Source organism: Aegilops tauschii, chromosome 5 (genome assembly GCF_002575655.3).
Source record: "Aegilops tauschii subsp. strangulata cultivar AL8/78 chromosome 5, Aet v6.0, whole genome shotgun sequence".
Taxonomy (NCBI): Eukaryota; Viridiplantae; Streptophyta; class Magnoliopsida; order Poales; family Poaceae; genus Aegilops; species Aegilops tauschii.
This window is the reverse complement of record NC_053039.3, coordinates 549,363,238-549,435,326: the sequence shown is the minus strand read 5'-3', so window position 1 is coordinate 549,435,326 and position 72,089 is coordinate 549,363,238. Positions and strand designations below refer to the sequence as shown.

General features: G+C 47.4%; 2 protein-coding genes, 1 long non-coding RNA gene, 1 other non-coding gene and 1 pseudogene across 4 annotated transcripts; 3 read left to right on the top strand and 2 right to left on the bottom strand.

Annotated features, from left to right (window-relative positions):
• Positions 1-29,673: 29,673 nt before the first annotated feature.
• LOC120965604 (U6 spliceosomal RNA) lies at positions 29,674-29,763 on the bottom strand (annotated as a pseudogene).
• Positions 29,764-37,645: 7,882 nt separating this feature from the next.
• LOC109751750 (uncharacterized) lies at positions 37,646-38,544 on the top strand. Its single transcript, XM_020310635.3, has one exon. The coding sequence runs from the start codon at positions 37,860-37,862 to the stop codon at positions 38,244-38,246; it is 387 nt and encodes a 128-aa protein (XP_020166224.1). The 5' UTR covers positions 37,646-37,859; the 3' UTR covers positions 38,247-38,544.
• Positions 38,545-41,770: 3,226 nt separating this feature from the next.
• On the bottom strand, positions 41,771-41,872 carry LOC120965597 (U6 spliceosomal RNA). The gene has a single exon (XR_005758642.1). It is a non-coding gene; the product is annotated as a U6 spliceosomal RNA (small nuclear RNA).
• Positions 41,873-54,482: 12,610 nt separating this feature from the next.
• Positions 54,483-55,713, top strand: LOC109751749 (uncharacterized). Its single transcript, XM_020310634.4, has one exon. The coding sequence runs from the start codon at positions 55,037-55,039 to the stop codon at positions 55,433-55,435; it is 399 nt and encodes a 132-aa protein (XP_020166223.1). The 5' UTR covers positions 54,483-55,036; the 3' UTR covers positions 55,436-55,713.
• Positions 55,714-60,080: 4,367 nt separating this feature from the next.
• LOC123494120 (uncharacterized) lies at positions 60,081-61,395 on the top strand. Its single transcript, XR_012183790.1, has 2 exons — positions 60,081-60,801; positions 60,891-61,395. It is a non-coding gene; the product is annotated as an uncharacterized lncRNA (long non-coding RNA).
• The last annotated feature ends 10,694 nt before the right edge of the window (positions 61,396-72,089 follow it).

Sequence of the window (72,089 nt, the reverse complement as noted above, 5' to 3'; positions counted from 1 at the left end):
AAAAACCGAACCGGGAGCACGGTTTTTTTCCTTTCCTCACGAAATCACAACTGTGCCTCTCGCGGAAACAAAACCATGACTCTCGCGAAAGGAAAAAAAAGAGAAAACGCGTTATTTTTTCTGTTTCCGAGGAGGCACGGCCGTGACTCTCGCAAAAGCACACCTGTGCTTCTCGCGGAAGCAAAACCGTGACTCTCGCGAAAGAAAAAAAACAGAAAACGCATTTTTTTCGGTTTCTGAAAGGCACGGCCGTGACTCTCGCGAAAGCAAAATCGTGCCTCTCGCGGAAGCAAAACCGTGACTCTCGCGAAAGGAAAAAAAAATAAAAAACGCGTTTTTTTTTCGTTTCTGAGAGGCACGTCCGTGACTCTTGTGAAAGCAAAACCGTGCCTCTCGCGAAAGCAAAACCGTGACTCTCGCGAAAGGAAAAAAAACAGAAAACGCGTTTTTTTCCGTTTTCGAGAGGCACGGCGGTGACTCTCGCGAAAGCAAAACCGTGCCTCTCGCGGAAACAAAACCATGACTCTCGCGAAAGAAAAAAAAATGTTTTTTTCGTTTCTGAGAGGCACGGCCGTGACTCTCGCGAAAGCAAAACCGTGCCTCTCGCGGTAGCAAAACCGTGACTCTCGCAAAGGAAAAAAAAGAAAACGCGTTCTTTCGTGCAATTTTTTTTATCTAAAAGCTAGGGAAGACCGGTGGAAAACCAAAATGTCAAAAAAAACGAAAAAAACCGTTTAAATAGCCGAAAACGCGTGCGGAAAAATAAAAAAAAACAGAATTCAGAGGGAGCGTCCAGAGCACGACACGTGACGAATGGCTGAGAGCGTGCCAAGTAGCGCTGATCGTTGCGAGGCTCCCGAAAAAGCGCTCGTTAACTAGTGGCTCCCGGAAAGGAATCACTGGATTCTAGGTTTCCTTTTCCTTCGGATCGTTCGATCGCTTCTTCCCGTGCCCGCTGTTCGTCTAATCGCCGTCTTCAACTCCGCATCTCTGCGGCCTCTCACGAAACCGCCGACTGCAGCAGACAGTAGGTACGTCTCTCCTTGCGCCCTATGCGGCTCTGTCATCTGCCCTCGCCTGTTCTAGTGTTATTCTTCCTATTTTTTTTTTCTAATGCTGAATTTTTGATTCCCAAAATTTCCTAGGGCATAATATAGTACCTTATCTTTGTAATCTAATCTGGCTATGTGTGTAAATCCTCAATGATTTGATCGCCCAGCCAACAATTCCCTATTGACCAGTTGATTCGGGAATCAGCTTTGTCATGATAATAGTAGATGAAGATCTTCTATAATCAATTAATGTTTTATTTATCTTTTGCTAATTGTAAAAGCTAATTGTTCCTTTCAATTTCAGCAAGGTAATTATCCCTTTCAGTTTCAGAAAGTTGAAATTATTGAAGAACTACCTGAGATCTACAATGTCGCAAGAGATGTTAAATGGCTTGGCAACTTGATGCATCGAGAAAAAATTGCTTGATGAAATTGATATTGATACAATCATTAGCGATTTTGCATCTTAGAATGTTGGCAGAAATTCTTGTAATACATTATGTGATATGCACACTGATTTTGAATTTACTTAACTGTTTCCTTTGATACAATTCTATCTACGTACGATGATTACTAGTTAGACCATTATACTAAGGGCTCCGAAGGGCCCCGGGCCCCTGAAATCTCAGGACCGGCCCTGACAGTACTCCACTTGGATTATACTCGAACGGAGGGGGCAGTGCGCCACAGTACTGTTAGACTTCGTATTGTAGTTCTACTGTGTAAACCATACCGTATTGGTATTGGACTTGTATATCATCATTGTATATATGTGATAGGCCACCCCTTTGAGGGTTGAGCCAGTTCCCCCAAAACCTACGTTTTACATGGTATCGAGTCTAAACTAGGTCCTCCACCCCACCCGCCGCCGCGCATCAAAACCCTAAACCCTAGGGCCGCCGCCGCCGCCATGACCGCTTCCGCGTCGGGCGCCGCCAGCTCCGGGTCTATCCCCGCGTCGCTTGCCGCCCTCCTCAACCTCCCACCATGCCCCTGGCTCCGTCGGTGCCGCAGTTCTTCGACACCACCACTGTGGGCTCCATGTTCTCAGCTCCAATTCCGCCGCCATCGCCTGCGACCTCTGTCACCACGACGGCGATCTTGCCCGCGGCGCCACCCGCGGCCTCTTCCTCGTCACCTGCCGTCCTCCCGGCAGCCTCGGGGGAGGTTCCGCCTGCGGTGCCACCCGCGGCCTCGCTCACGATCCTACCTGCGGCCGCGATCCCGCCCTTGTTCGCGGCGCCACCCGCGGCATCGGTCGCGGCCGTCGCTCCTGCGCCACCCGCAGCATCGGTCGCGACTGTGGCTCCTGTCGCGGCTCCGCTGCCTACCGTCCCTGCTACTGGCGCCATCATGCCCACCGGGCCGTTCCACTTCGACAACTTGATCGCCATCAGACTCACGCCGGTCAACTACTTGTTCTGGCGTGCCAAGGTCCTACCGCTGCTACGCAGCCGATCTCTCATAGGGTTTGTTGATGGTTCGCTACCGTGTCCTCCGCATGTCATCCCTATCGTCCACGGCCCGACCATCAACCCGGAACACCGTATGTGGGTGCAGCAGGACCAAGCGATCCTCTCTGCCATCCAGGGATCCCTAGGCGATGGGGTCGCTGGCCTCTGTCTCTTCGCCGCTACCTCCATGGACGCCTGGACGAACCTGGAGCATGCCTTTGCCCAGGTCTCTACCTCCTGCTCGATGGCCCTTCGCAGCGAGCTCGTCGACATCAAGAAGCTGGATTCCTCCGCCACGACCTACTTCAACAAGATGAAGGTGCCGGCAGACACGCTCTCGCCTCTATTGGCCGGCCGCTTAGCGACGAGGAGTTCGTCGGCTTCATCATCAAAGGCCTCGACGCCGAGTACGACAATCTCGCCGAGGCCGTACACAACGCCAAGCCAGCGATGCCTCCTCACGAGCTCTACTCACGCCTCCTCTTCACGGAGCAACGCGTCGAGGCTCGTCGCTCCTCCACCAACATCACCGCCCAACCGGCGGCCTTCCGGGCTTCTCGCGACCAGCGCCCTCCTGCCCCGTCGCCTGGCAAGACCGCCCCGCCCCTGCATCGACCATGGGTGGGGGCTCTAACACTAGGGTGGTGTGCCAGCTATGTGGTCGTGAACGCCATGTCGCCTCCAAGTGTCACCGTCGCTTTCAGAGGAGCTTCCTTGGCATCGGCAATGACGGCAAGGGCAACGAGCGCCAGTTTGCCATGGCAGACTTTGCCCCCCCCCCCCCCGTCGCCGCCCTGGCTGCCCACATCGCTGCCGCCTCGGCTGCCCACATCGCCACCAACACTACTAGGGAAAATCTTATACACAGAATCTTAGCAGCATCGTTGTTTAAAAACAAACGCTGCTGCTAATTATCAGTAGCGAGCTTCAGGAAACCGCGTTACTAATAGCCCAGTAGCAGTAGCGCTCTAGGTGAAACAAGTGCTACTACTATAGTTTCCACGACGTTGCCTCCAGGCTAGATATAGTAGTACCACCCTTCTTCTGGACGCGCTACTGCTAAAGTAATTAGTAGTAGCGTTTTTCTTCAAAACTCGTTGCTGCTAAGTATCACCCCCTTGCTGTTGGGGATCGTAGCAGAATTTTAAAATTTCCTACGCATCACCAAGATCCATCTATGGAGTATACTAGCAATGAGGGGAAAGGAGTGCATCTACATACCCTTGTAGATCGCGAGCGGAAGCGTTCCAATGAACGGGGTTGATGGAGTCGTACTCGCCGTGATCCAAATCACCGATGACCGAGTGCCGAACGGACGGCACCTCCGCGTTCAACACACGTACGGAGCAGCAACGTCTCCTCCTCCTTGATCCAGCAAGGGGGAAGGAGAGGTTGATGGAGATCCAGCAGCACGACGGCGTGGTGGTGGATGTAGCGGGGTCTCGGCAGGGCTTCGCCAAGCTTCTGCGAGAGGGAGAGGTGTTGCAGGGGAGGAGGGAGGCGCCAAAGGCTGTAGTGTTGCTGCCCTCCCTCCCCCCACTATATATAGGCACCCTGGGAGGGGGGGCGCCGGCCTAGAACCCATCTACATGGGGGGGCGGCGGCCAAGGGGGAAGGGGGTGGCTTCCCCCCCCCAAGCCAAGTGGGGCGCCCCCCACCCCTAGGGTTTCCAACCCTAGGCGCAGGGGGAGGCCCAAGGGGGGGCGCCCCAGCCCACTAAGGGCTGGTTCCCTTCCCACTTCAGCCCATGGGGCCCTCCGGGATAGGTGGCCCCACCCGGTGGACTCCCGGGACCCTTCCGGTGGTCCCGGTACAATACCGATAACCCCCGAAACTTTCCCGGTGGCCGAAACTGGACTTCCCGTATATAATTCTTCACCTCCGGACCATTCCGGAACTCCTCGTGACAGCCGGGATCTCATCCGAGACTCCAAACAACTTTCGGGTTTCCGCATACTCATATCTCTACAACCCTAGCGTCACCGATCCTTAAGTGTGTAGACCCTACGGGTTCGGGAGACATGCAGTCATGACCGAGACGCCTCTCCGGTCAATAACCAACAGCGGGATCTGGATACCCATGTTGGCTCCCACATGTTCCACGATGATCTCATCGGATGAACCACGATGTCGAGGATTCAATCAATCCCGTATACAATTCCCTTTGTCAATCGGTATGTTATTTGCCCGAGATTCGATCGTCGGTATCCCAATACCTTGTTCAATCTCGTTACCGGCAAGTCTCTTTACTCGTACCGTAATGCATGATCCCGTGACTAACTCCTTAGTCACATTGAGCTCATTATGATGATGCACTACCGAGTGGGCCCAGAGATACCTCTCCGTCACACGGAGTGACAAATCCCAGTCTCGATCCGTGCCAACCCAACAGATACTTTCGAAGATACCCGTAGTGCACCTTTATAGTCACCTAGTTACGTTGTGACGTTTGGTGCACCCAAAGCACCCCTATGGTATCCGGGAGTTGCACGATCTCATGGTCTAAGGAAAAGATACTTGACATTGGAAAAGCTCTAGCAAACGAACTACACGATCTTTTATGCTATGCTTAGGATTGGGTCTTGTCCATCACATCATTCTCCTAATGATGTGATCCCGTTATCAATGACATCCAATGTCCATAGTCAGGAAACCATGACTATCTGTTGATCAACGAGCTAGTCAACTAGAGGCTTACTAGGGACACGTTGTGGTCTATGTATTCACACATGTATTACGATTTCCGGATAACACGATTATAGCATGAACAATAGACAATTATCATGAACAAAGAAATATAATAATAACCATTTATTATTGCCTCTAGGGCATATTTTCAACAGTTGCACTAGAGTCAATAATCTAGTTACATTGTGATGAATCGAACACCCATAGCGTCCTGGTGTTGATCATGTTTTGCTCTAGGGAGAGGTTTAGTCAACGGATCTGCTACATTCAGGTCCGTATGTACTTTACAAATATCTATGTCTCCATTTTGAACACTTTCACGAATGGAGTTGAAGCGACGCTTGATATGCCTGGTTTTCCTGTGAAACCTGGGCTCCTTGGCAAGGGCAATAGCTCCAGTGTTGTCACAGAAGAGAGTCATCGGGCCCGACGCATTGGGAATCACCCCTAGGTCGGTAATGAACTCCTTTATCCAGACTGCTTCCTGTGCTGCCTCTGAGGCCGCCATGTACTCCGCTTCACATGTAGATCCCGCCACGACGCTTTGCTTGCAACTGCACCAGCTTACTGCTCCTCCATTCAAAATATACACGTATCCGGTTTGTGACTTCGAGTCATCCAGATCTGTGTCGAAGCTTGCGTCGACGTAACCCTTTACGACGAGCTCTTCGTCACCTCCATAAACGAGAAACATATCCTTAGTCCTTTTCAGGTACTTCAGGATATTCTTGACCGCTGTCCAGTGTTCCATGCCGGGATTACTTTGGTACCTTCCTACCAAACTTACGGCAAGGTTTACATCAGGTCTGGTACACAGCATGGCATACATAATAGACCCTATGGCCGAGGTATAGGGGATGACACTCATCTTTTCTCTATCTTCTGCCGTGGTTGGGCATTGAGCCGTGCTCAATTGCACACCTTGCAATACAGGCAAGAACACCTTCTTGGACTGATCCATATTGAACTTCTTCAATATCTTGTCAAGGTATGTACTCTGTGAAAGACCAATGAGGCGTCTTGATCTATCTCTATAGATCTTGATGCCTAATATATAAGCAGCTTCTCCAAGGTCCTTCATTGAAAAACACTTATTCAAATAGGCCTTTATACTTTCCAAGAATTCTATATCATTTCCCATCAATAGTATGTCATCCACATATAATATGAGAAATGCTACAGAGCTCCCACTCACTTTCTTGTAAACACAGGCTTCTCCATAAGTCTTAGTAAACCCAAACGCTTTGATCATCTCATCAAAGCGAATGTTCCAACTCCGAGATGCTTGCACCAGCCCAAAGATTGAGCGCTGGAGCTTGCATACTTTGTTAGCATTTTTAGGATCGACAAAACCTTCCGGCTGCATCATATACAGTTCTTCCTTAAGGAAGCCGTTAAGGAATGCCGTTTTGACGTCCATCTGCCATATCTCATAATCATAGTATGCGGCAATTGCTAACATGATTCGGACGGACTTCAGCTTCGCTACGGGTGAGAAAGTCTCATCGTAGTCAACCCCTTGAACTTGTCGATAACCCTTAGCGACAAGTCGAGCCTTATAGATGGTCACATTACCATCCGCGTCTGTCTTCTTCTTAAAGATCCATTTGTTTTCTATGGCTCGTCGATCATCGGGCAAGTCAGTCAAAGTCCATACTTCGTTTTCATACATGGATCCTGTCTCGGATTTCATGGCTTCTAGCCATTTGTCGGAATCCGGGCCCGCCATCGCTTCTTCATAGTTCGAAGGTTCACCGTTGTCTAACAACATGATTTCCAGGACAGGGTTGCCGTACCACTCTGGTGCGGAACGTGTCCTTGTGGACCTTCGAAGTTCAGTAGTAACTTGATCCGAAGTTTCATGATCATCATCATTAACTTCCTCCCCAGTCGGTGTAGGCACCACAGGAACATCTTCCCACGCTGCGCTATTTTCCGGTTTGGAAGGAGTGACTATCACCTCATCAAGTTCCACTTTCCTCCCACTTAATTCTTTCGAGAGAAACTCTTTCTCTAGAAAGGACCCATTCTTGGCAACAAAGATCTTGCCTTCGGATCTGAGGTAGAAGGTATACCCAATAGTTTCCTTAGGGTATCCTATGAAGACGCATTTCTCTGACTTGGGTTCGAGCTTTTCAGGTTGAAGTTTCTTGACATAAGCATCGCATCCCCAAACTTTTAGAAACGACAGCTTAGGTTTCTTCCCAAACCATAATTCATACGGTGTCGTTTCAACGGATTTCGACGGAGCCCTATTTAAAGTGAATGCGGCAGTCTCTAAAGCATAGCCCCAAAATGAGAGCGGTAGATCGGTAAGAGACATCATAGATCGCACCATATCCAATAGAGTGCGATTACGACGTTCGGACACACCGTTTCGCTGAGGTGTTCCAGGCGGCGTGAGTTGTGAAACGATTCCACATTTCCTTAAGTGCGTACCAAATTCGTGACTTAAATATTCTCCACCACGATCTGATCGTAAGAACTTTATTTTCCTGTCACGTTGATTCTCAACCTCATTCTGAAATTCCTTGAACTTTTCAAAGGTTTCAGACTTGTGTCTCAATAGGTAGACATACCCATATCTACTTAAGTCATCAGTGAGAGTGAGAACATAACGATATCCTCCGCGAGCCTCAACACTCATTGGACCGCACACATCGGTATGTATGATTTCCAATAAGTTGGTTGCTCGCTCCATTGTTCCGGAGAACGGAGTCTTGGTCATCTTACCCATGAGGCATGGTTCGCACGTGTCAAATGATTCGTAATCAAGAGACTCCAAAAGTCCATCTGCATGGAGCTTCTTCATGCGCTTGACACCAATGTGACCAAGGCGGCAGTGCCACAAGTATGTGGGACTATCGTTATCAACTTTACATCTTTTGGTATTCACACTATGAATATGTGTAACATCACGTTCGAGATTCATCAAGAATAAACCATTGACCAGCGGGGCATGACCATAAAACATATCTCTCATATAAATAGAACAACCATTATTCTCGGATTTAAATGAGTAGCCATCTCGAATTAAACGAGATCCAGATACAATGTTCATGCTCAAAGCTGGTACTAAATAACAATTATTGAGGTTTAAAACTAATCCCGTAGGTAAATGCAGAGGTAGCGTGCCGACGGCGATCACATCGACCTTGGAACCATTCCCGACGCGCATCGTCACCTCGTCCTTCGCCAGTCTCCGCTTATTCCGCAGCTCCTGTTTTGAGTTACAAATATGAGCAACCGCACCGGTATCAAATACCCAGGAGCTACTACGAGTACTGGTAAGGTACACATCAATTACATGTATATCACATATACCTTTGGTGTTGCCGGCCTTCTTGTCCGCTAAGTATTTGGGGCAGTTCCGCTTCCAGTGACCACTTCCCTTGCAATAAAAGCACTCAGTCTCAGGCTTGGGTCCATTCTTCGACTTCTTCCCGGCAACTGGCTTACCGGGCGCGGCAACTCCCTTGCCGTCCTTCTTGAAGTTCTTCTTACCCTTGCCCTTCTTGAACTTACTGGTTTTATTCACCATCAACACTTGATGTTCTTTTCTGATCTCCACCTTCGCTGATTTCAGCATTAAATATACCTCAGGAATGGTCTTTTCCATCCCCTGCATATTGAAGTTCATCACAAAGCTCTTGTAGCTCGGTGGAAGCGACTGAAGGATTCTGTCAATGACCGCGTCATCCGGGAGATTAACTCCCAGCTGAGACAAGCGGTTATGTAACCCAGACATTCTGAGTATGTGCTCACTAACAGAACTATTTTCCTCCATTTTACAGCTGAAGAACTTGTCGGAGACTTCATATCTCTCGACCCGGGCATGAGCTTGGAAAACCATTTTCAGCTCTTCGAACATCTCATATGCTCCATGCTTCTCAAAACGCTTTTGGAGCCCCGGTTCTAAGCTGTAAAGCATGCCGCACTGAACGAGGGAGTAATCATCAGCATGTGATTGCCAAGCGTTCATAACGTCTTGGTTCTCTGGGATTGGTGCTTCACCTAGCGGTGCTTCTAGGACATAATCTTTCTTGGCAGCTATGAGGATGATCCTCAGGTTCCGAACCCAGTCCGTATAGTTGCTGCCATCATCTTTCAGCTTGGTTTTCTCTAGGAACGCGTTGAAGTTGAGGACAACGTGGGCCATTTGATCTACAAGACATATTGTAAAGATTCTAGACTAAGTTCATGATAATTAAGTTCATCTAATCAAATTATTCAATGAACTCCCACTCAGATAGACATCCCTCTAGTCATCTAAGTGAAACATGATCCGAGTTAATTAGGCCGTGTCCGATCATCACGTGAGACGGACTAGTCAAGATCGGTGAACATCTCCATGTTGATCGTATCTTCTATACGACTCATGCTCGACCTTTCGGTCCTCCGTGTTCCGAGGCCATGTCTGTACATGCTAGGCTCGTCAAGTCAACCTAAGTGTATTGCGTGTGTTCCGAGGCCATGTCTGTACATGCTAGGCTCGTCAACACCCGTTGTATGCGAACGTTAGAATCTATCACACCCGATCATCACGTGGTGCTTCGAAACAACGAACCTTCGCAACGGTGCACAGTTAGGGGGAACACTTTCTTGAAATTATCATAAGGGATCATCTTACTTACTACCGTCGTTCTAAGCAAATAAGATGCAAAACATGATAAACATCACATGCAATCAAATAGTGACATGATATGGCCAATATCATTTTGCTCCTTTGATCTCCATCTTCGGGGCACCATGATCATCTTCGTCACCGGCATGACACCATGATCTCCATCATCATGATCTCCATCATTGTGTCTTCATGAAGTTGTCACGCCAACGATTACTTCTACTTCTATGGCTAACGCGATTAGCAATAAAGTAAAGTAATTTACATGGCGTTATTCAATGACACGCAGGTCATACAAAAAAATAAAGACAACTCCTATGGCTCCTGCCGGTTGTCATACTCATCGACATGCAAGTCGTGATTCCTATTACAAGAATATGATCAATCTCATACATCACATATATCATTCATCACATCTTCTGGCCATATCACATCACATAGCACATGCTGCAAAAACAAGTTAGACGTCCTCTAATTGTTGTTGCAAGTTTTTACGTGGCTTGTATAGGTTTCTAGCAAGAACGTTTCTTACCTACGTAAAACCACAACGTGATATGCCAATTTCTATTTACCCTTCATAAGGACCCTTTTCATCGAATCCTTTCCGACTAAAGTAGGAGAGACAGACACCTGCTAGCCACCTTATGCAACTAGTGCATGTCAGTCGGTGGAACCTGTCTCACGTAAGCGTACGTGTAAGGTCGGTCCGGGCCGCTTCATCCCACAATGCCACCGAAACAAGATAAGACTAGTAGCGGCAAGAAGAATTGGCAACATCTACGCCCACAACTGCTTTGTGTTCTACTCGTGCATAGTAACTACGCATAGGCCTGGCTCATGATGCCACTGTTGGGGATCGTAGCAGAATTTTAAAATTTCCTACGCATCACCAAGATCCATCTATGGAGTATACTAGCAACGAGGGGAAAGGAGTGCGTCTACATACCCTTGTAGATCGCGAGCGGAAGCGTTCCAATGAACGGGGTTGATGGAGTCGTACTCGCCGTGATCCAAATCACCGATGACCGAGTGCCGAACGGACGGCACCTCCGCGACGACGGCAAGGGGGAAGGAGAGGTTGATGGAGATTCAGCAGCACGACGGCGTGGTGGTGGATGTAGCGGGGTCTCGGCAGGGCTTCGCCAAGCATCTGCGAGAGGGAGAGGTGTTGCAGGGGAGGAGGAAGGCGCCAAAGGTTGTGGTGTTGCTGCCCTCCCTCCCCCCCCACTATATATAGGCACCCCGGGAGGGGGGGCGCCGGCCTAGAACCCATCTACATGGGGGGGAGCGGCGGCCAAGGGGGAAGAGGGGGTGGCTTCCCCCCAAGCCAAGTGGGGCGCCCCCCACCCCTAGGGTTTCCAACCCTAGGCGCAGGGGGAGGCCCAAGGGGGGCGCCCCAGCCCACTAAGTGCTGGTTCCCTTCCCACTTCAGCTCATGGGGCCCTCCGGGATAGGTGGCCCCACCCGGTGGACTCCCGGGACCCTTCCGGTGGTCCCGGTACAATACCGATAACCCCCGAAACTTTCCCGGTGGCCGAAACTGGACTTCCCATATATAATTCTTCACCTCCGGACCATTCCGGAACTCCTCGTGACGTCCGGGACTCCGAACAACTTTCGGGTTTCCGCATACTCATATCTCTACAACCCTAGCGTCACCGAACCTTAAGTGTGTAGACCCTACGGGTTCGGGAGACATGCAGACATGACCGAGACGCCTCTCCGGTCAATAACCAACAGCGGGATCTGGATACCCATGTTGGCTCCCACATGTTCCACGATGATCTCATCGGATGAACCACGATGTCGAGGATTCAATCAATCCCGTATACAATTCCCTTTGTCAATCGGTATGTTACTTGCCCGAGATTCGATCGTCGGTATCCCAATACCTTGTTCAATCTCGTTACCGGCAAGTCTCTTTACTCGTACCGTAATGCATGATCCCGTGACTAACTCCTTAGTCACATTGAGCTCATTATGATGATGCACTACCGAGTGGGCCCAGAGATACCTCTCCGTCACACGGAGTGACAAATCCCAGTCTTGATCCGTGCCAACCCAACAGATACTTTCGGAGATACCCGTAGTGCACCTTTATAGTCGCCCAGTTACGTTGTGACGTTTGGTGCACCCAAAGCACCCCTACGGTATCCGGGAGTTGCACGATCTCATGGTCTAAGGAAAAGATACTTGACATTGGAAAAGCTCTAGCAAACGAACTACACGATCTTTTATGCTATGCTTAGGATTGGGTCTTGTCCATCACATCATTCTCCTAATGATGTGATCCCGTTATCAATGACATCCAATGTCCATAGTCAGGAAACCATGACTATCTGTTGATCAACGAGCTAGTCAACTAGAGGCTTACTAGGGACACGTTGTGGTCTATGTATTCACACATGTATTACGATTTCCGGATAACACAATTATAGCATGAACAATAGACAATTATCATGAACAAAGAAATATAATAATAACCATTTATTATTGCCTCTAGGGCATATTTCCAACACTTGCAACTAATTAAGTTTAGTCCCATACTGCTAAGCGAACAAGGTGTTTACTGATAACCCACAAGTATAGGGGATCGCAACAGTTTTCGAGGGTAGAGTATTCAACCCAAATTTATTGATTCGACACAAGGGGAGCCAAAGAATATTCTCAAGTATTAGCAGTTGAGTTGTCAATTCAACCACACCTGTATAACTTAATATCTGCAGCAAGGTATTTAGTAGCAAAGTAGTATGGAAGTAACGGTAACGATAGCAAAAGTAATATTTTTGGGTTTTGTAGTGATTGTAACAGTAGCAACGGAAGAGTAAATAAGCGAAGAACAATATGTGAAAAGCTCGTAGGCATTGGATCGGTGATGGAAAATTATGTCGGATGCGGTTCATCATGTAACAGTCATAACATAGGGTGACACAGAACTAGCTCCAATTCATCAATGTAATGTAGGCATGTATTCCGAATATAGTCATACGTGCTTATGGAAAAGAACTTGCATGACATCTTTTGTCCTACCCTCCCGTGGCAGCGGGGTCCTAATGGAAACTAAGGGATATTAAGGCCTCCTTTTAATAGAGTACCGGACCAAAGCATTAACACATAGTGAATACATGAACTCCTCAAACTACGGTCATCACCGGGAGTGGTCCCGATTATTGTCACTTCGGGGTTGCCGGATCATAACACATAGTAGGTGACTATAGACTTGCAAGATAGGATCAAGAACTCACATACATTCATGAAAACATAATAGGTTCAGATCTGAAATCATGGCACTCGGGCCCCTAGTGACAAGCATTAAGCATAGCAAAGTCATAGCAACATCAATCTCAGAACATAGTGAATACTAGGGATCAAACCTAACAAAACTAACTCGATTACATGATAAATCTCATCCAACCCATCACCGTTCAGCAAGCCTACGATGGAATTACTCACGCACGGCGGTGAGCATCATGAAATTGGTGATGGAGGATGGTTGATGATGACGACGGCGACAGATTCCCCTCTCCGGAGCCCCGAACGGACTCCAGATCAGCCCTCCCGAGAGGTTTTAGGGCTTGGCGGTGGCTCCGTATCGTAAAACGCGATGAATCCTTCTCTCTGATTTTTTTCTCCCCGAACACGAATATATGGAGTTGGAGTTGAGGTCGGTGGAGCGTCAGGGGGCCCACGAGGCAGGGGGGCGCGCCCCCACCCTCGTGGACAGGTGGAGGCCCCCCTGACGTGGATTCTTCTTCCAGTATTTTTATTATTTTCCAAAAATAAGTTCCGTGGAGTTTCAGGTCATTCTGAGAACTTTTGTTTCTGCACATAAATAACACCATGGCAATTCTGCTGAAAACAACGTCAGTCCGGGTTAGTTCCATTCAAATCATGCAAGTTAGAGTCCAAAACAAGGGCAAAAGTGTTCGGAAAAGTAGATACGACGGAGACGTATCATTTACCACCTTAAATATGTTACTTCTCAAACTATCTCGAGCACTTGGTCTTCATTGAACTGTATGTGTAGGATTTGTAGCTGCAATATGAATCCTCGCCTGTACCTATACAGGTACGGTGAGGATTCATGTTGACTATTTAGATTCTACACAAAAAGATCAATGATGACCAATGATATTTTTGATGTTTTTACATTGCTTAGACTTAGCAGCAACGTTTTTTAGGACAAAGCGCTACTGATATTGGGCTTAGCAGTAGCGTGCTCCCTGTACCCGCGCTACTGCACAGGCAAAACAAAACACGCGGCCCGGCCGGCCCCCCGCACGGTCATCTCTCAATCGTCACCCTCCGCCCGACGCCGGCAGCTGCGGTTAGGGTTTCTCCTCCGCCACCGCCGCCGCAGGTAATGCTCCTCCCCCCTCTCGCCACCCCTCCGCTGCTCCTCCACCCTCTCTCCGCCCACTCTGTCGCTGGTCGCGAGCTCTGGCCGGGCGCCTTTGGCCGACCGCCCTCGATCCCCTCGCCGGCCGCTGTCGTCGCCCCCTCTCGTAGGAAAGTCACCGGCCTTCCCCTCGTCAGCACCCCCGACCGAGGTCACCATGCCATCCCCCTCCGCTCGACAGCACCCACCGAGGGCTGCCCTACCTAGATGCAGCGAGGGCTTACGAATATCTTCCTGCTACATTTTGATTTAGTAGGCTAGTTCATATGCAATATTTTGATTTAGTTGATATGATTTAGTTTATTTAGTAGGCTAGTTGATGTAGAACATTTTGATTTAGTTGATTTAGTAGGCTAGTTGATTTAGTAGGCTTGTTGATTTAGTTGATTTAGTATGCACCATTTTATTATTATTTTTTCTGTACATGGATAGCTAGATGCTTTTGTTTTTCTGTAATAACTTATTTTTTGGCAAAATGTAGGTGCCAATTTAGTTAAATTTGTCACTTGTTTTTTAATCAATTATCTTAGGCAATAGGGGCCAAATTAGATGAAATGTCTTGGTAGGTGGTACCCTGATTTGGTAGATATTTGTGAAAAGTTTTTTCGGCAATAGGTGCCATCGAAATGCTTCGGTAGGTGGTACCTTGTCATCTAATATGTTACTAGATCTTAGGATTATAATTTTCCATCAAATTGCTTCTCGCGGAAGAACCAAAAATATCACATGCTACTGTTTTTCTTTCCTGTGAAGTGGATCGTTAATCCTTTGCTCATATTGCTTTAGGAAAATGGCGCCACCACCACCACCATGTCGACTGTGCAAGTCAAGGTGCGCCAGCAGCCTTGCAACTGGCAAGCTGTTCGGCATCTACTTCCAGCCGAGTTTTCGTCATGCGGCGGTAAGAAATTAGATGAAATGTAACAACTATTTTAATTTTAGTGTTGGTATTACTGCATTGTGTCATTTTGCTTTTTCTACACAGATCGTCCCATGCAATGTGAGGTTGAAATTCAACAAGCTGACAGGAGACACTGTGACATTTGAGGCTCCTGGGGGGCCGTACACTATTAGGTCGAGAAAGGTCGCAATATGTCGTAGATTGGAGGAGATGGATGGGCCCGTTTCCTCGCCCGCATGCGTCTTACTGGTGGTGAGTTGATCAGCTTCTCCTTCAGAGCAGAAAGACCCAAGCTAGCTGTCATTTATATCAACCTGGTGGAAGATGATGAAGATGACGAAGATGATGAAGATGACGAAGATGATGAAGATAATGAGGACCCACTCGATGAAGATGATGAAAACCCACTTCATGAAGCCATCGTAGCTCAAAGAATGTGGCTGAGCGAGGAGGAGGTGTGCAACCTATGGGACATAATTCCGCCACGTGATGACTTTGTCGGGGTGCCATTCGTGACCCGCCTGACAAATACCATGGTCGATCGGCATGAAATGGTATGTTATACTGACTGTAGTAATTTGATGATATATATATGCTTTATTGTTATACTTACAAATGCAAATTATTTGATGATATGCTTAGTGAATATGATGATATGCTTAGTGTAGAGTCCAATGATATGCTGTATGGAATCTAGTCAATGATATGCTTTAGTGTAGAGTCTGATCACATGCTTATTAGTGTAGAATCCAAGGGACTATTAATAGTGTAGATAATCCATATATACTTATTAGTAGAATTAATGCTTAATTAGTACAAATGTGTAGTACTGTGTCTTTTGATAGTGTAGAAATCTATACTTAATAGAAATATATTTGCAAGAGTATGTGCGAGGCTATTTATTAATTGATATGTTTTTCTTATTGAGAAATTGCCAAAGAACCTATCTGTGAGTTGTGGTATCGAGCCTGATGAAGAAGGCTCAGCTGGACTACGCCTTACCGCAAGGGGCTCCATCACCACCTGTACTTACCGCATGGACACAGACGGTCGCACACACTTAAACTCGGTTGGGTGGAAGAGATTCCTCGTTGGCAAGAATCTTCGTGTTGGACATGCCATCCTAATTACTATCAGGAACACCCACCGCCCAGGCTTGAGGATGATGATCGTCGTCGATATCATCTAGAACTACATATGTGTGTGTGGCTATATCATCTAGAACTACATATGATGATCGTCGTCGATATCATGTAGAACTTCATATGATGATCGTCGTCGATATCACCTAGAACTACATATGATGATCGTCGTTGATATCACCTTGTACTGCTTGAGGATGCATGTTGACTATATATAAAATTGTTATCTAGTAATTTGGAACGGAGGTAGTACTACCTAATACCTATAATGCTTTATGTAGTACCTAGTATCTGCAAATTGCAGTTTATTGAAACTGAAATTGGGTAGGGAGCTGGGGGGAAATGATGAAACACATAGCAGTAGCGCGGGGCTAGGAAAGCGCTACAGCTAACTAATAGTATCGTGTTCTGGAAAAGCGCTGCTGATATAGTCAATAGTAGTAGCGCGGGTACAGACCGCGCTACTACTAATAGTTAGTTGTAGCACGTTATTAGTAGCGCGGCTACCCGCGCTGCTGATAGCCTCAAAACCCGCGTTACTACTAGGGTTTTCCCTAGTAGTGCAAGGGCAAGGACCCGCGCGTCGAGCAGGGATACACACCGTCCTACCCTGTTGATCCAGCCTGGTACATGGACACCGGCGCCACGGATCACATGACAAACGAGCTCAACAAACCCTCCACCTACCAGCCCTACTACAAGCACGATCAGGTTCACACCGCCAATGGCGTAGGTATGCCCATCTCTCACATTGGCCAAGCATCTCTTTTAACTAGTCATCCATCTAGGCAGCTCCCTCTTTGTAATGTTTTACGGGTACCATCGGTGACTCGTAATCTTTTATCTGTCCCTAAGCTCACCCTTGATAATCATGTCCTATGTGAATTTCACCCTTTTAATCTTTTTGTTAAGGATCGAGCAACCCGGGACGTTCTGCTTAGTGGCCGGTTGAGCCAAGGCTTGTACCGTTTGGAGGATCCATCCGCCCCATGTGTCTTCAGCGGTGTTCGTGTGTCGCCTTCCCAGTGGCACTCTCGCTTTGGTCACCCTGCCACACCCATCGTTCGCCACATAATCCACCGTCATGAGCTGCCATTAGTGTCTAGCAATAAAGAGATGTCAGTGTGTGATGCCTGCCAACAAGGACAGAGTCATCGGCTACCTTTTGTTTCATCTACTAGAGAAGTGAAGAATCCTCTTGAAATTGTGTTTTCTGATGTGTGGGGTCCAGCACAAACATCTGTTAGTGGTCACAACTATTATGTCAGTTTTGTTGATGCCTATAGTCGCTTCATGTGGCTTTATCTTCTTAAGCGCAAATCTGATGTGTTTGATATATTCATTCAGTTTCAATTGCATGTTGAACGTCTCCTCAAGCATAAAATTATCCATATTCAGTCAGATTGGGGGGGGGGCGAATATCGCAACCTCAACACTTTCTTTAATAAGCTTGGGATCTCTCATCGTTTATCATGCCCGCATACACATCAGCAGAATGGCGTTGTTGAGCGCAAACATCGCCATATAGTTGAGATCGGCCTCACACTTCTTGCTCATGCTTCTGTACCCTTTCGTTTTTGGAGTGATGCTTTTGCCACCGCGTGTTTTCTCATTAACAGATTACCTACGCGTGTTCTTAATATGAAAACTCCTATTGAGCTTCTCTTAGGTGAAACTCCTGACTATACCTTTTTTAAGGTGTTCGGGTGTGCCTGCTGGCCTCATCTTCGTCCTTATAATGATCGCAAACTTGAGTTTCGCTCCAAAAAGTGTGTGTTCTTAGGGTATAGTTCTCTCATAAAGGCTACAAGTGTCTCCATGTCCCAACCAATCGAGTCTACATATCTCGGGATGTGGTTTTTGATGAGACCGTCTTCCCCTTTTCTGCCATGCCTCAGTAATCCACCATGGCACCATCTATGCATTCATCTCCTCTTATGCCTGGCCAATTTGAAGATTTTGCATATTCGCCTGTGTTGTTACCTAATCATGGTGCAGGAATTGGATGTGGAGCTCGCCTGGAACTCTTCCCTGACGGACCCGCTACGTCGCCCGTGGCGCACGTCGATCGGCCGGTGCATGTGCATGTACTGCCTCCCGCCCTCGACCCTGCACCGGGCGCCCCGTCTCCAACCGCGACTGGGTCGGAGCCCATGCTGGCTACTGCGACCGGGTCGGAGCCCGCGACAGCCTCCTCTGAGCAGCCTACGTCGCCGCCTCCTCGCCCGGACTCCCCTCCATCGCCGCCACCGCAATCCGCGCGGGCGTCCCTGCTGCCTACTTCGCCCGGGTCTACAGCGGCTCACACGCTGCCGGGGCCTACATCGCCTGGCCCGCTGTCGCCCGGTCCGCCGTCACCCGGTCCTTCTTCGCCGGCGTCTCCTGGATCGGCCTCACCTGCTCCGGACGTCCCGCCGGCCCTGGTGTTCGCTCCTCCGCGGCGTCCACACACTCGCAACCGCAGTGGCATTGTTCGTCCCAAGGAGCGCACCGATGGCACGCTCACCTATCTTGCTGCTTGCCTGGCTCATGCTGTGGATGATCCAACCATCGAACCACGCAGTTATCAAGCCGCTATGAGTATTCCACACTGGAGGGCTGCTATGAAACAAGAATATCACGCTCTTATGAAGAATAAGACCTGGACACTTGTTTCCCCTCCGTCTCGCGTCAACATCATTGATTTGAAGTGGGTGTTCAAGGTGAAAAAACATGCAGATGGTTCCATTGAGCGCTACAAAGCGCGCCTCGTGGCTAAGGGCTTTAAACAGCGTCAGGGTCTGGACTATGAGGATACATTCAGCCCAGTTGTCAAGCCTACCACTATTCGACTTCTTCTGTCTCTGGCAGTTTCTCGGGGATGGTCTCTCCGTCAGCTTGACGTGCAGAACGCTTTTCTTCATGGATTGCTTGAAGAAGAGGTTTACATGCGGCAGCCACCTGGATTTGTTGATCACACTCAGCCTTATCATCTCTGTCGTCTGATGAAGGCTATATATGGACTGAAGCAGGCTCCTCGTGCTTGGCATGCTCGCCTGGCTTCAGCTCTACGTACTCATGGGTTCATTCCTTCGACGACTGATACTTCACTGTTCTTGTTTCAGCGATCGAGTGTGACCATGTACCTCCTTGTGTATGTGGATGATATTGTCCTGGTGAGCTCCTCTCCGACGGCTGCTGATGCTCTTGTGACTGCGGTCGTGATTTCGCAGTTAAGGATTTGGGACAACTTCATTTCTTCCTGGGTATTGAGGTCGCTCATCAGTCTCGTGGCAGTTTGGCTCTCACCCAGAAGAAGTATTCTCTTGATCTCTTGCGCCGTGCTGGTATGCTCAAGTGCAAGACATCGCCTATGCCCATGTCCTCCACTGACACACTTTCAGCTGCTGATGGTGCTCTTCTATCTCCTGAGGATGCTACTAAGTACAGGAGTATTGTTGGTGGCCTGCAGTATCTGACGATCACGCGTCCTGATCTCTCCTTTGCGGTTAACAGGGTGTGCCAGTATCTTCATGCTCCTACTGATGTACACTGGTCTGCTGTGAAGCGCATACTGCGTTATGTGCGTCTCACTGTCTTCTTTGGTCTTCACCTGCGCCCCAGTTCCTCCGGAGTTCTTTCTGCATTCTCTGATGCTGATTGGGCTGGGTGTCCGGATGACAGGCGATCCACAGGGGGACATGCTGTGTTCTTGGCTCCTAATCTGATCGCCTGGAGTGCACGCAAGCAAGCCACTGTTTCCCGCAGCAGCACAGAAGCTGAGTACAAGTCAGTTGCCAATGCGACTGCCGAACTTATATGGATTGAGTCCCTACTTCGAGAGCTAGGAGTATCCTTCAGTCCTTTGGTGTGGCAACATCGGTGCTACGTTTCTGTCATCAAACCCGGTGTTCCATGCACGGACTAAACACAAGATTGACTATCATTTTATGAGGGAACGTGTTGCACAGAAGCTACTACAAGTTAGGTTTATCTCTTCAAAAGATCAACTTGCAGACATCTTCACCAAGCCTCTACCTTCTCCCATGTTTGAGGTCTGTAGGCGCAATCTCAACCTCCTAAATACTTCAGGAGTGAGTTGAGATTGAGGGAGGGTGTTAGACTTTGTATTGTCCTACTGTGTAAATCATGCCGTATTGATATTGTACTTCTATGTCATCATTATATATATATATATATATATATATATATATATATATATATATATATATATATATATATATATGATAGGCCACCCCTTTGAGGGTTGAGCCAGTTTCTCCAAAACCTACGTTTTATAAGTACATAACGTACGGGGGAAGTCTACCGCTGCAATCTTCTGAGAGTAAGATGAATTTGTATATAGGGCAGAGCAGAGCAGCCAGCCGGTGTGACGTGAAGACCAAACCGGGCGTTTGACCCGTCTATCATCATTGGCTAATCGTCATTCCTCGCGCCCGGATACGCACGCATACATGCACACCCAATCTACATCAATTAAGCAAGCAATTGACGCTGGGTGCTCTGCTGCGGATGGAGGTGATAACACGCCATGCAACGCCGTATGCACAAGCGACCCATCCAACAAAATACATCAAGCAGTGTCACCCGCTCGTTAAACTAGCCGATCGAGATGACGATGCCGTCAATTGTCGGTGGCATGCACTGTTCTGCTCGCACGGGCACGGGGCACGAAGTACAGTTCATCTTATCCTATCGGGGAGAGATCCATCACTTGCTGCATACGGGCGAGCGAGAGCCGAGAGGGAACGGCCGGGATACCGAGCACGTGTGGACGTGACATGCATGCCCCGGATAAGGTCGGCCGGTCGGCCGGCGCGGCGCTCCTCCACTCCAGTTTCTGTCTGTCGTCCGTCGTCGCCGTGCTGCCAGGTGAGTGGTGGAACGTTCCGAACGTACGTACTAGGTAGACCACCTCACCGGGCCTGATCCAGAACAAAGTAAAGGGTTCGTTCGTTAGTGTGGTGGAATGAAACGAACACACCAGCTTGTTTGTATGCAGTAGTACGGATGTGGAAGACCGAGCAACGATCTAGCGTTTATACTTCCATTTGAGCACACGCTAATTACATGCTTTGGGCATGCAGGACGTCAGTCAAATTAAGCTGCCACTCCCTGCTTACATGACCAACGGGAGCCTTTAAATGGGAACAAAACCCGCCAAGAACTGACCAAAAACTCTACGAGTGACAAGGTCAAACCTCAACGGGCACCGCTCGTCCGTCCACTGGCCTTTACCGGCCGTGACATAGACTACCATTGACCGGCCGTGATTGAATGTCTGAATCCGAAGGCGCGTATGCAGCCGGCTCAGTCACGGCCGACGGAAAGAACAGTGCACATGGATGCGTTCCACGCGCGGAGCATTCCACCTGCAGATTCGCAATCCAAATCAAATGATGTTTCGGCGTGAATACACTAGTGTAAAAAAGCTTTTATATTATAGAACGGACAAAGTAGCATATAACTAAACTACGGATCGGGACACCTCAGCATGGCCTGAAAGTGACGAACAAAATACTGTACTATACTTCAGCAGTATTAACTGCCATCGACGTGGACACATGTGTAGTGCGCGTTACACCGTAGAAGTAAGAGAGAGCGAGAGTTGGAAGAAAGCTACCGGTAATGGTTGTTAATTCTAGAGGGGTTGTGGAGTCGAATTCTTGGGAAGGTTCTACTGGACGTTACACGCACATGTACCACATCTTCTTAACTGTATGCGTGGACAATATGTAATCCAAGAGTGACACTGCAGAGCAGCCAGCGTGACGTGAAGACCAAGCCGGGCGTTTGACCCGTCATCATCATTGGTGATCATCATTCCTCGCGCCCGGATATGCACAGACGCATGCACACTCAATCTATGAATACGTATATTGTTTGGCACTCTGTCTACATTAAGCAAGCAGTTGACGCCGGGTGCTGCCAATGGAGGCGATAATACGCCATGCAACGCCGTATGCACAAGCGACCCATCAAACGAACGAAAACACATCTCCGCCAACCACCAGTGTTACTCGTTAAATTATCCAATCGAGAAGACGACGCCGTCCTGGTTGTTCGTGTTTCATGGCGTGGCGGAGCCAGCGTTGAACCATTGTTGGGTTCACATGAACCCAATGAAATTCGCTACCTACGTGCATGTCATGTACGACATATAAGGCCTGACCCCAATAAAAAATTAAGCCTGACCCCATCAAGCAGCTAACGCCTCATGATTAGACAAATAAAAAGGCCCAAAAGCCCAGGCATCTTTGTTACTAGTACAAGATCAATACATGTACGACATCTAGAAAAAGAAGATCAATCAATACCTGTACGAGGAATACACGGACGGCAGTCGCACGCCTCGTCGCTTTCCAACTCGCCTCGCCTCTCCCTCCGCCATCTCGCCTATCTCTCCGCCGTCTCGCCCCGTTTTTGTTAGGCCCGTCGCTTCGGTCCTCATCTCGACGCCGACGCCCGACGGCAAATAGCGTAGAAGCGATCAACTGTAGTCTAATTCGAGGCAGTAATATCACCTCCACATCTCTTCCTTCTGCTACCCAATCTAAATCTAATAGCTTTTTGCCCTAATTTTCCAATTCTTATTTTCATGGACTTTCATTGATGCAGGCTATGGAAAGGTATTTTTCAAAGAAGAGAAGTCGATCATCTGATCCAGATAATGATGTGGGGACATCGAGGTCACCCGTCAGATGTAAGCAAACTGCATCAAATGTCGCTGCCAGTAGTCTCCCAAAGCCTTCTATCCACAAAGAGATTAATTTAGATGAATTGCCCTACGATCCGGCTTATCGGAAGAGAATTTCGGAGTACACAAGAAATCCTAAGAAGCAAGATGAGATTAGGCGACGATATTTAACAAGGGGACCTTACAGGCCTCCGTCTACTTTTGTTTATCCACACAGGGACATTGGAGATACTCAACGAAGATTTAATCCAGACTGGTTTAAAGATTATGGTCGTTGGCTTGAGTATAGTGACAAGGTGCATAAGGCCTTTTGTTTGTGTTGTTATCTTTTCAGAGATAATAATGAGGGACAAGCTGGAAGTGATGCATTTGGAATTAATGGTTGGAACGGTTGGAACAAGAAAAGTAGGCTGGATACCCATGAGGGTAAAGGTAATGTTAATAGCTTTCATAATGTAGCAGTAAAACGGTGTGATGCTTTGATGAATCAAGATCAACCAATTCTGGTAGCTCTTGATAAGCAAACTGATCTTACAAAAAAGCAAAATCGAATTCGGCTTAATGCTTCAATTGATTCTGTTAGATACTTGTTGCATCAAGGCTTAGCTTTCCGAGGCCATGACGAAACAGAAGAGTCAAAAAATAAGGGAAACTTTCGAGAGTTGGTAAAAACTTTGGCAAATCAAAATGATGATATACGGAAGGTAGTTCTTGAGAATGCTCCACAAAATTGCAAGTGGGTATGTGGAGATATTCAGAAGGAAATTGCCAACTATTTTGCCAAGGTAACATCATCGTTAAATTATATTTCCTACTATTTTTGTTGTCTTACTATTTACACTAATCTCTAATTAATGATCCCCTTATTGTATTGCACAGATAACTTTGAATTCTATTATTGAAGAAATTGGAGGTGATGTGTTTAGTTTGTTGATTGATGAAGCTGTTGATGTGTCTGACAAAGAGCAAATGGCAGTTGTTTTGAGATATCTTAGCAAGCGTGGATTTATCATTGAACGGTTAGTTGGAGTAGTACATGTGCAAGAAACATCGGCAATATGTCTCCAGGCCGCACTTCAAAAATTATTCACCGATCTTGGTTTAAGCATAAAACAAGTCAGAGGACAACGTTATGACGGGGCTAGCAATATGCGCGGCGAGTTCAATGGCTTGAAAGCAAAGATTTTGCAAGAGAATAAGTCAGCCTATTATGTGCATTGTTTTGCTCACCAACTCCAGTTGGTTATTGTAGCAGTAGCAAAGAAGCATAAAGATATTTCAGATTTTTTCTACATGATCTCCATTTTATTTAATGTGGTTGGAGCTTCTTGCAAAAGAAAGGACATGATTAGAGAGAAACATCGAGAGGATGTAATAAAAGCCATAGGTAGTGGGCAGATTAGCACTGGCAGAGGGTTAAATCAAGATCAAACTCTTCAGAGAGCTGGTGACACTCGTTGGGGCTCACACTACAGAACTCTCTCAAGTCTAGTGAAGTTGTTCCCTGCAGTCATGTCTGTTCTGAAATATGTGGAGAAAGAAGGTAAAAATGAAAAGAAAAGTCAGGCGCGTGGTCTTGTAGCATATTTTGAGACCTTTGATTTTGTGTTTTATTTGCACATGATGCTGCATATATTAGGAAATGCAAATACTTTGTCACATTCTTTACAAAAGAAGGATCAAGACATCCTAAATGCCATGTCATGTGTCAAGTCCACAAGGAATGAGCTACAAGAACTAAGGGAGAATGGATGGGACTCACTGATACAGAAGGCATATTCATTTTGTGAAGAACATCACATTGAGAAGGCGGACATGCTGGAGCAATATATCAATCGACACAAACCAAGACAAAAAACTAATAAGACAAACCTCCAGCGTTACCGAGTAGAGTGTCTTAATTCTGTTATTGACTGGCAACTTCAAGAGTTTGATGACCGTTTCAATGAGGTAAATTCTGCATTACTTGGTCACATGGCTTCTTTCAACCCAAACGATGGATTTGTTGCTTTTAACTTGGACAGCTTAGTGAAGCTAGCTGAGTTTTATCCAGATGATTTTGATTCAAAAAAAATGGATGATCTTGGTCCTGAACTGCGCACTTACATTGATAATGTGCGAGCGGATGGAAGGTTTGCTAATTTGGACGGGATTGCTGATCTTGCGAAGTTAATGGTGCAGACAAATAAACATGTTACTTTTCCCTTGGTCTATCATCTTTTAAAGTTAGTATTGATATTACCAGTTGCAACAGCATCCGTGGAGAGATGCTTTTCAGCTATGAATGTTGTCAAGAAAAAGTTGCGCAACAAAATTGGTGATCAATTCATGAGTGATTGTCTAATTTGCTATGTGGAGAAAGAGATGTTTTCTCCCATTAGTAATGATGCTGTGTTTGATCTTTTTAAGGCAATAAAAGATCGAAAAGGGAAGCTCTAAAATGTGAGTGACTTTACATGATTCTTTCACATGATGTCACTTTTATTTTAAACTTGCCAAACTAACTAGTTATTTTCTTCATTGTTTTCAGAAAGATGAGAAGTTGGATCTGAAATATGAAGTTTATTTTGGTACCACTTTTATCTATAATATGTAAACAAATGATTTTATAATTTCATCCGATCGGTACGTTATGCACTCTTATTTTTTTTAAGAGACAAATATGTGTGATAAATGATATCATATTCATTGTGCTTTCTTTGACTGATGTAATCTCGTTCCAATTTGTCACAAAATAGGACTAAGTTCATTAAAAAAATCACAACTAGTTAGTGAATGAACCCATTGGCGAAAATTTCTGGCTCCGCCCTTGGCTGTACCTGAACGCGAAATCGATCAGCGTCTGTACGCCACGGGGGTAGGGCACTGCCGTAGTAGAGTTCATCTTACCGGCTATCGGGGGAGATCACTTGCTGCATGCGAGTGAGCGAGCGGAAGGGAACGGCCGGGATAACGAGACGATCGAGCACGGGTGGACGGCGCTCCTCCGCTCCTGTGTCTGTCCTGTCTGCCGTCCATCGCCGCCGTGCTGCCAGGTGTGTGCCATGGTGGGACGTTCCCAACGTACCCGGTAGACCCACCCCACCGGGCCAGATCCAGAACAAAAGTATAGGGTTCGTTCGTTCGTTCGTTTTAGTGTGTTGGAACCAACCAACACACCAGCTTGTTTGTCTTCATGCCAATGCTGTTTTCCTTCGTTCTAACCAAATTGTGCTTCATGCGTTGAAATTTCCTTTTAAACACATGCTAATTGCATGCAGGACGTCAGTCAAAGCCACTCTCTGGTTACATGACCAACCCGAACCTTTAAATGGAAACAAAACCCGCCAAGAAGTGGCGAAAATCTCTACGAGTCACCGCTCATGCCTGCCTGCTCAGCAAACGGTTACAAGCTGAGTAGTTAATCAGTGCCAAAGTGGAAGTGTCGATCCATCCTCAAATGTTTTTCTGCTTAAGTACGACTTGATTTTGTTCTACACCAATTCATTGGTCAAAATGGTCGAGTTTATGCAGAGCATGTGATAGTTCTGATCGAGCGCGAGAGAAAAATATTGATACTGCAACCATGTGGTAGAGACTAGTAGAAGGAAGCTACAAATGGCGGTGCCATTTTCCAATCAAGCAGAAAGTGTCTGTATGATTATATCTACGTATGTAGTATGTAAAGTAAAAGTAAATTAGCCCGCCAAGCGCAAGCAACGTCCAAGGTTAGCCCACCCTCCCGCTCCCACTCCAACCATCTCCCCTGTCATCTCCCTTCCGCCCGAAGCTGCCTGCAGCCAGCGCCGCCAACCCCTCCTCCTCCCGCCGCCGTGGCTCGCCAGCCGACACTCCTCCCGTATAAACTCTCCGCTTCGCCGCATACCTCCTCAGATCACAACCCGCTGCCACCACTACTCATCCTCCTCACCCACGCGCTTAATCTTTCTTGCTTCCATCAAGAGACCCACAGAGAACCGAGCAGAGTTAGCCAGCCAAGAACCTGTCAGCGCCCATGTCCGTGCAGGTAGCGGCGCTGGGAACGACGGCGGATAATACGATGGCGACGACGGCTTTGTCGTACGTGGAATACATGGCGCGCTGGGAGCGGCAGGTGGAGCGGCGGCAGCTGTTCCTCCGGAGCTACCACTTCTCCCGCGACGCCGACGTCTCGCCGCGCGCGCGCACGCGCCGCGTCGTCTGGGCCGGGGCGCGACGCCTGCGCCGCGCCGCCGCCAAGGGGCTCCGTCGCCTCCGGGCGCGCATCCGCCTCTGCTTCGGCTGGGTCGCGCCCGCGCTCCGCCGCCGCGGCTCCCCTCGCCGGGCCGGCCACGGGTTCCGCTACCCGGCGTAAACGTGGCTGTCTTGATGATAATGGAATGGCTTGGCTGCCATGCACCAAGTGTCACGTGCCACGCGCAAACACACGCCTTTTGCAGATTAGCCGGCCAAACCAGATGATGTGTCAGCCAAATAGAAATAAACCACGGATCGAGACACCTCAACGTTGAGTAGGCCTGAGAGTGACAATAAAAATTACTGTTTCAGCAGTGTTAACTGCCATCGACGTCGACACAAAATATTTCAGCAATGTTAACTGCCGTCGACGTGGACACGTGTGTGGTACGCGTTACATCGGTGGAGACAGTGGGCAGAGTCAGGATTGGCTGACGCCCCAAGCGAGAAACTTAAGAGCTAAAAAATACCCCTAAAAACACTAGTTTCAAGGCATGCAAAAGTGAATCTATGTTGCATAACTAGTAAGAAAATAAACATAATATTCACTGACAACGTTTGTTTCATGATGGGTCAACTAATAAAGTAAGACAAATCAAAGGACAATATGTAGCATATACTCCATTGGCCTGTATATAGATCAGTACCGCAAAGATTTGGAGCTAGTAGATTAGCGGGATCGGTTGTAATGACCCATTGGCCTATTTCTACTACCTCTCTAAATAAACTTGGAAGAATGACTAACATAGGAAGTACTATGTAGAAGACATGCTCCAATTTGATAAAAGCGAGCCCATTCAAATTAGTCAAAATTGGACTACGCCGCCATGTTCCATCTTTATCTAGCAGTGCATTAGGATAAATCATTGTCAACATCTTTACAGAAACTGCAAGCTATATGACTAAATTTATAGCTATCTTTGCTCTGGAAGTAAAAAAGGGGATTTGGAAATAACTACCTTTGCTCTGCTGTCTGCTCTGTGCTGCGGCTCGGCCGAGGACAATGGCCGATGGGGTGGGTTGCGCTTGCGCGACTCCTGGCAAACAACGGCCGCCTTGCCGGACGCCGGGCAACCTGCCGCCTTGCTGGACAGGACAGTAGCCCGCAGCGGCGCAATTTGATGCCGCAGAAGGGGATCGAATGGGGGGGGGGGGGGGGGGGGGCTGGGGCCTGTCTGGCTGCCGAGGGCCTGTCTCCGCCCATGGGTGGAGACAAGCAGAGAGATAGTGCGAGGAAAGCACTCTTTACGGTTTTGCCACTGGGAAGGTTCTACTTGAGGTCACACACGTACATCTTCTTACTCACTTGTACCCCAAGAGGTTAATCAAGTATGCAGGGTGACTCTGCATCGTATCTTTGCTGGTACAACAAGCACTCTTTACGGTCCTGCCACGCGTGTGTACAACATACTGCTGGGTAAAGAAAAGAATTCTTTTGACAAAAGGTGAATTTTACTAGCTCAAAATAAGGCATCAAGGGGTAAAAACATAATTAGTAACACCCCGCTTCTGCATGACTAAGATGCACACAACCAACACTAACGCACACATACACATAAAAAAACACGCCGATAAATAACAAAGTCATGTAAGCTCAAAGCTATGCCTAGGCGGTGGAAATAAAAAGAAAACCCTCAAAGCGATCAGATCCGCGATCGACAAACTACAACAATGACCATATCCGCACCAATCATCTCATGACAACACAGGAAGACGAGATTCTTCAACAGCAACGCCTTCTGGAAGGTAGCGGCACTTAACCTCCGCGGTTACCGGATCCACCACTCAAGGCTAGAATCTAGGTTTTCACCCCGAAAAATCAGTCCGACCACATCCGAGCAATGCCTTCAACAAGGTAACAACATAAAAATATCATCATTACCAAATATAAGCAACAAAGTTCAGACCTAGGCTTTCACCCCGGAGCTCGAGACAGGGTGCTTGAGTAGCACCACCATCAATGTTTGTTATGTTTTGCCTCCATCACTTTTTCGCGATCCCAGCAGCTACACGTGGTGTGGACCACCGCCGCTCCACAAACATCCCTCTGCGTCAAGTCATACTCCTAGATAATTAGCTAGGATATAGTAAGGCTGAGTCGTGCTTGGTGAACGCTTCTCCCTGTAAACTAGGTGAGAACAATTATGCAGTATGCACTCTGAGTCTATCTTTGTAACTAGGACAAGCACTCCCACGTAAGTTTTTCTTTACGAAAGCACTCCCACGTAAGTTTTTCTTTACGAAAGCACTCCCACGTACAAGTTCATGCCACGATGATTCCTGCCTACTCTGACTAGTAACCTCAGGTAAAAGAAACTTAGTTGGGAGTACATTTATCTCGTGGTCAACCAATGCAAACAACAGCTTGGTGCACAGTTGAGCTCTTTCCTCATTTTGACGCAGTGGCGCATCTGTGAGCAGAAATAGGGGCCTCCAACACAAAAGTAAGGGTCTAGGTGCATAACTGTGAGAAGAAAAAGGAGCTGCGCGCAAAATCTCAAAAAAACTTGGACCATTTCTTGATTTGTGCGTGTCATCCTTGCGCAGGGGCCATGCTAATATCCAATTTTATCGGATGTCCACGAAGGGACAAGTCTAGTTGCCGCGAGGGGGTTTATAAGCCGGTTTAAATTCCCCTCTTTAGCCGAGGTGGTACTAAACATCAGTCAGCGGGTCGGTTGCTCCCCACGCGGTGTCCCAGTATCAGTCTCTTGTGGGCTGCATCTCTTACACGGCCCAATTTTGTGGACAGCCTAGCTAGTTTTTTCCGTTCACATTGACCTGTCATCATCATTGGCTAGTCTTTATTTTTCTTTAAAAAAGGCTAATCATCATTAGACTAAAAATACGTATTGGCTAATCATCATTCTTCGCCTCTGGACATGGACGCTCAATCTTTTAATCTGTTAGCAGTCACCCGCACTCAATCTACAAACATTAAGCAAGCAATTGACTGACGATGGGTGCTGCGGATGGAGGCGATAATACGCCACGCGTCAAGGTGTGCACAAGCGATCCATGGACCAAACGGCCTCGCCCGTTAACTGATCCAATTTCCAATCGAGACGACGACGCCGTGGTTGTCCTGCCTGCACGCTTTCAGTTTTTTTCATGATAATACGTGTCTCATTCATATCATAAAAAATAAAATACAAGTCACGTAAGAAGCGACATGACAAAACTGAAAAGATAGTAGCACATCTCTAAACTTACACCAACGCCCGTCACCTGCCTCCGGCACCACCACAGCAGCCACCGAAAAAAAGAATGACGGATTACCTCCTCACCCGAGCTCGACACGGCTTCATCGCTGATATGCAGCTTTGCGCACCTTTAAGGTGGTTCACCAAAAGTGAAACAATTGCCGTTGAACGAATCAAATCGGGGCAACACCCCGGACACGCTATCGAACTCCAGATCTGGCAACCACGACTAAGACGCCGAAGGAGGAAACCATACCTGCCATCCACGAACAACGAACTAAGTACACATTCCGTCTTCCAGATGTCGTCAATGCAGACCATAATCTGCATCCGCTCCTCGACTAGCTCCCAAGCTCCATGCCGACGTTGGAGCAAACGCCGTCGCAACGGTGGAGCCCGAGGACACAGGTCCACCACGAGGATGCCGCCGCCGCCACGCCATCCTTGCTTGAACAGACTGGTTTCCAAATTCATCCCCAACCATAAGATGGATGACCTCGTCAGGGAAGGATCCGAAGAATCTTTATTCAGCGCCGTCATCGTCGCCGCCGAAGCAAGACGATAAAACAACCTAAAAAACCTAGACTGTAAGGGAGTAAAAACGATCCACGCGCATGGATCCGGCGACTCCCCTCACCACCGACGACCGAGGTCGCCGACGGAGGGGAGCAGCCGGAGGACGGCGCTGAAAGATGGCCTCTCCTGACGGCGGCTAGGGTTCCAGGAGAGAGAAACGATCTCAAGACTTCTCTTTGCTGGGCAAGAGCCTACGCTTTCAGTTGCGGTACGTGTTCTCCACCCGCAGGCCGGGATAAAAGGGGGTCACGTCACGTTCGGTGCTAATCCAGTCATGGCAAACACGCAAGCACGCTATTGACCACCAGACAGAAAAACCCGTCTGTGAAACCAGTGGGTAGCCGGAAACGATTACCGATGCGCCGCTGACTTTACTGAATGTCTGAACCCCGAAGGTGCGCGTGCATCCGGCACGGCTGACGAAAGAGCAGTCGGTCAATCTCCGCTCTCTGCGCCTTCACCGTGCAAATGGATGCGTTCCGGGACACCTCAGCGTTGCCTTAAATGACGATAAAAAAATACTTCCTATGTTTCATAATATAAGAGCGTTTTTTATACTACACTAGTGTCAAAAACGTTCTTATATTATAGAACGGAGGGAGTACTACCGAGTATTTCAACAGTATTAACTGCCGTCGACGTGGACACGTGTGTGGTACGCGTTACATTGTAGTACAAGTAAGCAGAGAGAAAGAGAGAGAGTTCGAAGAAAGCTACCGGTAATGGTTGTTAATTCTAGAGGGGGTTGACTTTGCTTGCACGACATGTGGAGTCGAATTTTTTGGAAGGTTCTCCTTGACGCCACACACATATATGTACATTATTTAATTTAATTTTTTCGGGTGATATGTACATCTTCTTAGCTATACGCGTGGACAATATGTAGTAATCCAAGAGTGTGGTTAATAAAGTATGCACTGTGACACTGCAACGTATCTTTGCTACGGTCCTGCCACGATGATTCCTACCTAACCTAAAGATGCTCCCGCAGAAAATAAGAAAAAACTTACCTTCATTTCGTGGTCAACCATGCAGACAGGTTGCTTCATGGAAAGATATTGCCCGTCTTCTGTCCAAAAAAGGAGAAAAGGAGTCCATGGGGCCGGGTCTGACATTGTTGTACACTTGGTGCGCAGTCGAGTTCCTTCCCCATTCTGACAGAAGCTTGGTTAATCTACTCTGGGCCGGCGATCTGCAACTGGTGTGCGAGTTTTCAACAGAGTCCTGTTTTTTTTTTTTTTTTTTTTGCCCGTTGACAAGAAAGATTAAAACAACTATAGCATGCATGGGGAAGGAACATGCTATAATGCAACTATAGCATGCATGGTTCAGTTATTTTCTTCTTTTTTAGCTAGACTCGGATTCATACACCAAACATGCTATAATGCTTGCATGGGTCCCTCCGGCCAAATGGCTCGCATGCAACAACACGTATTGACTTTCGATCACTCACGTTTGACGCCACTAGCTGTTCTGCAGATGTGCTAAATGCTGGTATTATTTTATTTTATTTTTTCGAGAAACTTTCAATCTATTCATCTTCAATCATGGTAGTACAACGAATACCAGAAATAATAAAAATTATATCCAGATTCATAGACCACCTAGCGAGGACTGCAAGAACTGAACCGAGCCGAAGGCGCGCCGCCGTCATCACCCCTCCATCGCCGGAGTCGGGCACAACTTGTTGTAGTAGACAGTCGGAAAGTCGTCGTGCTAAGGCCTCATAGGACCAACGCACCATAACAACAACCGACATCGATGAAGAATAATCTAGATTGAAAGGATCCAACACAAAGACACGAACGTAGACGAACAACGACGAGATCCAAGCAAATCCACCAAAGATAGATCCGCCAGAGACACACCTACACACGCCCACCAACGATGCTAGACGCACCGCCGGAACGGGTGCTAGACGGAAAGACCTTTATTCCATCTTCAGAGAGCCGCTGCCGTCTTGTCTTCCTGAGCAGAACACAAACCCTAACAAAATGAAAGAAAACGATAAAAATCAAAGCCCTCCCGCCGGCCCTTGCCAAGATCCACTACGCCCATGGCCCTAGGGCCACCGAAGATAAGAAGGATCTACGGTGGCGCAGACGAGAGGCAGGAACCCTAGCTTTTTTTGGATCAGGAGGAGGCGGCGAATAATGGGCTCAGGTTCGATCAGGTTTCAGCCCCGATCTGGATTGGTACTACTTTTCACCGCGGTCACGCATGCCACCCACCCAACATATGAAATATGCATTTACCGTTTCTCTTTCTGACTTAAATTGCAGGAAAGATACTACTACTCCACTTGGATTATACTCGAACGGAGGGGGTAGTGCGCCACAGTACATAACGTACTGGGGAAGCTTACTGCTTCAATCTTCTGAGAGTAAGATGAATTTGTGCATACGGCCGAGCATAGCAGAGCAGCCAGCCGGCGTGACGTGAAGACCAAGCCGTGCGTTTGACCCGTCTATCATCATTGGTTAATCATCATTTCTCGCGCCCGGATATGCACGCACGCATGCACACTCAATCTATGAATACGTATATTGTTTGATACTACTCAGTCTACAATATTAAGCAAGCAAATGACGCTGCGTGCTCTGCTGCCGATGGAGGTGATAACACGCCATGCAACCACACTTCATAACAGTTCAACGCATAAACCATAACATGCAGACAGAGTTTAAAGCAGACTCGATAGTACTTAGGAGGTGCCCCGGCCCTAGTCCTTGGCGGCGAAGGCTTCGTCGTGCTTCCTGCACTTGTTGACGACCGCAATGCCATCGTCGTCGAAGATGATGACCTTGAGGGTGTCGGGAGTGAGGAGCTTGAAGGTCATCATGTAGCCGATCGTGATCTGATGAACGGCTGCGTAGGTGGCCCAACCCTGATCCAGGGTCACCCCGCCGTTCATCAGCTTCACCGTCACCTTCCAGGACCAGCCGGTGTTGTTCCTGAGCTCGAACTCCGTCGGCACCGCGACGAAGTGCTTGGTAAAGTCCAGGGGCATGGGGATGCACTCAAGCTTCGGTGCAAGGATGGCCTTGCAGAAGTGAGTTGGGCCATCCTCCTGATGGTAGTGGCCGTAGTTGCGGCGCTTGTTGCTGGGGGCTCCTCCATGCCCTCGTCGTTGCCAACCTCAGGCGTCTTCGGGTCTTCCTCGGCGGTGGGGGGCAGCACCACCTCGGGCATTGGATTAACGGGCTGCTTGCCCTTCTTGTCAATGGCCGGGAGCACCTCCGTGCCCATCTCATTGCTCTCCTCAATTTGCACACAATTCATGGAGTCATGCACAGCACAGAGTTCATGGCTTATTGAAGAGCATGTAGTTAAAACGGCATCACTGTCACTCTTTCTCCTCTCCATCGCGCCTATATTTACTCACCCTGCCCAGCACTTCTTACCCACCCCTCTCTTCTCTCACTATCAACCTTCCTCCTCTCCATCGCCATGAGCTCTAGCTCTAACTCTAGCTCCAACGCCAACCCTTTCCTTGGGGTATTGGCTGGAGGGCCTTCTTCCTCGGGTGGTCGGCTGGTGACTGTACCAAGTTCGAGAACACCATGGAGGTGTGCGCGAACTTCGGCTCCATGCCTGACATGCAAAAGGAATCTGATGCAGTGCTCATGAGGGCCACTGCACAAGAGTTGAAAACGCTGATTCCTGACCCAGCGAAGGGCGCGATGGCAGTCGACGTCATTCGCTGGGCCATGAATCAGGCCGTCTCCGACGACGCTAAACAGAGAAAGAAGTGGTCCAAGTACAAGAACTAATGGGCTCCTAATGACCGCCGTGCCGCAGTGTACTGGGAGACGGCAATCCACTAGTAGAAAAAGGGTCTAATGTGAAACTCATTAGTCCCGGTTTGGTATTGAACCGGCACTAATGTGACCATTAATGCCGGTTCCAACGGCCAGGCGGGCGACGCTCATTAGTACCGGTTCGTGGCGAATCTTTAGTACCGGTTCGTGCCACGAACCGGTACTAAAGAGGTGGTGGCCTTTAGTACGGGTTGGTGGCTCCAACCGGTACTAAAGACCCCCCCCCCCCTAGTACCGGTTGGAGCCATCAACCGGTACTAAAGGTGGTGCGCTGTCACCCGCAGTGCACAATGTTTAGTCCCACCTCGCAAGTTGAGAGGAGCTCGCACCGGTTTATAAGCCCCGCCGCGGCTACCGTGTCGAGCTCCTCTCTAAGCAGGCCTTTGTGGGCCTATTGCAAGTCTTCTGCCCTGTGGGGCCTACGGGGCCGTACGGGCCTGCATCCTGGCCCAACTAGAGATTGGGTTTCTAGTCGTATGCAGGCCGTGCCGGCCCAGTAGTCTGGCTGTTTTTGCTTTATTTCAATAATAATAATAATAAATCCTTACCAACCGGGACTAAAGGTCCCCCAGACCACGGCGCGCCTCGTGCCACGTGGTGGGCCTTTGGTCCCGGTTCGTGTTAAACCGGGACTAAAGGGGGGGACCTTTAGCCCCCACTCTTTAGTACCGGTTCCAGAACCGGTACTAAAGGTCCTTACGAACCGGTACTAAAAGTCGTTTTTCTACTAGTGATCGTGCCGCCGGCGGTCATCGGTGGGGAGCCTAAGGAAGAGGAGGAATCGGTGCAGATGCTAGTGAGGGCGCCGGAGCCAGGCCATCGTACGTGGCAGATCGACCTCGACTCCTCCGACAGCAACGATGACCCGCCGCCCCGCACGGCGATGGACAAGAAGATGAAGGCAAGCCACTCGACCCACCGCTCCGCACGCCGGTGACGGCCGCCGCAGTTAGCCGATGTCTGTTCTGTACCCCCAATCCCCCAATCCCCCTTCTACTCCATCCGCATATACCTCTATTCCAATCTTGCATGAACTAGTATGAAGTAGTATGAACTCGTATGAACTAGTATGAACTGCCATGCTTATCTACCCCCATTCCCCATTCCCCTCTCCGCCGTGGATCGAATCTATCGCCGGATCGAACGCGAAAACGTAGTGCATGACGAACAGAGAAGTGCTTACCGCCATTGTCGCGGGCCAGGTGATGATCCGCTCGCCGGTGATGGAGTCCGGTGATCTTCTTGCTCTCCTCCGATCCACCGCCGCCGGTGAGAGTTGGGAGAGTAGGGAAGAGTGGGGAGAGGGAGCGGTGAGGGCGGTGAGGCTAATAACTGCCGGTGCTTCGGGAAGCAACGCGACTTCTCGAGGGTGGCCGCGCGCGTGCAGCCGCCGTCGCTCACGTGCACCGCTCGGGCCTGGCCCTGGAAAAACTGCCGCTTCGAGCGTTCCCAGAAAGTCAGGCCCAGGAGTGATTTAAGGTTCGTGCCATACGGGCCGAACAGTAAAAGCAGGCAACCAATCGGCGAGCCAGGCCGGGTCTCATGCAGGCAACCATAACACGCCCTTGCTGCATACGGGCGAGCGAGAGCCGAGAGGGAACGGGCGGGATAGCGAGCACGTGTGGACGTGACATGCATGCATGCCACGGATAAGGTCGGCCGGCGGGCGCGGCGCTCCTCCGCTCATGTATCTGTCTGTCGTCCGTCGTCCATGGCCGCCGTGCCGCGTGTGTGGTGGAACGTTCCCAACGTACTCCTAGGTAGACCCACATCACCGGGCCTGATCCAGAATCCAGAACAAAAGTAAAGGGTTCGTTTGTTGGTGTGGTGGAATGAACGAGCACACCAGCTAGTTTGTCTTCATGCCAATGGTGTTTTCCTTGGCTCTAACCAAAATATACTGCTCTACATGTATGCAATGCAGTAGTACGGATGTGGAAGACCAAGCAACGATCTAGCGTTTATATTTCCATTTGAGCACACGCTTTCGGCATGCAGGACGTCAGTCAAATTACATGTCGACCAATGGATACAAAACCCGCCGAGAACTGACGGAAATCTCTACGAGTGACAAGGTCAAACCTCAACGGGGCATGCTGTACTGGCCGTGACATAATGACTACCATTGACCGTCGTTGTTAGCAGGAGTATACGTATTATATATAGTTAATTAACAGCACAACGGGACGCAGCCACGTACGAAACAACAGCTTCAGTTTTTCTGAATCTGAGGAGCAGGCCAGCGCTTGTCTTCACGCCAATGCCGCTTCCTCTCTTCGTTCTACTACCGCTCAAATCTAAATCTCTGTTCCATGTTCAGACTACTTCAGCACGCACGCATTACACATTTTAGACTCGCATTCACGCGCTACTTTCAGGCCTTAAACATGCACAGGGGCGAAACAGTAATAAAACAGAAAAAGGTCAAAGCCTGCCGAGCAAACGGTTACAAGAGGATAAAATGCGCACCAACGGGGGTGGCCCCGCAAAATATGCAATAGTTTTTGGAACGGAAATCTGCACTGACACATGCCATGGCCATGCTCTGGCAGTTAAATTAGTAGTGCCAAAGTGGAGCTGTCGACCAATCGATGCTCAAATGTTTTTGTGCTTCTGTTCTAGACCAATTCATTGGTGAAAATGATCCAGTTTATGCAGAGTCATTTGTCTGTCCAATTTCTGGAACAGACTAGAAGGAGCTACAAATGGCAGTGTCATTTTCCAATCAAGCAAACAGTGTATGATTTGTGGATGTAATGTAAAGTAAAGTAAATTAGCCCGCCAAGCGCAGGCAAAGCGTCCAAGGTTAGCATAAATCCAGCCACCCTCCCGCTCCCACTCCAACCATCTCCCCTCTTCTCTGCCTCGAAGCTGCCTGCAGCCAGCGCCGCCAACTCCTCCTCCTCCAGCCGCCGCTCCTCCCCTATAAATCCTCCGGTTCGCCGCATACCTCCTCAGATCACAACCCGCAGCCACCACCACTCATCCTCCTCACCCACGCGCTTACTCTTTCTTGCTTCCATCAAGAGACCCACAGAGAGCGGGGCAGAGTAAGCCAGCCGGCGAGCCAAGAACCTGTCAGCGCCCATGTCCGTGCAGGTAGCGGCGCTGGGGACGACGGGGGAAAATACGATGGCGACGACGGCTTTGTCGTACGTGGAATACATGGCGCAGTGGGAGCAGCAGGTAGAGCGGCGGCAGCTGTTCCTCCGGAGCTACCACTTCTCCCGCGACGCCGAGGTCTCGCCGCGCGCGCGCGTGCGCCGCGTCGTCTGGGCCGGGGCGCGACGTCTGCGTCGAGCCGCCGCCAAGGGGCTCCGACGCCTCCGGGCGCGCATCCGCCTCTGCTTCGGCTGGGCCGCCCCCGCGCTCCGCCGGCGCTCCTCCCCCCGCCGGGCCGGCCACGGGTTCCGCTACGGCCGCATCCCCCGCGCAACGAAGGCTGCAAACGCCGCGTCCGTTTGCTTCTGGTAGCCAGGTCGTGAGCGCAAACGTGGGAGCGCACTTGTTGGCTTCTATGTTGAACTTGGGACGCTGTAAAAATTACTGATAATAGGAACGAGAAGAGAGATCACAAATTCAATGCGAGTTACTCAGGTAGTTGGCCAAGCACAAGTGAGAAGCTGGGCGCCACTAACACGTAAAGATTTTTATTTCGTTGACTCTTTTGTACAGAATTTGGACATCTGATCTGATCCCAGATCAGGCTTGCTATTCAAATCTACATGTTGCCTTGCTATCTCTCTCTAGAAGAGGAAGAGAGAACGGACCACATCCTCATTCAGTCCAATGTGTACACTAAGACAGACTTGGCATATGGTTCCCTCTCGTAATGATCCCATCATCCAAACTCGATGGACACCCTTGAGAACCGGTGGTTAAGAACTAGAGGGGTGATCCCTAAAGCCTAAAGAGAACAAAGGATGGTTTGACACTCAAGTGATTCCAATTCCCTGGAATTTATGGAAAAGGTTGAACTCTCGTGTCTGATCACAATAGGTGTGTTTGACTTGTGAGTGGTTGCTTTATCCTATATATCATTCACAATCCTCCTCGAAACAGGATTTCACCCTGCTTTATATACGGTAAGGGTGAGCATCTTGTACATCGTCTTGCTACCTTCTATGAAGATATTGTATATGCCATTGGCGTACTCCAAAATATGTTTGTCGCGGAAAGGTCTCCACCGGTTGTTCTGGCAGCTTGTACTTTTGATCTCCAATTCTCCATGATATGAATCGTTTACGAACGTACGGTATGTATGTTTAGTCAACATGGTTTGTTGAGGGTTGGACGGTGGCCATGGGGAACACTTGATACGTGTGTCTAATTCAAAAGAGTTCCCTTTTTTTTTCATACGCCTTCCACCGTGGAAGCCGGGTTTCATTACTTTTCGAGAAACACTTGTGAACACACCAACTAATCGCTGGTGCATGTTGGCCGCCTCCACTACCGTCCTATCAGTCTTTAATTTGTGTGGCGCGCAAGACCCTTCTCACCACACACATTGCTGCAACGTGGGCCATGTTGCAGATAGCCGAGCGCAACTCAGGTGTGTTGGCGTCCCAATGAGGTGCTGCGAAGGAACGTAACACAACATAGTAGATGTCGCAAAGGGACACAATGCAACATGACAGTTTTCGTGAAGGGATGCAACGCAGCGCAACACAACATGGTAGATGTCACAGAGGAATGCAGCGCAACATGACAAATGTTGCGAGGGGGAGCAGGAAAAGAGGTGGATGGTCGGCGACCATGGTTGACTCGATCGAACGGCCCACGGGGCGGTTGATCATTATCCGTGCATCAACCGACTCAAACTTAGGGTCGGCCTTTTATACTTTTCATAACGAAACAAAGCCTTTTGCTTATGGTTGGCAATCTATCAGACGGTAGCGAACGACTCGGAACCACATGGACATGGCATCGGAGGGGTGAGCCTAAAAGGAGTCACGTCACTTGTTCTAGTCGAGTGATAACGAGCACGCCATTGACCACGAGGTAGAGAAACCGTCTCCCTGTGAAACCAGTGGGTAAGCAACCGGAACCCAAGCATCTGTTTTGGGTGAATGCTTTACCCGGCGTAAACGTGGCTGTCTTGATGATAATGGAATGGCTTGGCTGCCATGCACCAAGTGTCACGTGCCACGCGCAAACACACGCCTTTTGCAGATTAGCCGGCCAAACCAGATGATGTGTCAGCCAAATAGAAATAAACCACGGATCGAGACACCTCAACGTTGAGTAGGCCTGAGAGTGACAATAAAAATTACTGTTTCAGCAGTGTTAACTGCCATCGACGTCGACACAAAATATTTCAGCAATGTTAACTGCCGTCGACGTGGACACGTGTGTGGTACGCGTTACATCGGTGGAGACAAGCAGAGAGACAGTGCGAAGGAAGCACTCTTTTGTTACGGTTCTGCCACTAGGGGGGTTCTACTTGAGGTCACACACGTACATCTTCTTACTTGCTTGTACCCAAGAGGTTAATTAAGTATGCAGGGTGAATCTGCAACGTGTCTTTGCTGGTACTACAAGCACTCTTTACGGTCCTGCCTGTGCCACGCGTGTGTACAATATACTCCTGGGTAATTAGCTAGGATATAGTAAACCCGTTGAGTAGGGCTGGAAAGAAAGCTCAAAGCTCGCGAGCTAAACGAGTAGCTTCTGACTTGGCTCAAATCGACTCGAAGTCAAAAAATAACAACTCGAGCCAAACTTTATTTTAAGATCGTTTATGGATCAAGCTAAACGAGCCGAGTTCATGAGTACTCGTGTAACTCGTTAGGCTACGTATAAAAATCAGCCACACAGCACCAACTTGCATCCCAGGCTAGTCGCGTAGGCACAACACAAGGCCCATCCGCATAACACTAGGCCTAACCGCTCACGAGACACACAGCCCGATTCCCCTCCTTTCATCCCTAGCGAAATAGCGAGAAACCAGTTTGTCGATTCCCCTCCTGTCTTCTTTGTTTCTGAATCGTGAGTTCGTGACAGCGACAGTGCCGCGTAAGCCCACCTCTCGGGTCATGTACATGCATGTTACTAACTTGCCGATTATTATGGCCATATACCATTGTATGTGAAATTGTGGTCATGTACATGATACTGAGTTGCTGACATGTTGATGGTACCGACAATCGTAAGTTAAGCTACTTACAATTGTTTGTGAACATTATACATGTTTTATATGTACATGTTACATTCCTAATTAACATTTTTTATCATAGTCATAAGGTTTTATGTTTATACCTATAATAAGCTTAACAAGCTAAACGAGTTAGCTCGCAAGCTATACGAGTCGAGCTGATCTTGGATTTGAGCTCGTTATAGTAGCGAGTCGAGTTAAGCTAGCTCGTTATTGAAACGAGCTCTAGCAAGTCGAGCCGAGCTGGCTCGACTCGGCTCGAATTCCAGCCCTACAGTGGAGAACAGTTATGCAGTATGCACTCTGAGTCTATCTTTGCAACCAGGACAAGCACTCCCACGTAAAAAAAATTGACGAACGCACTCCCACGTATAAGTTCATGCCACGATGATTCCTGCCAACTCTAACTAGTAACCTCAGGCAAAAGAAACCTAGGTGGGAGTACATTTATCTCGTGGTCAACCAATGCAAACAGGTTGCTTCATGGAAAGACGTTGCGCATCTGTCCAAGCAAGGACTGCATGGGTTCTGACAGTGTTGTACACCTGGTGTCCAATTATTTCCCGATGTTGACAAAAGCTTCTACTAGTCACCATTGTAGTAGCACCACTCTTCTACTAGTCACCATTGTAGTAGCACCACTTCTAGGTCCTGCAACGATGATTCATACCCTTAATTTTAGTGCAATCAAGCAAATAAGTTAATGATTCTAGGTCCCTAAAAAATCATTCTTTAATGTTCTCGAAAAAAGAATCATGGGTCTAGCACAGGAGCACGTGGGAGCTGACACTGTAGGCTTTTCTGATGCAGCGGCGCATTTGTGAGAAGAAAAAGGGGCTTGCAAAAAAATTTGGACCATTTCTCGATTTGTGCGTGTCGTTCTTGCGCAGGGCCCATGCTAATCTTCTCTGTATTGTTCCAATTTATCGGATGTCCCCGAAGGGACGATGCTAGTGGCGGCGAGAGGGTTTATAATAAGGATGGCAATGGGTAGGGTATGGGTGGGTGTAAAACGTAGGTTTTGGGGGAACTGGCTCAACCCTCAAAGAGGTGGCCTATCACATACATATAATGATGACATACAAGTCCAATACTAATAAGGTATGGTTTACACAGTAGGGCTACAATACGAAGTCTAACACCCTCCCTCAATCTCAACTCACTCCTGAAGTATCTAGGAGGTTGAGATTGCGCCTACAGACCTCAAACATGGGAGAAGGTAGAGGCTTGGTGAAGATGTCTGCAAGTTGATCTTTTGAAGAGATAAACTTGACTTGTGGTAGCTTCTGTGCAACACGTTCCCTCACAAAATGATAGTCAATCTCAATGTGTTTAGTCTGTGCATGGAACACCGGGTTTGATGAAAGAAACATAGCACCGATGTTGTCACACCAAAGGACCGAAGGATGTGGCTGAGCAACTCCTAGCTCTCGAAGTAGGGACTCAATCCATATAAGTTCGGCAGTCGCATTGGCAACCGACTTGTACTCAGCTTCTGTGCTGCTGCGGGAAACAGTGGCTTGCTTGCGTGCACTTCAGGCGATCGGATTAGGACCGAAAACACAACATGTCCCCCCGTGGATCGCCTGTCAACTGGACACCCAACCCAATCATCATCAGAGAATGCAGAAAGAACTCCGGAGGAACTAGGGCGCAAGTGAAGACCAAAGGAGACAGTGAGACGCACATAACGCAGTATGCGCTTCACAGCAGACCAGTGTATATCAGTAGGAGCATGAAGATACTGGCACACCCTGTTAACCGCAAAGGAGAGATCAGGACGCGTGATCGTCAGATACTGCAGCCACCAACAATACTCCTGTACTCAGTAGCATCCTCAAGAGAGAGAGGAGCACCATCAGCAGCAGAAAGGGTGTCAGTGGAGGACATGGGCGTAGGCGATGGCTTGCACTTGAGCATACCAGCACGGCGCAAGAGATCAAGAGAGTACTTCTTCTGGGTGAGAGCCAAACTGCACGAGACTGATGAGCGACCTCAGTACCCAGGAAGAAATGAAGTTGTCCCAAATCCTTAACTGCAAAATCACGACCAAGTCAGTCACAAGAGCATCAGCGGCCGTCGGAGATGAGCTCACCAGGACAATATCATCCACATACACAAGGAGGTACATGGTCACACTCGGTCGCTGAAACAAGAACAGTGAAGTATCAGCCGTCGAAGGAATGAACCCATGAGTGCGTAGAGCTGAAGCCAGGCGAGCATGCCAGGCACGGGGAGCCTGCTTCAGTCCATATATGGCCTTCGTCAGATGACAGAGGTGATGAGGCTGAGTGTGATCAACAAATCTAGTTGGCTGCCGCATGTAAACCTCTTCTTCAAGCAATCCATGAAGAAAAGCGTTCTGCACATCAAGCTGGCGGAGAGACCATCCACGAGAAACTGCCAGAGACAGAAGAACTCGAATAGTGGTAGGCTTGACAACCGGGCTGAATGTATCCTCATAGTCCAGGCCCTGACGCTGTTTAAAACCCTTAGCCACGAGGCGTGCTTTGTAGCGCTCAATGGAACCATCTGCATGTTTCTTCACCTTGAACACCCACTTCGAATCAATGATGTTGACGCGAGACGGAGGGGGAACAAGTGTCCAGGTCTTATTCTTCATAAGAGCATGATATTCTTGTTCCATGGCAGCCCTCCAGTGTGGAATACTCATAGCGGCTTGATAACTGCGTGGTTCGGTGATTGGATCATCCACAACATGAGCCAGGCTAGCAGCAAGATAGGTGACCGTGTCATCGGTGCGCTCCTTGGGACGAACAATGCCACTGCGGCTGCCAGTGTGTGGACGCCGCGGAGGAGCGAACACCGGGGCCGGCGGGATGTCCGGAGCAGGTGAGGCCGATCCAGGGGACTCCGGCGAAGAAGGACCGGGTGACGGCGGGCCGGGCGACGGCGGACCGGGCGGGCCGGGCGACGGCGGACCGGGCGGGCCGGGCGACGTAGGCCCCAGCGGCGTGTGAGCCACTGCAGACCCGGGCGAAGTAGGCAGCAGGGACGCCCGCGCGAATGGCGATGGTGACGATGGAGGTGAGTCCGAGCGAGGAGGCGGCGACGGAGACTGCTCAGAGGAGGCCGTCGCGGGCTCTGGCCCAGTCGCAGTAGCCAGCATGGGCTCCGGCCCAGGCGCGGTTGGAGACGGGGGGCCCGGTGCAGGGTTGAGGTCGGGAGGCGGTGCATGCACCGGCCTATCGACATGCACCACAGGCGACGGAGCGGGTCCGTCAGGGAGGAGTTCCAGGCGAGCTCCACGTCCAATTCCTGCACCATGATTAGGTAACAACACAGGCGAATATGCAACATCTTTAAATTGGCCAGGCATAAGAGGAGATGAATACATAGATGGTGCTGTGGTGGATGACTGAGGCATGGCAGAAAAGGGTAAGACGGTCTCATCAAAAACAACATCCCGAGATATGTAGACTCGATTGGTTGGGACATGGAGACACTTGTAGCCTTTATGGAGAGAACTATACCCTAAGAACACACACTTTTTGGAGCGAAACTCAAGTTTGCGATCATTATAAGGACGAAGATGAGGCCAGCAGGCACACCCGAACACCTTAAAAAAGGTATAGTCAGGAGTTTCACCTAAGAGAAGCTTAATAGGAGTTTTCATATTAAGAACACGCGTAGGTAATCTGTTAATGAGAAAACACGCGGTGGCAAAAGCATCACTCCAAAAACGAAAGGGTACAGAAGCATGAGCAAGAAGTGTGAGGCCGATCTCAACTATATGGCGATGTTTGCGCTCAACAACGCCATTCTGCTGATGTGTATGCGGGCATGATAAACGATGAGAGATCCCAAGCTTATTAAAGAAAGTGTTGAGGTTGCGATATTCGCCCCCCCCCCAATCTGACTGAACATGGATAATTTTATGCTTGACTAGACGTTCAACATGCAATTGAAACTGTATGAATATATCAAACACATCAGATTTGCGCTTAAGAAGATAAAGCCATGTAAAGCGACTATAGGCATCAACCAAACTGACATAATAGTTGTGACCACTAACAGATGTTTGTGCCGGACCCCACACATCAGAAAACACAATTTCAAGAGGGTTCTTTACTTCTCTAGCAGATGAAACAAAAGGTAGCTGATGACTCTTGCCTTGTTGACAGGCATCACACACGGATATCTCTTTATTGCTAGGCACTAATGGCAGCTCATGACAGTGGATTATGTGACGAACGATGGGTGTGGCGGGGTGACCAAAGCGAGAGTGCCACTCGGAAGGCGACACACGAACACCGCTGAAGACGCACGGGGTGGATGGATCCTCCAAACGGTACAAGCCTTGGCTCAACCGGCCACTAAGCAGAACGTCCCGAGTTGCTCGATCCTTAACAAAAAGATTAAAAGGGTGAAATTCACATAGGACATGATTATCAAGGGTGAGCTTAGGGACAGATATAAGATTACGAGTCACCAAGGGTACCCGTAAAACATTACGAAGATGAAGCTGCCTAGAGGGATGACTAGTTAAAAGAGATGCTTGGCCAATGTGAGAGATGGGCATACCTACACCATTGGCGGTGTGAACCTGATCGTGCCCGTAGTAGGGCTGGTAGGTGGAGAGTTTGTTGAGCTCGTTCGTCATGTGATCCCTGGCGCCAGTGTCCATATACCAGGCTGGATCAACGGGGTAAGATGGTGTGTATCCTTGCTCGACGCGCGGGTCCTTCCCCTTGGCGGCGATGTGGGCAGCCGGCGCGGCCGCGATGTGGGCAGCCGGGGCGGCCACAGGGGGGCCAAAGTCTGCCATGGCAAACTGGCGCTCGTTGCCCTTGCCGTCATTACCGATGCCAATAAAGCTCCTCTGAAAGCGGCGGTGACACTTGGAGGCGACGTGGCGTTCACGACCACACAACTGGCACACCAACCGAGTGTTAGGGCCCCCACCCATGGTCGATGCAGGGGGCGGGGCGGGCTTGCCGGACGACGGGGCAGGGGGCGCTGGCCGCGAGAAGCCCAGAAGGCCGCCGGCTGGGCGGTGATGTTGGTGGAGGCGCGACGAGCCTCGACGCGTTGCTCGGTGAAGAGGAGACGTGAGTAGAGCTCGTGAGGAGGCATCACGGGCTTGGTATTGTGAACGACCTCAGCGAGATTGTCGTACTCGACGTCGAGGCCTTTGATGACGAAGCCGGCGAACTCCTCATCACTAAGTGGCCGACCAATGGAGGTGAGCGTGTCCGCCAGCACCTTCATCTTCTTGAAGTAGGTCGTGGCGGAGGAGTCCAGCTTCTTGATGTCGGCGAGCTCGCTGCGAAGGGCCATCGAGCGGGAGGTAGAAACCTGAGCAGAGGCATGCTCAAGGGTCATCCAAGCGTCCATGGAGGTGGCAGCGAAGAGACAGAGGCCAGCAACCCCATCGCCTAGGGATCCCTGGATGGCAGAGAGGATCGCATGGTCCTGTTGTACCCACATACGGTGTTCCGGGTTGATGGCCGGGCCGTGGACGGTAGGGATGACCTGCGGAGGACACGGTAGCGAGCCATCAACAAACCCTAGAAGAGACCGGCTGCGTAGCAGCGGTAGAACCTTGGCGCTCCAGAACAAGTAGTTGTCCGGCGTGAGTCTGATGGCGATCAAGTTGTCGAAGTGGAACGGCCCGGCGGGCGTGATGACGCCAGCAGCAGGGGCGGCGGTTGGCGGAGCCGTGGCAGGAACAACAGCTGTGACCGATGCCGCGGGTGGCGGCGCGGGGACGATCGGGATCACGGCCACGGGTGGCTCCGCGGGCAGCGTCTCCCCCGAGGTCGCCGGGATGACGGCGAGTGTCGAGGAGGATGCAGAGAAGGCCATCGCGGGCGGCGGCGGCGCGAATGGTGCTGAGGCCGTCGCGGGCGGTGGCGGTGGGATCGGCGCTGAAAACATGGAGCCGAATCTGTAAAAATAACTGCTTTTTACAGTTTGGACAGAAAAAAGTGCGTAGACTAGACCCCTTTAACCCTTAGACCCTCAAATTTTTTTAGAGGCCCAACCCGGAAACACATCTCCAACCTGTAGAAGTGAGGGCTTGGGAGGAAAATAGGGGTCGACCCCCAAATCGTAGCAACGACGCGCGGGAGGGAAGTTTCATCCTCCCCAACCTCCGCGCCGCCGCCGCCGCGCGGATCCGACCGCCCGCCCGCTGTCCCCGCCGTCCCGCCGGTGCCTCACGCCTCGGCCGCATCCATCCCCGGCCCCGGACGGCCGCGCCTCCTCCTCTCCGCGCGGATCGCCGCCCCTGCCCGCCCTCCGCCCCGCCGCGGTCTTCCCCGACGCCGGCCGCCGCGCGTCCTCCCCGCCGCGGTCTTCCCCGGCCTCCGCCCCGCCGCGTCTATCCCCGGCCCTGGACGGCCGCGCCTCCTCCTCTCCGCGCGGATCGCCGCCCCTGCCCGCCCTCCGCCCCACCGCGGTCTTCCCCGACGCCGACCGCCGTGCGTCCTCCCCGCCGCGGTCTTCCCCGACCTCCGCCCCGCCGCGTCCTCCCCAACCCACCTCTGCCGCGCCCCCTGCCCGCCTCGGCCTCGCCCGAAGGTATGTTTATTTTTTCATTTTTCTTTTTTTTTTCATTTTCTTTATTGTTTCAATTTGTAGCACTAAATATTGAATGCTTTTTGTAGATGGAGATGAACAACGATGACGTTGCCATGGACTCGATGTCCGATTCGTCGGATTGGTCGACATCCGACGATTCCGACATTGATGAGTTGTTGCAAGACGACGACGTCGAGATGATGAGCCTCCTCATCGACGTGCAATCGTTTGAAAACCGCGTGAAGCTGATGGATCAGAGGAGAGGGTCGAAGATGGGGCGAGTCACCATCTACCGGAACCGCGCTCTCGGACACGAGCATTTGATGGAAGACTACTTCGCAGAGGTACCTACATACCCTCCTCGTCTCTTCCGCAGAAGGTACCGAATGCGGCGTAGTTTGTTTGTGAAGATTGTCACCGATTGTGAGGCCGCCTCCTATTACTTTAAACGTCGTAGATCCGCCGCCGGTATCATGGGGTTTAGTGCATATCAAAAGATATCGGCGGCAATGCGGGTACTCGCTTATGGCATACCCGCGGATTATACCGACGAGTATCTTCGCATTGGGCAAGATACAACTACGGAGTCAGTCCGTAGGTTTGCCAAGTTGGTCATCCGGTTGTACGGTGAGCAGTATCTTCGGGCACCAAACGAGGGAGATACAAAGAGATTAATGGAAATGAATAAAAAAGGGGATGGCCGGGGATGCTTGGTAGTCTTGATTGCATGCATTGGAGGTGGAAAAATTGCCCAAAGGCATGGCACGGAATGTATTGCGGTAAAAGCCGTGATGCTACCATTGTGCTTGAGGCCGTAGCATCTCAGGACACATGGATTTGGCATGCATTCTTTGGGTTGCCGGGAACACTCAATGATATCAATATCCTCAATAGATCTCCTTTGTTCAAAAGATTAATTTCTGGGGATGCTCCAGCTTGCAACTACAAAATCATGGACAATGAGTACTCAATGGGATACTATCTCACCGATGGCATCTATCCCGAATGGGCAACTCTTGTGAAGTCCATCAAGGAGAAAAATGGGGTGCCCTTAACAAGAAAAGAGGCTCATTTCACCAAGGCACAAGAGGCAGCCCGCAAGGATATTGAGAGAGCTTTCGGTGTTTTGCAAGCAAGGTTTGCCATAGTTCGTGGTCCAGCTCGGTTTTGGGACAAAAAAACCTTGGTGAACATCATGAAATGTTGTGTGATTCTACACAACATGATCCTAGAGGATGAGAGAGGGTTAAACCTCCCTTGTTTCTATGACAATGTGGGTACCCGTGTGCAACCGGAAAGAAACCCTTCTCGCATACACGCTTTTCTTCAAGCACATCGTGAGATTGAGGATGCAACCACTCATGGTCGGCTCCGGGATGATCTAGTAGAGCACCACTGGCAGTTGGATGGGCGGCGCATTGGCCCATGATGTATCTTTGTTTTATTTGATTCGAACAATTAGTGTATTTTGCTCAAACATTGTTGTAATAATTTGAATGATTATTGTTTTATTCGGTGTTGTAATAATAACTAGAATGATTATTGTTTTATGTCGAATGTGATGGAATTTGTGATATGTCATATGATGAAATGTGACGAAATGTGTGATATATGAAATGACAGTTTCAAAGGTTGGGGTTGAGGCAAAGACTAGAACCCTCAAATCCAACCCTTAAAGCAGTTTAAAGGTTGGGTTTGAGGGTTCTAGTCTTTGCCCCTGTTTTTCAACCCTTAAAAGTGTCAAAAACTAGCACTTCTCAACCCTTAAAACTGCTATAAGGGTTTGAGGGTTTGAGGGTTCTACTAGTAATGATCTAATGGATGGTAAAGCCTACCTAAAAAACGTGGGCCAAGTCAAACTGGGCCTGCTTCAAAAAGTTGATCCATAGATTTGCTGCCCCATTAAATAGTACCATCTCGCCATTTTATACAGATTTATATATGTACACGAGTTGTGTTGAAGACAAACAAGGCGCCTCAAGAATAAGAACTAAAAGGATGAAATGTGTGTGTCTCATCCATCCAGTGGGCATAAAACGAAGGAGAAATTAATACCTAGGAATTAAATATCTAAAGAGGTGACCGTGCACGGCATAGATTCCTGCAAGACAAATAGCAATGACACAAGCGTTTGGACAAATAACGCAATGGAATAATACTTGGTAAGAGGGCACGACATGAGAGTGGATTTGGGAGTGGTGAGAGGGGCTAAAACACACTTGGCAAGATTTCTTCATGACTCGGTGCGAATTTCGAAAATTGCATCAACTTGCAAATTATGCCTTGGTATGTAGGATTTGAAAATTAGGCCTTTTAAATAACATAGCAGTGATACAAAAATCATACCAAAAATATAATACGTGATGGTTTTAATGCACGACTTATATGCATTTATGGTAGCGTGCGTCTCGCTGCCACCATTGGGTGGCACCATTCGGATATTGCTATGTCACGTTGCTGTGATGGACACATTAATTATCTCTTCCGTTGCAACGCACGGGCATATGTGCTAGTAGTAAATTAACAACACAACGGGACGCAGCCACGTACGAACCCAGAAGGAGCTCTAGTTTTTTTTTCTGATCCGAAGAGAACGTCGTACGGACCTGGAGCTTAGCTTGTCTTCACACGAATGGCGTTTCCTCCGCTTGTTCTACTAAAATCTAAATATGAGGTTCCATGTTCGGATTGGCACGCATGTTCAATTTCAGCATGCTTTCACGCGCTACTTTCAGGTTTTATGCGTGCACAAGGACGAGCTAAACAGTTAATAAATGCAAAAGGTCAAAGCCTGCCTCTGCCTGCCGATCTAACGGTTACAAGGCAGACTAATTGGTGGTTCGCGCCACCCCAACATGGCAGTAATGTTGAATCGCTCTTTTTAGAATAGATATCTGCAGTCGCACATGCCATGGGCATGCTCTGATATATCCGATAGTTAATTAGCCAAAGTGCAAGTGTCGATGGATCCGCAAATGTTTTGTGCTAAGAGCATCTCTCTAGCCGGTTCCTAGAAAATAGAGGAGTAAACGGCCGAGTTTAGTGGAGTATTTTTTACCACACTAAGTAAACAGCCGAGTTTAGAGGAGTAAACGGCCGATTCTCTAAATTTAATGGAGTAAAACTCATATATGGCTTAATTATTTTGTTGAAAACCTGCTATGCGCCTCCGTGGCTACCTCTTTTGCAGTTCTTCGGTTTGTTCATCATGTGGAATGATTTCTTTTTATTTCCTTATACAGTTTAGGAGTTTGGTTACACTAGTAGAAAAATGGTCAAATGTCAAGCACATTAGTGCCAGTTTGCTTTTAAGCCGGCACTAATGTGTGCATTAGTGCCGGTTCCAACGGCTAGCCAGCCGCTTTCATTAGTACCGGTTCGTGGCCGACCTTTAGCACCGGTTCGTGCCACGGACCGGTACTAAAGTGAGTGGTGGCAGGATGTTGTCAGTCCGGGGCCCCTCCAGCACCTTTAGTACCGGTTCATGGCACGAATCGGTGCTAAAGGTCGTCCTACATAAACCCTTCGTCCACCCGAGCTCGCTCTGTTCTTCCCCTTTCCCCTCTCCTCTCTGTTCTTTTCCTCTTCCACTCAAATTCCAGCAGCAGCAGCAGATCGACTCACTTAGCCAGGAAAGGGGGTCTCAGCAGCGGCAGCAGCAAGCGGATGATCATCCAACATTAGATAGCACCGTCCCATCCATGCCGAGAAGCAGCGTTGGTTCCGCCCCGGGCGACGCACTGCTGGATACATACCCTGTGGATGACATCATAGAGAACACTAACTGTGAGCTACACTTCAAAATGAAGAACATATCCATGAAGGTGGCGGACGCCGTTGCTTTTACAATTACCCCCGAAGCAACCTTCCATTGCGCCCCGATTCCAGAGGGCTATACTCGTGTCTTGGTTGATGAGATGGTGGACCCATATTCAGGGCTAGATCTTGACATTCCTGGAAGTGACGACGAGCACACACTGGGAGAGGCCATACATCGTATCATCCTATGGAGAAAGGATTGCATCATCTTTCGAAGTCCACCGACACCGCGTCTGCCGACTCCTCCTCGAAGTCCGCTACCGTGTCAGCAGACTCTCGCTCCTCCAAGTCCACGAACGCGTGAGCAGACTCCTGCTTCAAGTCCGGCACATCGTCAGGCCACTCCTCCTGTTTCAAGTCTGACACCGTGTCAGGCCACACCTCCTGCTTCAAGTCCGGCACAGCGTCAGGCCACACCTCCTGCTTCAAGTCCGACACCGTGTCAGGCCACACCTCCTGCTTCAAGTCCGGCACAGCGTCAGGCCACTCCTCCTGCTCCAACTAAGCCACGTCAGCCGTCTCCGCCGCCTAAGCAATCGCAGAAGAGACACGCCGCAGCTATGGTGCGTAGCGGTACGAGTCGAGGTAGTACAAAAAGTACAAGCGGAGACAAGCGATATAAATATGGTCCAAGCAGCCTCGCTCCTCTTACTCAGAGGCCTTACGACATGAACGAGGAGCAAAACGATGCAATAGTGCGGGCCGAAGTGGACGCTCATTTTCGACCGAAACCGGCAACGCCGCCGAGGGAGAAAGTGCCTGAGAAAAAGATTGACCACTTCATTCGTATGGCTAGACCACCAGCTCCCAAGCCTGTTGACTCAGACTATGAGCGCCAAATCAGGAAGGCACATCGAGCACGACTATAGAAAGAAGCGAGCTCGAGCTCGAGCCAACAAGCAGCTGTCAAAAAATGCGGGAAAACCGTTCCCCAGCTGGGAGAACAGGCGGCGCAATCGACCCCCCCCCCCCCGCTTGTTGTGCCAACAACACATGAGAGTACGCACGCCCAATATTATTGTGGGCAAACCGTTTATGTTCCCGAGCTGGGCGATGTGGTAATAACCGAGGAGCATATAATGCAGGCTGAAATGCTCAAGATCACTGTTGGACAACTCCTCGAGATCGAGCCCATGTCTCCGCTCAGAGAGGAGGAAATAAAACGGAAATATGTCCGGGGCCAACCTTTGGTCGAGCCCGAGGAGGTCAAGAACCTCCCAACGAGAATGTATGAATTGTATGATTGGTACATGAAAATTACCAAGATTTCCAATCGAGAGTCCCTCATGGTGCAAGTCGAGGAAGATCATTACTTCAATAAGAAAGCTCTGTCCGTTGAGTATTCAGAACTATTTCAGTTATTCAATCAAGATGCACTCGACAAATCTATCGTCAGTTGCTATTGTCAGTAAGTAATTTCTTTCTGTAATTTAAGTCTCAAGCTAGCTCTAGTGCTCATTGATTGATCATTAATTACCTGTAATTATATATCCTCACTATATATTCTTTTCTGTGGTATTATGCAGGATGAAGATGTATGAAATGGAAAAAGTTGGACGCTATGACATTTGGTTCATTGACCCAAATACCGTTAATGAATACACATGGAAATTGGAATGGTGTAGACAAGATGTAGATAAATGCATGCTAGAGTTCTTAAAGCGCCTCAATAGCAATGAAGATATACTACTTTCTTACAACTTCGAGTGAGTCACACTGTCTTTACTACAAATTCTGTTTTGGCTTACTAGCTAGATGTTAATAAGTGTATAGGGTTTAGGGTTATAGTTGATTAGTGTTATGCACATGCCCGCTTAATTTATACATGCAAACGTATGCGCATGCAGCTTTCACTGGATCTTGTTAGACATTACAGTTAACGAAGGCAAAGTTGAAGTACTGGACTCACTACTTAAAAAAGATAGTGAGGATAGTCAACAGGTAATTTTAATCATTATTAACTATATCTCGACCTATTTAGTTCGTCATTTCCTGATATGAACTATTTTTAATAACCCCTTTATTAATTTTCTTTGCCGGCGGGCAGGGCTTGGGCAAAGTACATCAAGGTGGCTCCAGGAAGATGGCGACAAAAGCTATGTTGCTATTGACCCAAGGTAAGTAATTAAGTAGTACTAGCTAGCTAGCTACCATCTCTTTAATTCTTGTTTCAATACCATTAATTAATTAACATGCTTGATTAATTATTATCTGATTAAATTCTATTTTCGTAAAGGCCCTGAAGCAAGCGCCGGGGACTGCAAGTGTGTGCATACTACGTTTGCGAGAACATTCGCATGATGGCGTCCGAAATGAGCAGATCTGATAGACAGGACTGGGTACGTTTGCCAGAACACTATTCACAAATCTTACATGATTGTCGATATCTAGTCACACAACTAATACGCATGCATATTGATCTCATTCTTAATAGTTGAAAGAGGTGCGGGACCAGCTCCTAGCAGAGGAGCGCATACGAGCACTTCAAGAGAAAATAGCAGGATTTTTGCTCGACCAGGTCATAGATCCCAAAGGAGAATACTATTACCCACTACCGCCCCCATAAACCACTTGTCATCGTGCTCCGAAGGCACCAAGGCAACATGTAGGAGAAATTGTATATATATACATGTGTATGTGTGAATAATTAATGGTTGTTGTGAGACATTCGATTATATATATATATATATGATCGGTTCTACGAGAAAATCTATTTATATATATGCATAACGTGTACAATATGTAGTATCGTAAAATACCAGCAAACAAAAAAAAAATTAAATGGAAAACACAAAATTAATGAAAAAATTAAAATTAAAATCAAAACCCCCCAAACATTTAGTACCGATTGGTGCTATCAACCGGTACTAATGGTCTACCAGCACCCGGGCCTGGCTCGTGCCACGTGATGGCACTTTAGCGCCGGTTCGTGCCGAACCGGTAGTAAAGGGGGGGGGGGGGGCCTTTAGTCTTCACTCTTTAGTGCCGGTTGCAGAACCGGCACTAAAGGCCCTTACGAACCGGCGCTAAAGCCCGGTTCTGCACTAGTGTTAGATCCCGCTTAAGAAGTAAAATCAAAATTTTACTCCTCGATAGGACTTTTAGGGGATCGAGGCTAGAGATGCTCTAAGTAAGAACTTGATTTTGTTGAGACGAATTCCTTGGTGAAAACGGTCGACTTTATAAATAGAGAGTCATCTGGCAGCCCAATTCTGTAACATGTGTGTTGTTTATACGGTGACTTCCATGGACACACGACACAAAGGGATATGACAATTCTACTCATCACAAGAGAGGAGAAAATTAAACTACTAATATAATGGAAGTGCGGACTAGAAGGAAGCTACAAATGGCAGTGTCATTTTCCAATCAAGCAGAAAGTGTCCGTATGATTTGTGGATGTAAAGCAAAGTGAATTAGCCCGCCAAGCTAAAGCAAAGACGCCCACGGTTAATTAGGATAAAACCGGCCACCCGCCTGCTCCCACTCCAACCATCTCCCTTCTCCTCTCCGCTCCCTTCACCCCGAAGCTGCCTGCAGCTATCGCCGCGGCCGCCGCTCGCCAGCCGCCACGTCCAGCCTATAAATCCTCCGTCTCGCCGTATCTCTCCTCAGATCACAAACCGCTGCCGAAACTACTCGTCCTCACGCGCACGCGCTTGAACTTCTTCTTTCTTCTAGCTTCTTGCTTGAACCAAGAGACCGAGAGCAGAGCCAGCCAGCAGGCAAGAACCTGTCCGAGCCCATGTCTGTGCAAGTGGCTTCGCCGGCGATGGCGGCGGAGAAGACTTTGGCGACGACGGCGTGGTCGTACCCGTACGTGGAGTACATGGCGCAGTGGGAGCGGCAGGTGGAGCGGCGGCAGCTGTTCCTCCGGAGCTACCACTTCTCCCGCGACGCCGAGGTCTCGCCGCGCGTCCGCACGCGCCGCGTCGTCTGGGCCGGGGCGCGACGCCTGCGCCGCTCCGCCGCCAAGGGGCTCCGACGTCTTCGCGCGCGCATCCGCGTCTGCTTCGGCTGGGCCGCTCCGGCGCTCCGCCGACGCTCCACCCCACGCCGGGGCGGCGTCCACGGGTTCCGCTACGGCCGCCTCCCCCGGAAGGCGCCGCCGGCCGCGAGCGGCGCGTCCGTCTGCTTCTGGTAACCACTAGCCAGGTCGCGAGCGGCGGCGTGGACAGCTAGGATAGAATCATACTAGAAAGAAAGCGAACACGGCAGCACACTTGTTGGCTTCTACTGTATGCATGTCCCACTTTGGGACGCTGTGAACATCACTGATAGTCTACCATTTTTGTTTCTTTGGCGCATGGAGTTACAGCTAGTTCAGTATACAATCTAGTGTGCCAAGGACAAGTGAGATTCAGTTGTGCTAACTGCATTTGTAGAAGCTGGGTTCCACTAACATGTAAAGATTTTTGTTTATTTGATTGGCTATTCAGTAAATAATTTAGACATCTGATCGCGGAGTCCGGCATGCTATTCAAGACCACGTGTGCAATGTTTTCTCTGTCCACATGAGGAAGATAAAATTCATCCAGTTTGTATGCTAGACAGACTTGCCATATGTTTGCCTGCTTAACCTATTTCCCTCTGCTAATGATCCAAGCTCCCCAGACAACCTGGAGAACTGAAAAGTGGTGGTTAACTACTAGACGAGTGATGAGTCCAAAAGGAGAACTGAGGATGGTTTGACACTCGGATGATTCTGATTTCCTGGAGTTTATGGACGCTCGTGTGTGTCTTATATTGGCTGAATTTCATCAGTGTAATTAGGTGTTGGGTGTTTGCTCTGTGGCTCTATCGTATCATTCACAATAGAAAATATGGCATATGCCATTGGATGAGCTTCTTGTGAGCGAATTGAAAAAAAACATCGACACTTCAGGCAAGGTTTGCAGGAACCACAAGTCTACGAAATTGTGCAAAAAACCACTAAATTTTTTGTCTAATTTTTTGCAAAAAACACTAGTTGACGGCTTGAACCGTTTTGAGCATGATTATGACAGATGGGTCCCGCAAATGATGACGTGGCGTAACGGTTCAAGTTAGACACCATTAGGTGAGGGTTTTTCTAGATTTACAGAACATACCCTATAATTTTACAAAGACCCCCTTAGTCAAAACTAATAAAAGCAATCGGGTCCTCCATCAGTTCATCTCCCACCGGTCCAGTGGTGGACGCCGGCGACCACTGCCTCCCGTGCACGACCGGTGAAGCTGCTGCTTGCTCCGGCAGCTGGGCTAATGGGAGGTCCCGCGTGGTCGGTGACTGGCAGGACGTCGGGGCAATGGAGCTCCGGCGGCGGCGGCATGAGCATCAGGCGGTGGATTGAGCTCCGGCCGCGGCAAGACACCCTCCCTCAGCACGCCTACGCGGGCCGCTGTCGCGCCTCCTCGTCACCTCGCCGGCGCTGATGCAGGTGAGCAGCAAGGGCGGCGGCGCCGGCTTGAGCATCGGTCGGCGGCTTGAACTCCGGTCGCGGCAAGGCAACCTCCCTCGCCACGCCTACGCGGGCCAAGGAGCGGGGAGCGGGAGGGGGAGGGATGCGGACGTCTGTGCCGCCCCTGCCCGCGAGGTCGAGCGAGCTCAAAGGTCGGACCCCCGACCGGACCCTCGCCGGATCCTTTGCTGGGAGCGACGACGGTGCCGACCCGATGCTTGGTGACGACGGTGGCCCGATGTGGCAAACAGTGTTTTTTGCAAAAAATAATCATGGTTTTTGGCACAATTTCGTAGACTTGTGGTTTCTGCAAACCTTACGTGAAGTGTCGATGTTTTTTACAATTCACTCGCTTCTTGTAATAAATCTTATTGCTACTGTATAAAGATATGGTATATGCCATTGGCATACTCTCAAATAAAAAGAAGTACGTTGCACCGGTTTTTCCCGGCTGTTGGTACTTTTGATCTCCGTGAGATGAAAACGTTACCAAAGGCATATGTGTGTGTTCGGTAAAATGCAGTGCACGACAGGAGATTTGACTCCTTGTGAGAGGCACCCATACATGGCCGAGTTCAACTTGGTTGGTCAGTGAGGCCGAACTACTGGCCCTTTGGTAGATGGACAAAACTTGGGTATACATGGATCAATTTCGAAAGAGTTGACGACCCTTGTGGGCTTCATTGCTTGGGATGCAGGGACGATGATGCGCTGCTTACGGCGTTGTGATCTGTGCCGGGCGCTTCGCCGAAAGAGCTATCGATGTGATCGAGTTGGACACGGTCGCACCTGGTGATTGATGATTACTACAGTACGCAGGTACGTCAGGAAGACCGACAGGAACGGTGTGTGTGTCGACGGACGGGGGTGGTTGGCAACGGATACTATCAGACGGTAGCGCAGCACGCCGAACCACATGATATTTGGAAGGGGGCAGGTCTGAACCTTGGGACAAAAGGAGTCACGTCAGGTTTTGTGCTAATCCCATCATGACACAAACACGCTATTTTTCTCTTGGGGATCCATAACGAGCACGCTATTGACCAGGAGGAAGAAAAATGAGATCGTCTGTGAAACTAAGCGGGAGGTGGTGTCTTTAGTGAATGTCTGAAGCTGCTGTAGACGGCACGTATCCAATGCAATGCACCAAGTGTGGCGTGAAACGCACAGCACATGCCCTGTGCGGATCTGCCAAGAGGATAACGTGTCGGTAAGACGAATAGAAGTCAACACCGGGTCGAGACTCGAGACACATCAGCATGGTTGAGAGTGGCAATCTCTACTCCTAATGTCTGAGAAGGTTGAATAGTCCCCCACTTTCGACTGGTTTATTTTCGACAGGTTTTTTTCAACCGGTTTTTTTCAACCGGTTTTTTTCATCAAATTACCCCCACCCCACGCCCACCCACCGAACCCCACCGAGCCGATCACTATCGCCCCCCACCTCGCCCTGACGCCCAGATTAGATCACGATCGCCCCCCACCTCGCCCTGACGCCCAGATCACGATCGCCGCGCACTCCACAGCGCCGCCGCCGCGGAACGACTCCACAACGCCGCCGCCGCCAAACGACTCGACCGGGCCGCCGCCGCTAGCAGCTTCTAGATCGCGGGGCGCCGCCCGCCGAACGACTCGACTGGGCCGCCGCCGCTGGCAGAATCTAGATCGCGGGGCGCCGCTGTACGTGCGATCGGCGACGCTGTATGGTTTCAACCCCAGGTATAAACACACAGGTTTTCTTTCTTTGTTATGTCTACGTGTACAGATCGTGTTCAAAATAGATGCAGCCATGCCAGACTTCCGTGACCTAAAATGCCAGACTTCTGTTATGTCTACTTTTAACAGACACTGAAACAGTACAGCATAGTTGCATCAATCATCATATCACAAATTCTTTGGCCGACGATATTTGAGGTTCAGAGCAGTCCTTGAGAGTAGTTTTGTAGTTGCATCAATCAGCATAGTTGCATCAATCAGCATAGTTGCATCAATCAGCATATCACAAATTGATTTGGAATTAACAACCTGGATCACATGCCCGCGACAGCGCGTTAGTAATGAAACAATTCTCGGATTAGTAATGAAACAATCAGCAAAGTAGAATTGTGTCCCTCCAAACTTGTCAGAATAGCACAACCGCATATGAATCAATGAACACAACAATGGGAAGATAAAGAATAGGTAAGTTCGCATGAAAATATGTTACCTTTCTAGATTCTAAACCTGTACAATAGCAAGCTGCGCTTGTGATCTTCGACGGCCTTCATCAGCCTGCAGGAAGATGAACATGACATCTTAGCATCTTGGATGCTTAACATGTATCCAGCAGAGTCAGTTCACAAAAAATGCAAAGTGGCAATGTCTGACAGGTTTGGAGGGACATAATGAAACCTGACGCCCACCAAATATGTTACCTTTCTAGATTCTAAACCTGTAGAATAGCAAGCTGCGCTTGTGATCTTCGACGGCCTTCATCTGCCTGCAGGAAAATGAACATGACATCTTAGCATCTTGGATTCTTAACATGTATCCAGCAGATTCAGTTCAGAAAAAATGCAAAGTAGCAACGTCTGTTCGACATGTCTTTCTATTTTCATATATATAGCAAGACTCATAAATCTGTAACATCCTGCCCTTATGGACTCAATCTGTTGGACATGTCTTTTTTTAGTAGTTACATATGGGGACTCCACACAGCAAGCCAGCGGAACAGACAACTTCATCACATGTACCTGCAGGTATATGTTCACCTATAAATTGTGCTACACAAGTCAAACATATATATGTTCAACTATATATGTGTTGCAGGCCCGATGGAGGGGACAAGTGTTGACGACTCTAATGACATGATTATACTCGTAGCCGATTATGTTGACAAAATTTACCCACGTAGTCCAGGTATAAGGTTTATTTTTATCCTTTTTAGTTGAAAAATCATACCTAACAGACTTGGGCACACCCAATTCTAATGTATCAACATCTTTACTTCTAGGAGTCCATATTACTCCCTCCGAACGGATGATACTTGAGACCGATGGTGATAGCACATATGATACTCCAGGTATATATCAACCTCCTTGTATATGTTGAGCTACATATTTTGGTATGCATGTCAAACACCATCACAGGAGATGTTGCAGGCCCGATGGAGGGGCCAAGTGGTGACGACTCTATACAAGGAGTTATACCTGGAGCCGACGATGTTCACAAGAATTACCCAAGTATTCCAGGTACTAAGGCTGTGCATATATACTGAGATTGCTTTTATGCTTTTTATTATGTGATAAATCAAACCTAACAGACTTGGGCAGAACCGATGCTAATAGATCAAGCGTGTTACTTGTAGGAGTCCATGTTACTCACTCGGACATGACGATACTTGAACAGGCCGATTGTGAAATGACATATGTTCATCAACCTTCCCATCTGATTTCGGGTACGTATTATGTTGTATAAAGGTTAAGACCAAGTGCCTACAACTTTGCCTTGTTTCTGCGATGATATTATATATACTGAGATTGCTTTTATGCTTTTTATGTGATAAATCAAACCTAACAGACTTGGGCAGAACCGATTCTAATAGATCAAGCGTGTGACTTGTAGGAGTCCATATTACTCACTCGGACAGGACGGTACTTGAACAGGGCGATTGTGAAAGGACATATGTTCATCAACCTTCCCATCTGATTTCGGGTAAGTATTATGTTGTATAAAGGTTAAGACCAAGTGCCTACAACTTTGCCTTGTTTTCGGTTCAATATATTGTTATGTTAACATGATGCAGACAACCCTCCAATCTCATTACTATATAATGTAGATTCGTTGCCAGCTCTCAGTTATCTGACAAAATAACTAGCTAGCATGCAACGTGTCAGTTGGCAAGAGAGGCAGCATAATGTTCCACGCCATCCTCACAGTGATATCACTAATGCAGATCAACCATCCTCTATGGACCTTGACGAAAAAAGAGAGTTGATAAAAGCTCGGAGGCGAGCTGCTTATAGAAAGAAAAAAGAGGAGGCTACCGTCAAGCAACAAGAGGAAAATCTGTCTGCCCTTACGATATCAGGTAAGAATGCTTTATGGGAAGGCACTGCGATGATATTATATATACTCCCTCCATTCCAGAATATAATTTTAATATCATTTCACATGCAGATATGCTGAATGTGGGTGGGTTACCTCTCGGTGATATCACTAATGTGTGTCAACCAACCACGGTGGACCTTGACGATAAAAAAGAGCAACTAAAGTCTCGGAGAAGAGCTGCTTATCGAAAGAAAAAAGAGGAGGCAGCCAGCAAGCAAAAAGTTGAAAAACAGCTTGAGGAAGAACACAAGGGTGACTTAACAGACGAGCAAACTGAGCAGAGAAACGCGTGGAGGATGTTACATGCTGATATGCTGAATGTGGGTGGGTTACCTCTCGGTGATATCACTAATGTGTGTCAACCAACCACGGTGGACCTTGACGATAAAAAAGAGCAACTAAAGTCTCGGAGAAGAGCTGCTTATCGAAAGAAAAAAGAGGAGGCAGCCAGCAAGCAAAAAGATGAAAATCTTTCTGCCCTTTCGATATCAGGTAAGGATGTTTATGTTTCAGCTATAAACTGACCGTATGTATACTTTCTTAGTGAATAATGTAGGCGACATATGTTTCCTCACCCCAACCCCACGAATAATTGACCAAGAATAGAGAATAAAAATAATTGACCAATAGTTGACCACTGTGTTAACATACAATTCCTGATCATTTAGCTATACATCATTGTTTAACCTGACCGTGCATATATATAAAGTAAGCGTTTGTGTAGTACATGAAATATTCTTGGACAATGAAGACCCTAAACCCTACGTGCAGATATGCAAAATATTCCCCTGCTACCTCTCGGTGATACCACTAATGGGTGTGAACCATTCTCGGTGGACCTTGACGAGAAAAAAGAGCAAATGAAGGCTCGGAGGAGAGCTGCTTATCGAAAGAAAAAAGAGGAGGCAGCCAGCAAGCAACTAGATGAAAAACAGCTTGAGGAAGAACACAAGGGTGACTTAACAGACGAGCAAACCGAGCAGAGAAACGCGCGGAGGCGAGCAAGTTATCGGAGAAAAGTGGGGGACGGAACGATCGATCTTGAAGAAAAAAATCAGATGTTGCAAGAATGGCGCGTGCAACACCCTAAAACCATGACTGAGGATGAAAGGGGGGAGTCAAGTGCAAAGAGAAAGGCAAAGTATGCTGCAAAGAAATACATGCCATGTGCTGAATCGATCGCAATGCCACGTCCAGATCTAAGTAGCACATTGTCCAACCCTCACACACATTGTCCGACTCTCACACTTTCAGCCCTCACGCAACACCATTTGTTGGAGTTTTGGTACTACTACAAGTTGGTTTCGCTGTTATATTTGTTGTTTTGGTAATTTCTGTTTGTCTGACGTCAATGATCATTGAGCCACATTTGATAGCTGTATTAGTCATTATGTATTGATGCTCGTTTGTGATATGTTTAGCGACTCAAGAGGATATGAAATTTTTTCACAGTAAAATCGTTACTGTGAGGGGTCATGTCCTTCGGAGATAAATCAGCTTAACCGGTGAGGGGTCGAGCAAATCAGCCGTAAAAACAATCTCACCCACAATCATATCTCCTACCCTACGAGGATTCAACCGCTCCGACGACAAAGCAACTTATTCCGGCGAGGGGGCTAGCTTCTCAAGCTAGAAATCGAGCTTCACATTCCGGTTCCCGATCAGTGTTGCAATCGAGAGAGGATGAGGGAGAGAGGCGCCATGATGCATCAAGGATAGAGGACGAGGGGGAGAGGCGGCATGAGTAGACTATGCACATACCGATCTTTAGTAGGAGAACCACAATATATCCCTGTGTTTAAGTGGGCCAGGGCAGACCATCTGGGCTATTTCGTCACACTAAAGAAATAAAGCCTAACGCTTGTGACGTAGAGATCTAAATAATTGCTGGCCAAATGCATGATTAGCGCGTAGCGCTTTCCTGATTATTTTTTCAGTGAATTATTTAAGTGAACAAATAAATTCATTAATATTTCATCGTTATTGTGCACGTCGTTAATTTTCTTTTGCTGTAGCTAATCTCGTATCGTATAACTTCATCCATACACGCACTGTTATACGATACGATGTATACTTTCAAGCCAGCAATCGAATGGTCATAAGGCACGTACCTTCAATTGTCACCGATCTTCAAGTTCATAGAGGATCCACATTTCTCTGTCATGCTCAAGATGTTTCTGATATAGCATTGATTATCTTGTATGTGTTCCTGAATATAGTAGCCAAAATTAGTCCCCGCCAAAGTGTTTTCTTATTGACTACATAAAGTACAAGTCTGTCCCAGGATGTTCCGACAATTATTATTCGTTACCAACATTTTTCAATTTTAGTTGGTGAGGAAGAAAATTATTATTAAGTTACCCTAAGGGAGTCACATCTTCTTCTAATATAATATAATTCAAAATATGATGTGTTCTATGTATGAACTTTATCTAAATAGAATAGACATATGGGGAAGTAAAATTAAATTAAAAGAGGCACTAATGAATGATTCATAGGATGAAAAAAAAGCAATATGCATCTCAATTGGTGTTATATAAAAAAGAGTAATCTCAAAATTTGTTAGCTGATTTACATCGAATTTTGTATTCCTCCTATTTTTCTGGCACAAGTAAGATTATTATTACGTACTTTGTAAACTCTTTATTGATGGAAAAACATATCAATATGTTTATTAGCTGTGTATATCTTGAAAATATTATGCAGAGATTTTATAGTCAGAAAGAAGCAAATTGGCATTGAATTAATGATAAGTAATTTAATTTTTTGGTAAGTTAATATGTCTGACATCTTTTCTAAATTATTAATAGGTGTGTTTGATATGAAAAGGAAACAGATCCTTGCCATACAGAAATAGTAACGGCATGACTGGATCAAGGCATGATCTGATACCCAGATGTCCTCCGCATGGCATACTATATATATGTTAACATTAAAATACTATGCCATCCCTCCTCTCCCTCCTTACTGTCCCTTCGCCCAGACCAGGAGGATGATTTGCGAGGACTACGTTGTGTAAGCAAGAACCATCAAGAATTGGAGTTCCTCTCGGTATGTCAATTTCAGTATCTTTCTCTTATATAATAGCGTGTTATTTATTAGATTAATAGTTTTTATATGTTTAGTTATACCATCAAATCCCAGAGAAAGAACACCATTGCAGATTATATTTAGGCACTTGCATGTATGTAAATAGCTACAAGTAATAGATGAATACACCCGTTAAGTTTTCCTATTGGAAAATATAAAATATTTACAAAATGTTCGAAGAGAGACAATTGTTTGAATTTTTACAATCAAAAACGAATTTTATTTGTAACAGTCATATTCCGAAGAGATGTTTCATGCTGATTCACATGGGTCATAGGGAAGAACAAATATTTTGGATGCTAAAAAACATACATTTTCTGAGTACTGTCAAGTCCACCGAAGTGTTTTGCTGGTATTGTTTTCCTACAGTTTTTTCAGATAACTACTTCATGGCCAAATAAATTAGCATCTGCTAACTTGGCTTCACCTAAGCAACATGTTGGAAGGATTAATCAGTGTGTGCTAACGGATTCCGGCTTAGTGAAAAAAACCAAAATACTTCACTCCCAAACGCACCCAAACTGGACTTCAACACACATAGCAGTAAATGTACTCCATCATCGTTACACCCTCACATAGCATAGACAAATAATGAAATGGTTATTGATAGTTAACCAGACACGCGACTGTATGAAATCAATGTGAACCGGTCATTTAAGTCGATATTTTGTTCTCACGTACCTGCTCCCATGCCTTTTAACATATTGGTGCTGTAGGAGTTGTAATTGTCGTCCCCTGGCTCCATCTCTCTGCTCTCAGTGCTCGTTCTCAACACCGCATGACACACATCTCGGCTCACACACAGAAATTTTTTGATTAGTTTTATTGATAGGCAGACTGGGAACCTAACAACTGAACCCTCTTCCCAAACGTTGAAGAAAGCAGTTTGCTATTTTTGTTAATTACAAGTCAGATCAAAATATAATGTTTAATCCAACTGAAAAATAGCAATCACTGGAATATTAGCATAGTAGCAGGTGAGTGAGGAGAGGGAGAGGGACGTGCTACCTGCTGGGAGCAATGTGTCGTGGTGGCCAGGCTGGACTCGTCGAGCTCGGGACCCTTGATCGCTCGCCTTGGAAGAAGAGGAGCAGAGGGCTTGGTGGCTATGTGCGCCCATCCTCCTCAGTCCAGGAGCTGCAAAGTGCCCTCATGCCGACGTCGCTGTCTCGTCCGCGCCATGGGCGATCTGAACCATATTACATATAGCTTTAGTCTGAGAGCAGAGGCGGCTTTAAACATTAGCATGCCATGGGCAGGTGTAAACAACCATAGAGCAGAATTATGGCCATGAGAGCAGTAATAAGCCAAACAAACTTAAAGGACCAATGGTAATACAGAATCTATACATTGCTTGAACCAAAAAATGCTGTTGCATATTCATTCATTGAAGAAACTAGAATAATGTGCATACATAGAAATTGAACCAAAACTGGTGATGTGTTTTCATCACATAGTTGTCCAATGCAAACCAAGAGATACCGAAACAGTGGAAGAGCAATAATTAATAATGGACTAGATTAGTTATTAGGCTAATTGAATTGAGTGCAACAACTAATTACCAAGAAAGAGGCATGCTACAGTAATTATTGTTGTTGTCGTCATGGAGGGGCCGTCTGTCTCACCTTGCCGCGGAAGTGGTGGGGGTTCCGGAAGACGGCGGAGTGGTAGGCGATGTAGACCACAGGCTGCACCACCGTGGTCGTGTCTTGGCTGTCGGGGAGCAGTCTTCGCCCTGGCCCTGCCTGTGAGGCCGGGTCACGGCGCCTCGATAGAGCAGCGAGTAGGGGATCAGTTCAGGGCACGCCTAGAATATTGAAATTTAGAAAATTTGCATGCCTTTACCAAATTAGAGGACATTTTCACCTTGTACGTTAACTGTCACAAACGTCTATAGATCAATGCTGTTGCTACTTTGTGTTCCTTATATTTTGCAAAAAAAAGGAACTCTTTTATCCTGTGCCATAAAACTCTTCCTTTTAACACTTCTATATGCTGGGTTGACGGCATCTCATCAATATAGCTAGGTCTCTAATTTTAGTTCTGAAGTAAACGGACCCAGTGGGTAAACAAGTGGACATACAGTAGGCTTATCCTTGCCAAAATGGACAAATAGAGTGTTTTGCAAAAAAAATAAAAAATTGAAGCTCTAACAGTCGGGCTGTTGGTAATGAAAATGTCAAACCTTCATACAAATAGGCAGCAATGCACGTGCATACTGGCACTACTTGTGTCATACTGGCATTCTAAGATGACGATCACATACCTTTTAGACTAAAAATCATAACGACAGTTTGACTTCTAATTAAAAATCCACTTTGTTTATAAAAAACTATGTACGTTATGCGTTTGTTTTACAATAATTCTAAGGCAGAGCAAAGACCAGACCTCATTCAGTGTTTCACTCTTCCCTGTTCTTCTGAATTATAGTTGTAGTTACAAGGATCATGACGCAAGCAAGCACTTCGACAAAATTTAACATGAAGGTTCTTTTACGAATCTAAGCAAATTGGATTGGACAACGCCGCACACTCACTACACTCACTCTCAGTTGCGTGATCTCAAGAGTTAATATTCTAGAGAAATCTTGGTTGTAGTAGATGACTGATTAGAAAACAACTATCGATAAATTAGTGCATGTTGTTTTGGTATGATTATGTATGTACATCCGCAGGTGCAAATGCAAACAACAAATGTGCATGCAAAAGTAATAATTCAGACGAACACACATATGCACAGAAATAAAAGATACCACCTCACCTTGAGAAAACCCATGAGTGAACGGACATTGTCGTGCGACAACATTACTGATCCTCACATACTTCATCCCTCATCGCCACCATTGTATAAAAGAAAAGCCTGGACACAACATCAACGCCTCGACCTACTTCATCCAGAACCCCTGAAGCACACCCCTGGTCTCTCCATACAAGAATAATCTGTATATACAAAATATAGCATACAAGCACAAAAAATTGAAATCAAATATTGGTGCGGATCCACATGTAAATCATATGAAAATACACAGAAAATGCAGTGTATAAATGCATACACAAAAAAGAAAAGTAGAGGAGGAAAGGGGTCGGATCTGCGTACCGGAGCTGCTGGCGTTGTAGATCGAGGCACCGCGCTGCGGATCCACCGTCGAACTCTTCGGAGACCAGCACCACCGCGGATCCGACCGGAGGGTGACGGGATCCAGCACCCGCGTCTGGGCGATGAAGCTCCATGCGTGCGTCGACAGCAGTCGCACACGTCTCGCCGGAGCATGGTGCGGTGGTCGCGGCTAGATGGCGCGGTGGTTGCGGGCTCGGCGACGCGCGCCGCGATGCGGCGGGGGGAGGTCAGAGGGCGAGAGGTGAAGCCGGAGACTGGTGCGGTGGTTGCGGGCTCGGCGACGCGCGCCGCGATGCGGCGGAGGGAGGTGGGAGGGCGAGAGGTGGCGCCAGAGACTGGTGCGGTGGTCGCGGCAAGATGGCGTGGAGGTTGCGGGCTCGGCGACGCGCGCCGCGATGCGGCGGGTGTGGGGGGTTGAGAGGGCGAGAGCTGGCGAGTGAGTGGACAGGAGAGATGAGTGGAGGGAAGAGGGACTGATGCGGCGGGCGGAGTCGCGCGGCCGCCACCTACCCCGCGGCGATGCGGCGGAGGAGGGGAAAGTGGGAAGATGAAGTGAGTGGAGGAAGAGGAGCAACTGGGTGGATAAGGTAGGCGGCGGGGGAGGCGGGCCGACGCGGGGGAGGCGGGCCGACGCGGGGGAGGCGGGCCGACGCGGGGAGGCGGGCCGACGCGGGGGAGGTGGGCCGACGCCTAGCCCGTGATGCATTTGGTCTGGGCCTGGACGTGCTGTTTATGGCCCGTGTAATTTTTCATTATAGTTTTTTGTTTGAAATAGTTTACAACTGTTTTTTTGTTGGACATTTGTTCATAGCCTACAAAATATTTTAAATAATTATCAAATGACTAATTACTTATATATGAACATTGAGGTTTGTTGTTTATCCCGAGTTTCATGGGGTAGGACATTTATTTAAACAACATTTATTTAAATAGGTATCCTTTTTTGCATAGAAAAAATTTGTGTTAGTTTCACTTTTATTTTTTTATATATTATATATACAAATATGATGCAGTATGAAATACCATTTATATTTCATCTTAAATATTTCATCATGGTATATTTGTTATTAGTGGACGTCTGAATTTTTTTTAATTATTTTTATACGTCACAAAATATCATATATATTTACAGTATACATACCTCAAAAATTAAACAAATTTGAATATATATACATATATATATACTAAATATGGTGCATAAAAATAAATATTTATATTCTTATGACATATACTAAGGGTATCACAAACAAATCATATAAAAATAAATATACTTGGTTAATGTTGGTTTGTTTGTTTTAGTTTTTGTATGGTAATTTTTCATAGCCTATACAAATAATTTAAAATAACTTAAGCAATTTCAGACACTTAATTACTTATATATGAACATTATATTTTGTTGTTTTCCCCGATTTGTTGTGTTAGTAAAATGATCTAAGCGTCATTTTTTCCTAATATAACCAAATACTATTTTTATTAGCAGAGAAAACAGTTGTGTTAGTTTCACATTCAGTTTTATCATATATTATATATAATTTTATGATGCAGTAAAAAGTATTAATTATATTTCAGCATAGATATAAATTGATGGGTTCCGACATACTCACTGATGAAACGATGATAGACCACAGTGAAACACCACGAGAAGAGGTGCATATAGCTAACCTTCCTCTGTATGTATCTTATAGATGATAATACGGAAGGGCTTTCTTTATTTTTCTTGTTTTTTCAGAATACAGGAGACATGGATATGGACTTTGGAGATGCACGGAAAGAATCCATTAAGGGTTCAGATGCGATGTCGCTGAAAGGGACGAAGATTCACAACATAAAAATGTCAAAGAGGTTATATCTCATAACAAACCAAAAAAGGATGCTAATTTACATATTATCCCACAAGGTATTTTTTTATATTATTATCAATCTTATTTTTGTAATATTGTCTTTTGTATTGAACTAATTTTGCTCATTTTGATTGTTAAGTTGGCTCATATTTTTATGAATTCGACAGACTATGTTTGTACCGCTAGGGATATTACAGTCATCGAATCAATCAAGTCTGCCCCGAAGAATACCCAGTTCGTAGACATTGGAGATGCCTTGTTATCAACCGACGATTTGGAATGCCTTATTAAAGATGATATGTTCTTACATGACGGTGTAAGACCAATTGCACAAACTTTATAATTAATAATACAAACAATATATAATATCATAAAATATAAATATAATCTAAATGCCCATTACAGGTGATAAATGCTTACATATATTGCATGCTTGCTCACGACCATCTACAAGACAGGGCGGGTGAAAAGGTACACATTATTAGCACGTTTGTATCGGTCAGATAAAAGAAGACTGGGAAAGAGACATAGACCCATCAAAATATCGTCGCATCGTGCGTCATGTTAATTGTTATCTACAACAAGATATGGTTAGTTTTTGTCTCGTAATCCATGCATATAATTATGGATTGTTTTTATTTAGTTCATATGTTTAATGATTTATTAATAACTATATCTAATTGTGATTGTGACTTGTATCTTATTTACACCAGTTATTCATTCCGATTAACATGCCGGGCTACCATTGGTATCTAGCAGTTGCCAACGCCAAAAAACAAGAGATCCAAGTATTGGACTCACTTGGTGAGAATGTCAAACGCAATGACCTTGCTACTACGGTAAATATCTATTTCTTTTCTCATCTTAGCATTTATTTTGTTTGACTTCGTCCTTAGCATTTCTCACATATAAAATAGTTGCTAGGGCTCGAGAAATGGCTGAAACTTGTAGAGCATAGTCCGGAGTTTATCAAAGGTCATAAGTGGCCTGATCTCAATGTTACAAAATGGACGGTTGTAGAGCAAATTCAGGAGGCAATACAAACCGATGGGTAAGCACTTGTTACAATGGTTTGTTTTTAGATTCATCTGTGTGATATTCTGAAGCATTATTTTATAATATTATAGCGTATCATGTGGATTGTTTATGCTAAATTATATGGAATACTGGACACCACATGGACTGTCAGACCAGTTTACGCAGGTATTTCAGTTTTATACATTATCTCATAATGTTTTATCAAAATATCTTATAAATTGTTTTCATATTTTTTTTGTAGGAGGATATGAAACATTTTCGACAAAAATTAGCAATTATTTTGCTCGATTCAGAGCTTAATAAGTTAAAAGGATGTCCCATGTACCATCAACCTCTCAACGAAGAAACTTTAGCTAATTCTGATCTTGAGATCCTGGATAATCCATCTGACGTGGTCGAAGAGAAACGTCCCGCCCCAATCACTATCATTCCCGCGGACCAACATGAAATACTTGCCGGCCTCTGCAACTACATCATGTCGATCAATGATGCTGGATGTTTGGAGTAAGTATCATGTATCAATATTTAATGTGCGGATGTATATTATTGTTCTTCTTACCATCCAAATTACAGGAAGGTATGGGTCCGGAGCTCCACACCCGATCCAATGAGCTTAAGTCTTAAGAAACTTCAGTGCATACTTAACATGGAGCAGCCCATGGACAATGATTGCTTCAACACCGCCGTGCTTATGCTGGCATGTTATGAGGGAGTATTGTTCACAGACCCTCCTATACACTACATGGATCTACGATTTTGTGTAAGTTACCGTAACTCTTCATTCTAGGTGCTATTAGTATCAACATGTTGAAACAATATATTTTTTCTTTTACTTAGTCCATGCTGCTAGAGTCAACACGAGGTCAGAAATTTTGTGAGAAGGAAACTATCCAGACGTTGGCAACATTATTTGATAGCTGGCCTGGGATGGAGACCGACATCTCATCTTGCAATAAGGTAAATAAAATATTTTGACCATTGTTATCATGGTTTGTTTTTGTTTCTAATAGCTCCACTTGTAGATTTATCTTCCCTATGCATCCATCGGCCGATACATCCTCTACATCATCGACAAAGAGGCACGTCGTCTATATATTATGGATCCTATTCAATCATCACAATCGTCAGAGGATAAAAACTTGAGGCATTCACTGAAATTAAGAAGTTTTTCAAGGGATTTCAAAGAAGCACTCGAAATAAAGCTGCCTGGGTGGAATTTTGATATATCTAAATGGCATCATTTATTTCTGGCCGGTGTTCCATGAGTATAGACGGGTAATGAATTCATAACAAGAATATTTACTTTTGTTATCATTATATTATTTATAATATTAATTGAAAGTTTTCCAGGAATGTGTGTGGCTATTTTGTTTTTCATTTTATGCTCTGGTGGAACGGTAAAGAATTGGTCAAGCCGGTTTGCGCGGTGAGTATTGTGGGTTACATGTTTTAAGACCTTCTCCGTGAATTTTTCATACTAACTACATTTATTTTTTCTACAGGATGGGTATGAATTGAGGAAGCATTTTTTATTATACTTGCTAAAACATCGCGGGAATGAAGCTAGAGGAAACTTTCCTGATATTGTGAAAGAATTTCTTAAGCGCATCATCTAGATATTAGTATTTTTGTAATAGATGTTAAGTTGTAACATCACTCAGCTTGTTACATTGCAATAATGGACTTCAGTTTGTGTTATATTGTTTGTATGTGTGGATTTTAACATGTAACTCTGGTAAACTATTTCAAGAGCCCGTGGCAACGCACGGGCACTCTACTAGTAGAAATAGTATTTCGGCAGTAACTGCTTTAGACGTGGACACGTGTGGAGTACGCGTTAGTACACCTCAGCAGTGAGAGTGCAAAGAAAGCTACTGGTTGCAGAGTGGAGCATTTTGGAGGCCGGACTACCACGAGGCCTTTATCTGAGCCATGCATCGAGACGCTGTGATGTGTGCAGCGTGCATTTACAATGCATGTATGTTGGCTATTAAGTGGGAATACACATGCGCCATGGTTGGTGTGCTAGATTTGTACACGGGCCTGAGATTACAGGTACGTGATGTGCCTCGAGAGCAGATATGAATTTTCCACATGTGGTGCTAGGGCCGGCCAGGTGTGTCATTAAATGGTATGGATGGCCCAACTATGATACAAGTCACGTTCCATTTACTTGGAGGCC

Bases quoted from the DNA above. Each gene is read 5' to 3' on its own strand.
- LOC109751749 (XM_020310634.4), top strand. From the start codon at position 55,037: ATGTCTGTGCAAGTGGCTTCGCCGGCGATGGCGGCGGAGAAGACTTTG.
- LOC109751750 (XM_020310635.3), top strand. From the start codon at position 37,860: ATGTCCGTGCAGGTAGCGGCGCTGGGGACGACGGGGGAAAATACGATG.